At 33.7% G+C, this 52,461-nt stretch overlaps 6 protein-coding genes across 11 annotated transcripts; 4 read left to right on the forward strand and 2 right to left on the reverse strand.

Annotated features, from left to right (window-relative positions):
* Positions 1-6,598: 6,598 nt before the first annotated feature.
* Positions 6,599-7,797, forward strand: LOC106755375 (transcription factor bHLH162). The gene is made up of 3 exons (XM_014637523.2): positions 6,599-6,799; positions 7,017-7,376; positions 7,512-7,797. The coding sequence occupies exons 1-3, from the start codon at positions 6,665-6,667 to the stop codon at positions 7,653-7,655; spliced, it is 639 nt and encodes a 212-aa protein (XP_014493009.2). The 5' UTR covers positions 6,599-6,664; the 3' UTR covers positions 7,656-7,797.
* Positions 7,798-12,529: 4,732 nt separating this feature from the next.
* Positions 12,530-14,025, forward strand: LOC106755392 (probable pectate lyase 4). Its single transcript, XM_014637540.1, has 4 exons — positions 12,530-12,985; positions 13,101-13,456; positions 13,545-13,680; positions 13,801-14,025. Exons 1-4 carry the CDS (start codon positions 12,530-12,532, stop codon positions 14,023-14,025), a joined length of 1,173 nt encoding a protein of 390 aa, XP_014493026.1.
* Positions 14,026-20,694: 6,669 nt separating this feature from the next.
* On the reverse strand, positions 20,695-30,117 carry LOC106755370 (dihydroorotase, mitochondrial). Of its 3 annotated transcripts, none has more exons than XM_014637515.2 (8): positions 29,904-30,117; positions 24,772-24,869; positions 23,564-23,745; positions 23,033-23,169; positions 22,452-22,617; positions 22,243-22,359; positions 21,608-21,768; positions 20,695-21,261 (listed from the first exon to the last, which is right to left on the reverse strand). In XM_014637515.2, exons 2-8 carry the CDS (start codon positions 24,852-24,854, stop codon positions 21,067-21,069), a joined length of 1,041 nt encoding a protein of 346 aa, XP_014493001.1. In that variant the 5' UTR covers positions 24,855-24,869; positions 29,904-30,117; the 3' UTR covers positions 20,695-21,066. The 3 variants fall into 3 exon arrangements, with proteins under 3 accessions (XP_014493001.1, XP_014493000.1, XP_014493002.1); XM_014637514.2 differs by lacking the exon at positions 29,904-30,117 and adding an exon at positions 25,017-25,131; XM_014637516.2 differs by lacking the exon at positions 29,904-30,117 and adding an exon at positions 25,017-25,131 and having other exon boundaries at positions 24,772-24,894.
* Positions 28,800-29,905, forward strand: LOC111241245. 2 transcript variants are annotated; one of them, XM_022778278.1, is made up of 2 exons: positions 28,800-29,617; positions 29,728-29,905. In XM_022778278.1, the coding sequence occupies exons 1-2, from the start codon at positions 28,971-28,973 to the stop codon at positions 29,744-29,746; spliced, it is 666 nt and encodes a 221-aa protein (XP_022633999.1). In that variant the 5' UTR covers positions 28,800-28,970; the 3' UTR covers positions 29,747-29,905. The 2 variants fall into 2 exon arrangements, with proteins under 2 accessions (XP_022633999.1, XP_022634000.1); XM_022778279.1 differs by having other exon boundaries at positions 28,800-29,491.
* Positions 30,118-34,061: 3,944 nt separating the features above from the next.
* Positions 34,062-47,357, forward strand: LOC106755371. Of its 3 annotated transcripts, XR_002667095.1 has the most exons (5): positions 34,062-34,801; positions 35,325-35,404; positions 35,487-35,545; positions 40,239-40,680; positions 46,781-46,911. XR_002667095.1 is itself a non-coding variant. In XM_022778274.1 (4 exons), the coding sequence occupies exons 1-4, from the start codon at positions 34,493-34,495 to the stop codon at positions 37,090-37,092; spliced, it is 648 nt and encodes a 215-aa protein (XP_022633995.1). In that variant the 5' UTR covers positions 34,062-34,492; the 3' UTR covers positions 37,093-38,234. The 3 variants fall into 3 exon arrangements, 2 of the variants coding, with proteins under 2 accessions (XP_022633995.1, XP_014493003.1); XM_022778274.1 differs by lacking the exons at positions 40,239-40,680; positions 46,781-46,911 and adding an exon at positions 36,893-38,234; XM_014637517.2 differs by lacking the exon at positions 40,239-40,680 and having other exon boundaries at positions 34,063-34,801; positions 46,781-47,357.
* A 986-nt stretch (positions 47,358-48,343) lies between these two features.
* Positions 48,344-51,596, reverse strand: LOC106755381 (O-acyltransferase WSD1). The gene is made up of 5 exons (XM_014637528.2): positions 51,354-51,596; positions 50,018-50,581; positions 49,413-49,766; positions 49,038-49,175; positions 48,344-48,598 (listed from the first exon to the last, which is right to left on the reverse strand). The coding sequence occupies exons 1-5, from the start codon at positions 51,594-51,596 to the stop codon at positions 48,434-48,436; spliced, it is 1,464 nt and encodes a 487-aa protein (XP_014493014.2). The 3' UTR covers positions 48,344-48,433.
* Positions 51,597-52,461: the final 865 nt, after the last annotated feature.

The following is a 52,461-nucleotide window of genomic DNA, read 5'->3' on the forward strand; positions in this document are numbered from 1 at the left end:
TTTATTTTTTAGGGTTTCATAAATAAAATAATAAATTAAAAAAATAAAATTAGATAGGTGGGTTGGTGGGCCAACCCGGCTCACCACGGGTTCAACCCGCATGAGCCGGGTCTAAATGAGCCGGGTTNAAATCTGACCCGCATNTAAGTGGGTTGTATTTTTCAAACCCAACCCGGCCCGAACCCGTGACGGGCCGGGTTGGCTCGCGGGTTGTGACCCATTTTGACGGCTCTAAATTTAAGTACAAATTATTTCACATATAACTTAGCTCACTCTAATAAATTATACATGTCAAGGTCTTTTGCATGCTCTTCAAGATCTTCTACCTAATGTAGAACAAAGATATTGTGTTAGACATTTGTATTCTAACTTCAGAAAGCAATATCCTGGGAAGGACCTTAAAAGGCTCGTGTGGAGTGCTGCAACAGCCACATATCCTCAATTATGGGAGACTGAAATGAGAAAAATTAAGGAGATCAATTTAGAGGCATATAAATATTTGATTGCAATTCCTCCTAGGTATGTAACCACTACTCCTTCATACAATTTAATTTACTGATATAATTAATTTCAATTCATATATTTACTGATTTATTAATGTCATAGGTATTGGTCAAGATCTAGATTCACTCAATCATCACATTGTGACACTCTAGTCAACAACATGTGTGAGGGCTTCAACAGTGTGCTACTTCATACTAGGTGTAAGCCAATTATATCCATGTTAGAAGACATTAGGGTCTATATTATGAAGAGATGGGCTAGCAACAGGAATAAAATGGCCTTATATCAAGGTTTTGTTTGCCCTAAGGTACTCAACAGATTTCAAAAGCAATCATGGCTAACAAGATATTGGTTACCAAGGTAACTATACTCATACAATTAAATTTGTATTCACTTTATGCCTATATTGATCATAATTGTTTTCTCCTTTTGTACTAATTACAGGTGGTCATCAGACCAATTATTTGAAGTGATTCTCATTTCACAATTTGGGGAGCAATTTGTTGTCAACCTTGACAACAAAGACTGCAGTTGTAGAGGATGGTTAACCAGTGGCATTCCTTGCACTCATGCCATCACTGCTATAAAGTTCTTGAACATAAATGCAGAACAACATATTGCCCATTGGTTTATGAAGTCTGCTTATGAAGAGACTTATAACAGCATCATATATCCTATCAACGGACAACATGTGTGGGAGATTACAGCTTATCCTGATATACTACCTCCAAAGAAAAGGGCAATGCCAGGACGTCCCAAGAAAAAAAAAAGACTACAACCTTGGGAGTTGAAGAAGAATGACTCCGAATTAAGAAAAAGTGGTAGAAAAAAGACTTGTGTTGTCTGCAAAGAATTGGGACACAACAAAACAACTTGTCCACAACGACCTATGCCTTCATCACATGTCCCTGTTGAGAAACCAACTCATGAATCTACTGTCACACACGTTCCTGCTGACCAACCAACTCAGGAGTCTACTGTCCTACCATCTCATGAGTGAAGTTTTATTTCCTTACATTTTGAAGACAATGTGTTAATTATCATGTATTTTGAAGGACCAATGTCTTAAATATTTTGGTGTAATTTGATTAGTTTCTTATCTGCTTTGTTAGATTGATGGTCTAAGTTACCAGGTTTTGTAATCTGATTTGGTATAAGATTAAGTTTCATGGATTTGGTGTAAGACAATGTTTGTTATCAGGTTTATTATAAGATTAAGTTTCATGGATTTATCATTCTAGTCTTATGGTTATTGAGCATTAAGTTTAACTGTGTTGTTATCAGGTTAAACTTGTTTTATCTTAGCAAAAGATATTTGACAGCAGAATTAAACAAAAACAAGTCAACTTTATAAATAAAAGAGACAATAAGAAACATTGCATTAACAATAATACACCTTACATTAACCTTCCATTAACAATAATCAACCTTTCCTAACACATCAACCTATTGTCAACAACATTGAAATCACAATTACATTACACAGACATATAAAAACCACCATCCCAGTTAACAACTTCAACCAATTTTCCGGTCTAACAACACTTTTCAGTTTTTCCCCAAGTCTCTCTTCCATCTTCATCATCATTTCCACCCACTTTGTTCTTTCTTCCACTTCCTTCTACAGTGACCACATTTCCTTCATGAATCACATCCTCATTGCACCACTTAAAGAAGTTGCATCCAGAACCACAATCCTCACTCCCACCCTGTCCAAGAAGAAAACACATTTGGTGAACCACAATAAAACCTCTGCAACGAGAAATAAATCACAATAAAACTTACCTTGAACTTGGGGCATCCCCAAAATCTTCTGCCCTTGTTCTTAGAGGTTCTTGCAATGCGGAAGACTGCATTCTCACCACAAAAGCATGTGGGTTTTTAGACCCACCCTGCTCACACTACCACAACTCTGTCCAAACCCCGAACTCAAACATTTGCAAGAAGAAGATGAAGCAGACATTTGATCTGATCAACCAATAACACAGCTTCCACAACTCTGGTTCCCACCACTCTTCCTCACGAGCACGAACAGGTACAAACTATGGAGGGAGGAGTTAGGGTTCAATTAAATAAGGGCTTAGGGCAAACAACTTTGGAGGATTTTAGCTTTCCACGTGGTAATTTTATTGCACAAAAAAAAAACCATTAAACTTTACAGTTTGCCACGAATATAAAATTCTTCACAGCTCAGCACAGTGCCTACGGCGTTAGTGGCCAGTTAACGGAAAGGACTTAATTGCCTCAAATTTACAAAGATTAAGATGCAATTGGGACAAAAAAAAACATGAGGACTAAAACATATATTTAACCTATTTATTTTTATAATTATAGTTTTATTCTTTTTTATTATGAAAATTAGAAGGAACATAGAAGAAAGCAATTATGAAATACTAATAAAGTTTGACCTGTAACGATTATTCCTGGCAAGACGAGAGACTTTTTGGTTTAACCACTTCTGCATATAACTTTCAGAAATTCTGGGTTTTGCTGGGACCCACAATCTGAGACTACATATAATAACAACATTTATTTTAACAACATTTATTTTTTTTAAAAATATTTTACATATTAATTTTTAAGTAAAAAAAATTATGATAGAACAATTTTTTTAATAACATAATACGTGTCATCGTTTTATTGATTTGTTTTAAAAAAAATATTTAAAATTGAGTCTATTCCTTTTTTTTCTTCATCATATAAATATTTGGATATTTTCCACTACTTAATTATAACAATTTAATATATAATATCATCTTATTGATTTCAAATTAAAAACTCAGATAAAATTTATGTATAATTAAATAATAATAGAATGAAAGTTAAACTTTACATAAAATAGGAGTGGTAAAACCACTTAAAACTTTTCACGTTTAAAATAAGTTAGTTAATTAATATCAACTGTCAAACTAGTCTATTCTTAAAATAAATAAATAAATATATTTTACATTTTTAATTGCTCGAAGATTAATTAAATAAATGATGATTCAATGTTTCATTATATTTATTTTTTATAAAGGAACAGAAATATGGACGAAAAAACCTTGTTGTATACTTATCAAACAATAATCATAAATAAAAAATATTTTAACACAATTTTATAATAATATTTTAAAATATTATTTTTTCACTGATTTATTATTTATTTATTATTATCCTAACATACTTTCACTAGTGCACGAAAGAAAACGACCACGGTTGTTTTTTACTATACGTCGCGGTTTCTGAACCGCGGCGTATTCAGTCACAGTAAAAAGTCTAGAACTTTAGATCGCGGTTGCAATCGCGGTAAAAAGCTGGGGAATAGACCGCGGTTCCTAATACATTCAAAGCCTAAACTCCTGTTTTTTTAAAAAAAAAAAAAAAACTCGTAACATTATATGCCACGGTTGGAACCGCGGTAAAAAGGCAGGAATAAACCGCGGTTTGTGCCACAACCGCGACCAAAAGTCTATTTAAAAAAAAAACGTGGCACTTTCTACCGCGGTTGTGGTAACAACCGCAGCATATTCTCCTGCAGTTTTTTTAAATAGCAGGTTTGTTTTTGTGATATCCACTACCACAAAAACAGACCTGCATATCAAAACATGTACACAGATTCAATTTCAACAGATCAAACACAAATTCAAATGTATTTCAACATCACATAAGTACAAAGTTTAATAACTAATAACTAAGAACATTTCAACATGTTCAAATGTATTTTAAATCTAGTAACTAAGAACTATTATATAATCTAACTATATACTTTGCAGCAGCTTTCCTCATGAACGATAGTGGCTTCTCAAGAACTAGTGTAATAGTCTTGAATCTATGCACAAGACAATTGATATTAATTAGTGTATATGAATTCCAAATTTTGGAAAAAATAAAAATTTGTTAGATTTAAATATTACCGTTTCCCAGCTTCTTGTGATATGAGAACGAATAATATGGGTCATCCAATACATAAAAAGATAAGGTACATTGAAAATCAAACTTCCAATTTCATACATATCATTCAAACAATAATTTCCCATATAATGATTACTAAATTCAAACTTGTTATTCTAATAATAGTAATAATTCTAATAACTCTAAAATTTCTGTCTAAATTTTGTATGTCTATATATTTTCTAAGTCTAGATTACCAAAACAATAGTAATTGGTATCATGCAAAAACGAACGAAAATCATGTTGAAGAAAACAAAAACGACAAAGGGCACATCAAAGGCAAAATACCTGGAATGGGTGCGGCGACGACGAATGGGCGCGGCAGAGACGATTGGGACGGCGGAAAGGAATGGCAGGCCGAAACTTAACGATTTCCTAGTGCAAGTTTGACGATTCTGATCGGTCAAAACTCTTCACCAACGTTGAAAATGGCAAATGAACCGAAAAAATTTGAGTTTAAATGGTGCAAAACGGTGGAAAATGGAAGCAAAGGTGTGCGTCGACGGAGAAGAAGGCGCGGGTTCTGACATTCGCGATGTAGGAGACGATACTGTTCAGAATTTTTTATTTTTTAACCTATAGAGGGGAATATGTCGTGGTTCACAACTTAACTGCGGTAATGCAGGGGAATATGTCGCGGTTCTACATTAACCGCGACCTAATCTCCTTAAAAAAATAATGAAAATGGCATTTTTAAATTTTTTTTTAAACTATATGCCGCGATTTAGCGAGCAACCGCGGTCTATACCCTTAAATATTTAAAATTTATTCAGTTAAGGGAATAGGCCATGGTTGCTCTGAGAACCGCGGTCGATTCCCTAACGTTCTGAATACCTCAACTGTCTCCCCAACTGCCTTTTGGGGAATGTAAGAAGGTAACATGGGGAATAGGCCGCGATTCTCAGAGCAACGCGGCCTATTCCCCTTTCTACCTTCTGATATTCCCCACGTTGCTAGCACCTGCAAGAAATAGGCAAGGGAATAGGTCGCGGTTGCTCAGAGAACCGCGACCTATTCCTCTGCAAATTTATTCCAAGAGTTGACTGATGGGGAATGTCAGAAGGTAGCAGGGGGAATAGGTCGCGGTTCTCAGAGCAACCGTAGCCTATTCCCCCTGCTACCTTCTGATATTCCCCACGTTGCTAGCACCTGCAATAAATTGGCAAGGGAATAGGTCGTCGTTGTTTAGAGAATCGCGGCATATTCCTCTGCTAATTTATTGCAAGAGCTGATTGATGGAGAATGTCAGAAGGTAGCAGGAGGAATAGGCCGCGATTCTCAGAAGGCAGAAAGTTGACTTGGGTATAGGCCGCGGTTTCCCTCTGAACCGCGACCTAAAAGTTCGAATTATTTTCAAAAATGTCACCGCGCACTATTATGTTGCGATTTCTGATGAACTGTAACATAATGTGTTATGTGAAATGCCAGATTTTTACTAGTATTTAAACTTAAAACTTAATAAAAAAAATAATACGTATATTATATTTTAAAGTATTCTTTAATTACTTTTCCTTTACAAAATTTAAAGCATTCTTTAATTAGTTTTTTGAACATCTGGAAGATAAAATTAATAAAAATAAATAAAAATATATATAGCAGGAGATGTAAACAAAGGCATGACTGTAATAGAAAAGAATTAGGAATGTATTTTGTTAGTGTTACGCGGAAACGCAGACCATGGAAGTGAGAAAGAAACAAGGAAAGTGCACAATAAAGGCACGTGTATATTTGGACGGCAGAGCAAAACAAAATGACTCACATGGCGGCCTCAAAAACATTACATCACCAAGTGACGTTTTCGATCTTTAACCATTTCATTGCTCGTCAATACAATTTTACATATGATATAAAATAGAAAAGTAAAATGATTATAAAAATATAATTTTTTTAAAAAAAAATAAAAAATAATAAAATAATGTCAAATAAATGTAAAATATTATTTTTTTTCATTTCATACCATATTTTGTTTATTTGATATAGAATATAAAAATAAAATGGCTATAAAATTTTATACTTTTAAAAAAAGAAAAAAAGTAAATAAAGACATAGTGAAATTGAATTTAAAAAATTTATATGCTTAAAAAATTAGTTTTCAACATTTAAATGTCATAAACTTTCTTTCAGTATTCTATCTATAACTACTTCAGGTATATATACCCACATCAGCACACCACTTCATTCATCTTCCTATCTTCTAAACTCTCAGGTTGCTGCAGGATTCAACTGCATGATAATGGATCAGCTTGGAATTCAACCCCCTTCAACCAAGGTTGAAAGAAGGCTCGTTGAGAAGAACAGAAGAAACCAGATGAAGATCCTCTTCAACAAACTCAATTCTCTTCTCCCTAGCTACAACCCCAAGGTTATAAAGCTTCCTTCTTTTCTTTCCTTACCAACTTTTTTCTTGCATGGAGATTATAAACTTAGATGGGTGGCTATAGTTTACAAAAGTTACCATAAAATGTGTTTACACTGCTATCTGATCACCAGTTGTTCGTATAATTGCTTTGTTAGTACTGGTTGGTGTTTTTGGGATTTGAACGGTGTTATTGATTTGGTTTTTGATGGTGATGACGCAGGAAGTATTACCACTGCCTGATCAAGTGGATGAGGCAATCAACTACATCAAGAGTTTGGAGGCGAAGGTGAAGATGGCGCAAGAGAAGAAAGAGAGTTTGCAGGGTGCTAAGAAAAGATATCGTGGTTGCTTCTCCAATAATAACGGTGCTAATTTAGCTACAGCACCACTCCCAAAATCTCCACAACTTGAGATTCAAGAAGTGGGTTCCTCCCTACAAGTTGTTCTGACTACAGGGATGGATAACCAGTTCATATTCTATGAAATCATTCGAATGCTGCATGAAGAGAACATAGAGGTTAGAAGTCTCAATTCCTCACTCACTGCTGGAGACTCGGTGCTTCATGTTGTGCATGCTGAGGTATGTATATATGTATCGTCTTTTGTTGTTGTTTAATGTTGTTTTCATATTAATTCATCAGTTTGATGTGTTCTTCTTAACATACAATCATACCTCATTCCTCTAATTTTGAAAAAACTTGATGGGTTTATGCAGATTCCTCAATCTTTTCTTCAATTCGGAGCCGCCAAAGTAAGTGAGAGGTTGAAAAGGTTTGTAAATGGATCATACAGTGACGTGGAAACACAACACGAGTGGTGGGATTTTGATATTGGCACTGATGATATCTGGGGTTTCTAGATCTTACGTATTCACCAAAAGTTTTGTAAAATATGAGGAAGATAACATTAGCTAATATATAACAAGTTTTAAGAGAATTTTGGTCTGTGTTAGAATAGATTTTGACCGGAACAGTATAGTTTACCAGCTATTACTAGCAATAGCAACCTGCATTCTGAATTAAGATCCTGATCTTTTGTCCCTTCTCTTAATTTTAAAAGTACTAATTGTGATTTTTATCATCAATTAAGAAAAAAATTCCTACAAATTAAGTTGATACCTAACATAAATAAAGAGGCGGAAAGTTCATCAGCTTCAATAAGTATCTTATAGATATGCTGTGTATGCACTCTACTTTGGAGGATGTATAAATATATATATACACACATTTCAGGTTCTCAAACCATAAGAACATATATTCTATGTCTAGATCATTTGCATTCAAGCTAATCACAGATTCCAAAAGTTTCTTCAAAAACTCTCTCACTGAGGTTTTGTTTGATATCGATAAACAAATCAAAATTGTTGGGGAATTCAGGGAAAGATTGGCTAGGCAATAAGTAAATTGGTTCAAATAAGAGAAATTTAACCATAAAAATTTTAAGTTTCGGAACTATATAATTGCTGACAGTTCACAGAAGAAGATGCAGCTGAACCCTGATGAGTTCATCTGTGAAATATATCTGGTTTCTCTTGTTATTGATTTTTGAAATGCTAAAACTTCGCATATTATAATCATAACTAAAAGAGTATAATTATAGGAAGGAAAATGATATATTAACACCAATTTTTTGACACTATTTTGACACTGCACACGTGTCAAAATGTGGTTGGACAATTTCAAATTAAAAAAGAAATTTTAGTTTTTTTCTTCTAAATATACCTTTGTCTCAGTTTTTTTAATTTGAAATCGTCCAACCACGTTTTGACACGTGTGTGCAGTGTCAAAATAATGTCAAAAATTGGTGTTAAAATATTATTTTCCTTATAGGAAAGGAAATTAAATTAACTCAGCAGACACTGTACATTCTTTTTTTCTTTTGTTTCAACAAACCTTTGAACCTTTCTTTGCAAGAAACAACAGGAAAATAATAAGATAATTTGTGGTAATTCAAGGTAGTCTTCTCAACAAAATGGTTTAGGATGATATAACACCAATTACTATTATGTTTTATTGTATACTCTAAATATCTAAATTCTTTGTGCTTAGATGCTTGTAATATCTAGGGTTGTGCTATGGTAGATGGAAATTTCTCTAGGTTACTGATAAAAAACGGAGCTGACACTTCTATTTGCACTATGTCCTTTAATTATATATTTATAATGGAAATGTCATAATTTCTTTAAGCTTTTCCAATACCATTTTGTCAAAAGTTACAGAGAAAGAGAACCTGTTGATGTGTGTATTATTTCATTATTTATTTAATTATAATTTTCTATTTATAGTCTAGGGAGAAATAGAGGAGAAACTGTCTGTATGTGTAGATTATATTTTCAAGTTATTATATATTCTTATATTTAACATTTTTTATATTCCCTTCTTTTCGTCTCTATTTCTTATCGTATGATTGGTCACGTTTATTAGTTAATTTTTTTTTTCTGTCAATTTCTATCTTTCACCAATCCATCCAATGAGATGTATATGTTTTAAAAATTTTCAATTCACTACATTATTTTCTGCTGGTTGAGTTATATGTTTGCCAAATTATTAGGAGATTTAATGACTATTTCTACTAAATAAAAATTAGTTTTATTTTTGTTTATTTTATTTTGGTACATCAACAACATTTTATGCGTCCTAAAACAGAATACATTCATGTAAAGTATAGGTGACTGTCATACCATGCAAAACCCTATATATGCATTGGAGAGATATCATTTGTGAGTCATTACTAACATTATTGGTTAATTAAGATTTTAATTGTATATTAAAAAATTTAGTTAATGTCATATCATATGCATGTTTAATTTTTTTTTATCTTTTAGGATTTTAGTTTGTATGTGATTTTTTTTTTTAATGTTTTGGGTTTAACTTTCTTTTGTAATCTTTTCTTTTCATTATTCATTAATAACACTCACAGTAATTTATTAAAGAATTTTTATGCTAAACAATTATGGTTAAAATTAATATATATATATATATATATATATATATATATATATATATATATATATATGATGAAAGACTTGACTTTTTCCAACTGCATAATTGTGTGCCATTTTTTCTACTTTTAGCTTTGGAAGTCTTTCATAAAGACCTGAAATTATTTTATAACTATGCTTTTTCTACTTTGATTATCCCACACTAATCAGAAACGTAGAAAGTATTTTATCCAAGCATGTGTACATGGAAAATGACACCCAAATAGCATGACCTTGTATAGATTTTAGAATGTATTATGTGTTATTGTCATTTTTTTTATCGATAAATATTAATTGTTATTTTGTTAGTGGGAGAATTAAACTCAAAATCTCTTTCACTCTTTCTATCAAACTCTTTAAACTAATAACTTATAACTTCCAAATGTTAGTGAAGAGAGTTGAATGCACACTCTCTCTTACCTTTTTCCTTTCAATTTTTATCACTAAGTCAACCTTCATTAGTACAAAAAACATATTCCAAATCTTCTTATAGGCTTCGGTTAAAAAGAATGAAATATTTCAAAATATGATAGCATTTTTGAAATTATTTGTACATCTATAGGTTTGGATTCTAAAATAATAGAAATCTATAACCCTAACCGAAGTCTATACTATTATAGATTTCAATAGAATTAAATTTTTAGAAAGTTATTTTCTTATCATTACATTGCATCGTTGTTATGAACCTTCTTTTTAGGTTTTTTCTTTTCTCCCATTTTTCTTCTTGGTTTTTCTCTCTCGTTTGCTTTCTTCATTCATAGGTTCCTTCGTTTACAAGTTCTCATCGCCCTATTTTAAAAAAAAAATATGTTGGTTGTTTAGTTCGTTATCTTTGTTTGTTTCTTCATTAGTTATATATATATATATATATATATATATATATATATATATATATATATATATATATATATATATGCATGAAAATCGATATTTCAATATTAGTTCTTATCTAGTAATATTAAATTTTAGTTTAATTTTTTAGGTTGTTTAATAAAGTGTGGGAGTTATTGAGTGAATCTTATTTTTTTTTAAAAAAAAATATCACAATAAGCTTTGATTTCCCAAGGAACTGAAGCATATAGTTGAATAGGTTTTAGTTGTTTTTCATAAACGAAGCCTATTCCTTTATCTTTTATGATATTTTATTATGGTGGACTTTGATTTTAGAGACAATTGATGTCTAATATGGAACATTATACTTCAGTTTATAATCGAAACCAAAACACCCATATTTTTTATCTCATCTTGATATGTTTCGGTTTATCTCATCTTGATATGTTTCGGTTTACCTCATCTTGATATGTTTCGGTTTAGAAACTGAAGTACAATGTCAAGAATAATTGATATCAAAACTTTTCGTTGCACTAATGCTTATAACTCCTTTGTTTTTATCATATAATGTTAGTCTTCATTTGAGCTTACAATGTATTTGGTTCCTTTAAATTTGTAATGCATTTAAAACTTTTGTAACGTCTTCTAGTGCTTTATGTAACATACATTAGTGCAGGAAAAACTTTTTATGTCCATTAGAAAAGACTTTTTATGCCTTTTTATGTCGATTATGGAACCAACATAGAAAATTCACATTCTATATAGGTTCTTGACTCACCATAATTAGCCATAAAATTCAATATTTATACTAGTGATAGCCTATATGTTTATGTTTAACTCTGTGTAATATTGTCTAAGCTTTATATAGTATATACTAGTTCACACTTTTTATAAACTAATTAGATATTTTTTGTGTTCATCTTGCTTAGTAGTTTTAATCATAACCATCTACTAGTTCACACAATTTTAATTATTATTTGTTGTCATCAAAATCATGAATAATCTTAGACTAAATATTGATTGATTAATAGTTAGAGCATATATGATTGAGCTTTACATGTTTTAAAGTTGTTTAACTCACTAACATTATTTTATGTTGGTTGATTTCTTATTTTTGACAAATTATTTGTGAATGAGATTTAGTACTATTTCTACTAAATAAAAATTTGTTTTATTTTTATTTTTTTTATTTTGGAACATAAACAACAATTTTATGTATCATAAAAGTGAATATATTCATATGAAGTATATTGAAAAAAAATGATAATGTTGATAAACAAAAATGGATAGTGGGATAATGTCTCAATAAGGGATGAAACAATATAATCAACACATAACAAACTTTACTAGGATAAACTCAAACCTGTGACTTTGGTACCATATTAATAAGTGAATTTTAAGCCTAACTCATCCTTACAAAATTGCCTTGTAAGGTGAGGTTTGTAGCCACTTATATATGTAAGTTGGTGTTATCTCTAATAAATGTAGAACCTCTAACATAACTCAATCCTACAAAGTCGACTTGTAAATTGAGATTTGCACCTACTTATATAGTTTATCTTATCTCTAGTTGATATAGGATTTCTTAATGTGGGATTTCTAACAATTAATGCTAGAGGATACCGGAATTTCTAAATTTACTTCTATGGTTGCCAAGATTTCGGTAATTGTTACAACTTAAGGTTAACATTTAAAATTAATTAAACAAACATAGTTACTTATTTTTATTAATAGTTTTTATGTAGTAACTAATACCCATTGACATAGCTTGCAAAAACAACTTAAACGAACTTTTAAGATAATTTTTTCTATATAATCACTTTTCATATTACTTTTTTTCAAATCATACTATCAAACATTCTCTCTTTTTTCTATATATTTTTTTTATAATTTACATCTATTAAGAATAAGTATCATTTACGATGATATCTTACAATATCAATATTAATTATTGGCGTTTTGCTTTAGCTATTGTTGTTGTTACTTTCATTCCAAACCTCAGTGTTGCAAAACAATCTAAAATAGATGGATTGAAAATGAATGTGATTGATCAATGTTGGAGATTGAATCCTGAATGGAGGATGAATCGACCTCAATTAGCAACGTGTTCTATTGGCTACACTGGTAAGATGACAAACAACACTGGGAAAGACCTCGTCCATTATGAAGTTATTGACCCTAGTGATGATCCTATAAGTCCTAAACCTGGGACCTTGAGATATGGAGCTTCTGTAATTCAAAGTAAAGTGTGGATAACATTCCAAAAAGACATGCATATTAAACTCGAAAGACCCCTTCTTATTAGTAGTTTTACAACCATTGATGGTCGAGGTGTTAATGTTGACATTGCTGAAAATGCATGTTTAATGATCTTTAAGGTAATCTCATTCATTAGCTTCTTGTGATAAAATTTGTATGCACTCACATCTTTTCAATTTTTTTTATAGAAGCTAACACTTTTTGAACAACTTCATTTATTTATTTTAATTTTAGGCCACAAATGTAATCATCCATAACATTCGACTTCATCATTGCAAACCTCAAGCTCCAGGGGTTGTGATGGGACCAGAAGGAAAGGTGATTCCTTTGGGCCATGTAGATGGAGATGCAATAAGATTGGTTACTGCTTCAAAGATTTGGATTGATCATAATACACTTTATAATTGTCAAGATGGCTTACTAGATGTAACACGGGGTTCAACTGATGTGACTATATCTAATAATTGGTTTAGAAACCAAGACAAAGTCATGCTTCTTGGACATGATGATGGTTATATAAGAGATCAAAACATGAAGGTTACTCTTGTATACAACCACTTTGGACCTAATTGTAATCAACGCATGCCCAGGTAATTAATTATTAATTTAGTACATAATATACACAAATTTAAATAAATTTCACAATTTTATACTTTCTCGTGAATAAAAACATGTTAGGATTCGTCATGGGTATGCACATGTAGTGAATAATCTTTACTTAGGATGGGTGCAATATGCCATTGGTGGAAGTATGAGACCTAGTCTCAAAAGTGAAGCTAATCTCTTTATAGCACCAACAAAAGGGAGTAAAGAGGTAAGATATTTTAACTTTTCCATTTCAACTACTTAATATTCAATTAATAATACATCACAAAAGTTGGATATGTATGAATAAGTCACTTTAGTAATCTTTTTATTGATTTAATGTGTGAAGGTAACATGGAGAAAAAATAGCCACGGAAATGGAGATGCATGGAAGTTTTATTCACTGAAAGATGCATTTGAGAATGGAGCTTCTTTCACAATGACAAAAGGAGGACATGTGCCAAAACCAAACTATAATGAAGAACAACGTTTTAGTGTTGTTAATGTCAAATATGTAAGATTATTAACTCGTTCATCAGGTGTATTACGATGCACTGCAACATCTTTATGTTGATAGGTAAAAGAATCTTAAAAAAGAAAGAGGTAAGCAATTTTAGCTTTTCCATTTCAACTACTTCATATTCAATTAATAACACATCACAAAAGTTGGATATGCATGAAAAAGTCACTTTAGTAATTTTTTTATTGATTTAATGTGTGAAGGTAACATGGAGAAAAAATAATCACGAATATGAAGATGTATGGAAGTTTTATTCACTGAAAGACGCATTTGAAAGTGGAGTTTCTTTCACAATGACAAAAAGAGGATATGTATCAAAACTAAACTATAATGAAGAACAATGTTTTAATGTTATTAATGTCAAATATGTAAAATTATCAACTCGTTCATCAAGTATATTACGATGCATTACAACCTCTTAATGTTGATAAGTAAAAGAATCTTAAAAGAAAATTCATATTAAATAAAATTTTAGTACAATAAATAAATAATGAGAAATTCATTCCTCCCAAATGTGTTCTATTATATACTAAATGTAATTTTTCATTTATGAATATATGATACATTTTTTTTTATCTATTTTAGTAGTAATAATTTTAGGAAGACATCTAACTCTTCTTTTCTTTTTCCTTATTTATTAATAACATTGGCAGTAATTTAGTCAAGAATTCTGATGCTACACAATTATAGTTTAGGTGAATATTATATATATATATATATATATATATATATATATATATATATATATATTGTAATTTACAATTTCTAAGAATTTAAGAAGACCCTTAAAGAATAAAATCATAAATTAAATTTTATAAATAAACTATGATGAAACACTTCACTTTTTCCAACTGCCATTTTTTCTACTTTACCTTTAGACGTTCAAAGTCTTCCATAAAGACCAGAAAATTATTTTATAAGTATAATTTTTCAACTTCGATTCTGTACAGTAATCAGAAACGTATAAAGTATTTGATCCAAGCATGCGTACACGGAAGATGACACATATAGCATGACCTTCTGTTCATAGTTCCTCTTTAAAATAACTTTGTTTGTTGACAAGGTTTGACTTTAGAAAAGTAATTTAATTTTTCTAAGTCCTTCTCATATATTGTAAGATTAATACAACTCGTATTGCAAGATAAACACAACTCATGTAACAAGTTCAGTAAGTATTTTATCGCAACAATCATTGTTTCTCCTTAATTAATAATTTAACATAACGATATTTTTTTTCCTAATAATTACAAGAAAGTTCTCACTAGAAAAAAAAAACATAATTTATAAATGTTCGTTATATCATATAAGAGATTATAAGAATGTTTTATAAGGAAAGTTGTGTAATTGATCTGATGAATGATTTGGTATGTAAAATCATCTTGAAAATTGTTTTCTTCACAGTGATAAGTTAATGTAATTACTTAGAGTTTTTAGTAGTTTTTGTGTGAGAAAGATTTTATACATAATAGTGTTGAATATATATATATATATATATATATATATATATATATATATTATATAAACAAGTGTTTTGTAGTAATCTCTTATGGTAAAAATAAGAAAGAAATAATTTATGAAATAATCTCTCTTAAAAAAATAGTTTTAATATTTATTTGGTATATCACTAGTTTATGGATAACTGGTAAGACTAATAACACTTGAATAAAGGAAACCTTAGTCATAGGGACAAATATATCAAAATAATCTATTTGAGTTTTTTAGTAAAAGTTTTTGCTACTAATCTTACATTATACTTTTCTATGGATCTATCATGGTGATACTTATTCTTAAATATTCACTTACAACCAATATGTTTTGCTCCTTTAGGAAAACTTACTAAGCTCCAATTAGTATTTTTTTTGGATCAATTCAATTTCAGTCCTAATGGTCTTATCTCACTTATTTGCATCAAAAGCACCAGTTGCCTCTACAAAGTTAGTTAGATCAATTGTCAACGAGATAAGTATAGAAATCATTACTAAAGGAAGTTTACTTCCATTGTCTTTTACTTATTCTCAAACCCTTACACAAGACGTCACTATTATTATAAACAGATTCAAACGTTTCACTAACCTTTAAAGAAAAAACATATTAAAAAAACTCAACATTTTTTGTCTCTACTATAGTATTACGCTTAAGCACATCATTCTTAAGAACAAGAAACTTATAGGTAGTAACATAGCCTAAGAACATGCAATCAAAGGTTTTAGAGTCTATTTTTCTTTTCTTAGGATTAGGTAGCATCACCTTAGCAAGGCACCCCTACACTCTTATATATTTAAGGTTAGGTTGATATCCTCTCCATATCTCATAGGAAGTTTTACTAGTTTTCTTATAAGGTATCTTATTTTGTAAAAAATATGCAGTAAGTAGTGCTTCTCCCCAAAGGTTATCACGTGCACTAAACTAAGCATGACATTCATCATTTTCTTAAGAGTTAAATTTTTTTTTCTTAACTACTTCGTACACTAAATGAATATAGTGAGGTTATTTCATGGATAATACCTTTCTAACAGAAAATTCATTAAAAAGTAGATATTCATCACTTCTATCTGATATAATCCTCTTAATTTTTTTATTTAATTGATTTTCTATTTTTTCTTTATAAGTTAAAAATACATCTAAGGTTTCATCTTTATGTTTGATTAAGTACATTTTGGTGTATCTAGAATAATTATCGATAAAGCGTACAAAATAATTTTTATCTTCTTTAGACATAATTTGTTTTAAATAAGCTAGATCAGTATGAATTAACTTTAACAATCTAGTTTGACAATCTACCGGATAACATGTTTTCTTTGTTATTTAGATATACACATATATCACATTTACTACTTTCTTTATCATGCACATTAATTAATCCTAGTCACTATAATATCATAACATATGAGGAATTCACATATCCTAACCTAGCATGCTACATATCATATGAATCAATAATATAAACAGAAAAACAAGATTCATTAACATTTTCAAAAATATTGAGTACTAAGATACCTTGATCACAATATCTTTTCCTCCACAGAAACATTATTTTTTGTCATTACAATCTTGTCAGACTCAAATGACATTTTAACTCCATCTTTTCCCAATAGTGGTACAAAAATTAAATTAACTCTAATTGATGACATATGTAACACATTACATAAGGCCAAAGTCTTCTCATATGTGAGCTTTAGAAGAAATTTCTTTTTTTCTAGAAGAGGAGTTGTCCTAGAATCATCAAGATAAATGTGTTCTTCATCATCCCCAATACTAGCCTAGGAGGTAGAGGCATTTATACTTGCATATATAGCACGAGAGTCTGTCACTCACTTGCTTACATTGGTCATCAAATCTACTTTTGAAACAACCTTAACTATAATATCATCTCTTTCTCCTATATTTTCCCTAAAAGGATTTTCGTTTATTTACTCTACATCTGCATTGTGGTGCATGATTGCCCAACTTTCCACAAGAAGTAATTTCCCTACTTAAAGGTGGGGTCACATCCATTAGGATGAGATTTTCAAAAATTATTTTTCCTTTTGTAATTAGGTTTGTGTTCATACATTTTGGGAGTAGGTTTGACTTCTACCATATTTTCTTTTGTAGACAAAGTTTTGGCCTTTGCAGTAGCAAACTGCTTCTTGTTGGTATCTTTAATAATTATGTGTATAATGAGATATATAAACAACATTTGCTTATGTTTGTATTTCATTTGTTGTTTGTGATTAGTCCAAGATGACGATAGTTTCTCGATCAGAAATTTTGGAACAAAATTCATCAGGTAGAAGTATGTTCTTCGCTTTTTTATATCTTCAAGCAACGTGTGGTACTCATTGATTTGAGACTTTATGTCCTTATCTTCGATTATTTTCGAATGATAATAGTTTCCTATGACAAACTAACAACATCTTCAGTAGTGTATTAGAGAATCAATGAATCCCAAATGTCTTTTACTTCCTTATTGGAACAGTACACATCGAATAAATAATTAAAAAGTGCACTAAGTAAAGTATATTGACCTACCTTGTTTGCATGAATTCAATCTTCAACTTGTTTTGAATTTGAAGAGAGATTAGAGTCGGGTTTTAGAGATGAAAAAGCAGCAGCAACTCCATGCATGTCTAAAAGTATAGAAACACATTATTGCCAATGTCGAAAGTCCTGTCCTGAGAAGACTTTGATTTTTAACACATTTGATAATGGTTTCGCAAAGACCATTTGAATTTTTAAAAACAATGTTTAGATTCTTCAGGATTAGGTTGTTAATGTCAACCATATGTTATCAAGATTGTTGTAAATTACTGACAAAGTCACGAACAAAATTTCCTAAGACGTGTAGATCCATTATTCTTAAGGACTTATTCATAGTGTGTTGTACAAGTCTCCCAGGTTACAACACGAACTTCACAAATATTTTGAGGATAACAAAATGAATAAGTAATCTCTTAAGGAATAAAAAAAAAAAAAACCCAAGAAGAAGGAGAACAAAGAGATGAGAGGGGAAGAGCTTAAGAAGTTAACTGTGAGAAGGAGTGCTCGAGATTGCATATCTATAAGAGAGTGCTTAAGAAGCATATTCTATGAGAAAGAGCTCATCTAAGAGGTTCTATGAAAGGGAGCTCTTTGAGTGTTTATTTGAGAGAGTCCATCCAAATGTATTTTGTGCATTTGGAATGTGTCTTGATCCTTTATTTATAGAGTAGGATGAGAAAAGAGTCTGAAAGGTCCACGATATATGGAAGAATCCCACACCTTGTGGTTTAATGTGACCATTCGACAAGCATGAAATGCTGAAGAAATCTCGAGTCTTGTTGAAGAAAGGTTTGACTAGAAGTTTGTTAGAACAACCAACAGAACCGAGTACACAAAAGCTCAATCACACAAACTTGATCTTAGGAACTCAGTCATGGGAGTTCAACGACGAAAACTTATCTTCTTTTCCTACCACATCATCAAGGACAATTCCTTAATAGTTTGGTCCATATTGTTAGGTACAAACAAAGTCTCACATAAAAAAAAAAAATAAGAGATGAACATGGATTTATATACACATAAAATACCTCCATTGGAAAGAAGCCTTTTGAAGTGGTACCAAAAACAAATCCGTAAAAGTTTGACTCAAAACGGACAATATCTCATCAGTGTGAAAATCTATGTAGTGACATTTATGTGTGTATATTAAACCTCCCTACACATATAGGATCATTTGAGTTCTATGTTTCTAATAATATCTTATCTGTTCGGTTCCAGAATGTAAACATATATAGGAATTATGAGCGATAGGCAAAAATTAAGAATCACGAGACATATAGGATCATTTGAGTTCTATGTTTCTAATAATATCTTATCTGTTCGGTTCCAGAATGTAAACATAGGAATTAAATTAAGAATCACGATAACAACTCTAAAGGGATTCATAAGAAAAACTCATTCTCAGGTGAAGAGAAACTCATGTTTTGCACTGAGGAGATATCATACATACCCAACACAAAAGTAATTGAGCTTACATTACGTACGTAATCAAGGCGAGAAATATTATATAAAAAAAATTGCATATATATTGTCTGAATAATCAAATCATCTTTTTTTTCAATTACTTTTTGTTCGCCTAAATGCGTCATTTTTTCTCTGCTGAAATTGTCACTTCATTTATCATATTCAGAACAAAATATATCACAAAAAGTGTTTACTTAAAGCATTCCTATGCAAAAAATTTAATGATAAAATCAACAATAATATTTTCTAACATGGCTTCTTGTGACATTAAAGATCTTAAATCAGTTCTTATAAATTTTAACTTTTGAAAATCTGCTTTCATATTGGTATTGCATTATCAAGTACAGTTAGTACGATCCTATAAGCAATTAAAACATGTGAATAACAAACCCAACTAAAGAATGTCAATAGATATAATTAACTCAAGCAAAGTCATTTTTAATACTTTCAATTCAAGAAAATATCATCCAGATTAACAATGGATAAATTATACGAGAAAAGATAGAGTGAACATTATCACAACATTTTCTTAACTAATTATCTTCTAATAAATATTTTCTTATAATATTATTTTAGTTGTTTGTATTTATTTTTCATTATTAACATTGACATTTAAAAAAAAAAAAGCATAGAATTAGAACAGGAGACACAACATAGCAAAATTAGAAGATAGGAATAACTCCACGTTTTTCTTCACACACACAGCCCACTTAATTTTGTTCAATCTTTCCAATATTTCTTCTCTGCTTAGCTACCTTCTTCCTCTCATTTCCCTTCCCTTCCTTTCACTCACATTCCTTTCTATCATACCAAAATAACCGTAAGTCTATCTGCAGAATTTTCCTGTTTTATTTCTTTCATCATATTCCAAAAAATTGGAATAGTTGCTCAGATATCACATCTGAAAAATAATAAATTTGATGAATAACGGGGTTTTGCTTTAAGCTTGGGAGGGAATATCAATACAAAGGAAGAGTTCTTTGGGGAAACATTGTCTAGCACCCTTTTATACTTGTTTGGAAAACTTCTAAAGGTTTAATCATGACACTATTTGGTAGTGGGTTGCAGAAAGTACCTCTCTGGTCATAGGGGTAAAGCTTATGTAGATTTGTCCATCCTCCAACTATATATATACAAAAATATTGTACCTGGAGTTGCAGTCTACATTATTCATGTAAATTATCGTTAATATGAAATAACACTGCTCAAATATTAAAATAGAAAAGAGAAACAAAAGCCTTTTGAAACAAGTTATGAAATTTGGTATCCCAGTAGAGACTATTGGCCTGTGGGCGCTTTGGTTCATACAGACATTCAAAGATCCATAAATTGAAAATGGAAACAAGACAGATCGGGAAAATTTAAGCAGCGTTTATTTATAAAATCTGAACAACCAAATTGCCTAATCAAAGTTCTGAATATTACCAAAATTCCCAGTTAAACAACCAATAATTTATGAATCACAGTCAGTGCTTTGGTTTATAATGAAACTTACCTGAGCCTGACCTAGAAAATGGAAATGATAACAGTCTGCAAAATAAACGCAGAACTGACTGATAAGACTAGAACAAGATTACTGAAGGATACCGCACTTTGAAATAGACATGCAAGTCAACAAGGCAATGCCTCCCATTCAAGGTTTTCACCAGCAAACATGGGAACAATGTCTCCAATTGGAAATGAAAAACAATCAGGTACTTTCCAAGGAGCTTTCCTCAGTTTAATCTTTGACTTATTTCTGGGGAGGCCATAGAAGTCAGGCCCATTAAAGCTTGTAAAAGCCTCCAGCTTATCAAGTGCCCCGGCCTAAAATTGCACCAATTTCACAAAGAATTTTAAGACGTAAATCCAAAAACTTTCAGAAAGCATGCAAAATATGATAACCATACCACATACTCATATAAGCATATTACCATACAAACACGCGAGAAATATGTCAAAATTACGGACATGTGATGCATTATCAGATATCACCATCACCTCTAACATACTGTATTACTTGTTTTGCAAACCATGGACAATAATATTTTCGCTTCCAATCACAAATTTTCATTTCTAACTATTCTCACAAACTGTGAATATTGCAATTGAGTGATACAAAACCACCCTTCTGAAATCTACCCAGATGCACATTAGTGAAATGAAGTGTTACCTCTTCAAAAACCTTGGCATATAGTGATAGAGCTACCGGGGAGTTGTATATCCCAGCACATCCACATGAACATTCCTTTCTTCGCCTATCATGTGGTGCACTATCAGTTCCAAGGAAAAATCGTTTACTTCCACTAGTAACAGCCGAAACAATAGCCTGTCCTAAATAAGAAAAAGAAAACAAAAATGAGCTAAGATGACAAGGATATGTACAGTTTCTTAAAATTATCAACGTGATGATCCTTGTCCCTAGTGACATTTCCTCAAACCTAACTTAGGAATTATTACAGCATAAGGACTGAGACTCTTCAGTATACTGTGTAGCACGTACTGTGTGCTACACAGTGCAATTAAAATTTATGAAGTACAATTTGTTTCTTGAAAAGACCATTCAATGCACTTCAGAACATATTTATGTTTGCCCAATCAAATCAAACAGGAATCTAATTAATTTAATTAACAGAGTGTAAGACCAAGAAAATTACAAAAAAAAATATATATGATTTAAATTATTTCACCAATCTTCCAAATTCGACTGAATCATTGGTTCAGATTGTAAACTAAGAAGTGTGGTATAACACCTGGAAGATGTTGAAATTTAATAGATTGTACAGGAACGAAAAGAAAGTTACATACTATGGATCTCTCTTTTGAGCACTGGAAGACAGTAATTGTGAGGCTGTAAGCCACCTTGGAACAAAGCATTACGATTCAGAAGAAGATGTTGTGGTGTTACGGTTGCTGCTACNAAACCTTACAAATATAGCAAATCATGAGAATAATTTTAAAATTAAANAGTACAACACAATGATAAATTAGTTTTTACTAGAAATTTAGTTAGTTACCTTCTTTGCAAGACTCTACAAATTTAACAGCATCTGCAGTAGTAATATGCTCCATTACAACCTTCAGCTTTGGAAGCCTTTGAACTAAAGGCTGCAAAATTGTTTCAATAAAGACCTTTTCTCGGTCAAAAATATCTACATCTGAATTTGTAACCTCTCCGTGAACCTGTAGTGTATAGTGATAAGAAAGTATAATGTAAACTTATAAGTTTTACATATTAAATAAAGGGCAAACGTAAAGAATGAAGGATGCCACTAGCCACCACTGACTGCCACAAGCACCCCCCAGCTCATGGTTAAGTGCCGAAGAGTTAGTAGATGTTTTCAAAGGGAACTTCCTCCAAAATCGGTATCCAACATACCATCTAGTACATGCATTCTATTAAATGGTTAAAATAATTCATGAAAACGTGACATATTAGCAGTGATTTGAATTAAGAAGGAAAACATGAAACGTAAGTATGAAATACATTCTTAACCGTCAATATAAGAACCTTAAACATAGATACAAACACACACAATTGGGTGGGGAAAGAAAATGTAAAGAAATAAACAAAAGAAAAACCACAAATTTAAATTACCAATAATGGTAAATTTTGCTCAACCATTTCCTCGAGAACAGAAAAACAATTTCCAAAAAGATCTGTAACACCATCTTGGGAATTCGTAGTGGCACCAGCAGGATACAACTTCACACCATACACAAGTCCACTTTTTTCTGTCAAAGTAAGTAGCATAATCAAGTACTGTACTATGATGAATAAGGATTTGGAGGAACAAAACCAGATAGATGAGCATAGAGGGTGCCTTGCAGTCTAATCAAATGATTAATGAACATTTATTATCATGACCACATGGCCCATCTTAAAGACATTTGTTACAGGATCAAACATTACGTGTTAGACAATTGCATTGCAAGAAATATTAGACTGATCAATAATAGGTAAAAGAAGATGACAGAAGCCTGTTTTAACGACATTAAGAACAAAACTTACATATATATAAATAGACACACAAATTAAAGTTATGGATACGAGTAAAACTTTTTTCTCTTCATATTACATAGATAATAAACATTTTTTAAACTACTGCATTCCGCTAATTAGACTCACTTGCAAGTTTAATCTCATCGGGCGTAGTCAAGTCTGTGAGGTAAAGTGTCATGAGAGGAGTGAAGTTGCTATCTGTAGGTATTGCTTTCAAAATGGACTCTCGATAAGTGACAGCGGCAGATGTGGTAGTGATGGGTGGTTTCAAATTTGGCATCACAATAGCCCTTCCAAAATTCTTAGCACTGTAAGCAATAATCTGAATTAGAACTTTTGTGAACTCAATGTGAATACAATAAACAAGAAGGATGACATACTATACAGAGATGCACAATACAAGCCTTTCTCACATTGACCTCAAAAGATTAGGAAAGAGTAAAGCATCAACAATATCAATAATCTTGTCCCACTATGTAAAGTCAGCTCACAGATCACACAATGCAATTATTAGGTTCGAGTACAAGCTAAATTTAAAGATATTCAACATGAAATCTCTTAATAATTTCCTCCAATGTCTTTATTGATCTCCCTCTTCCCCTTTTAACAGGGCTTAAAACTATGTGATCTACTCTCCTTATTAGTGCCTCAAGTGGCATTTAAATGTCCAGACCACCTTTTCGATTTTCTATATTTTTTCCTCAATAGGAGTCAAACCAATTCTTCCTACAATCATTTACATAGTATCTTCTTGCCTGACCACACACATTAACGTACTTATTTATGCTACTGCTACTTTTGTTTTGCCCTTTTAAAGCACAACATTCACTGTCATAGAGCATAGTTTATCTTGCAGTTTAATAAAACTTTCCTTTGAGCTAGAGAAATATTTAACAGCCTCGAATAACCCTCGATGTCTTTCTCCATTTAACCAGCCGTCTTATATCTTGTGTGCGAAATCCCCATTAACTTTTCTGTGACATGCTATCATTTTGTACTATATATATATATATATATATATATATATATATATATATATATATATATATATATATATATATATATATATATATATATNATATATATATATATATATATATATATATATATATATATATATATATATATATATATATATATATATATATATATATATATATATATACACACACACACACACACTACATACTGAAACTTAGAAATTTGTAACATGAAAGTTTCTAATATTTACCTCTACATCATTTCTTTTTTACCTCTTACTAAAAAGCAAGGCATAACTCCTAAAATAGCACAGTACAACTGAGGATTGTTTTATAGAATGCAAGTAAATTAACCTGTGAGGGAGGACAGCTTCAAGAAGAGAACCATCACGAAGGTGAAGATGCCAATCATCAGGTTGCGTAATAGTGAGCTCCATCTTAAAGCCGATGAACTGTTTTTTATTACAATCTTAATAACTGTTAGGGAAGGGTAAAAAAAAAAGCACTAGAGTAATTAGTGTCAAAGAGAGCAATAAATGACGGCGGCGCCTCTCTCGGCGACGACTCTCATGGCGGCGACTCTAATGGCATCGACGTACCTGACGGTGGCGCGGTCTCGACGTGCCTGACCTCTCGTGCGAGCCTTGTTCGTGGGTCGTAACAGATCTGGGCTTTTTATTGGGTTGGAATTGGGACCAGTTTTCTAACCCAAAACTTTAGCCCATTTTTATTTTAAAAACATATTAAAGCCTAATTACTAAATGGTAACTTTCGTTAATGAAAAAAAAAAAACACGTGATTCTAGAAATTGCCACTGCTCTGAAAAATTAAAAAGAAATAAAGTGACTCTGTAGATGAAGAAAACTGACATTGCATAGAAAATTAAAGAAACATGACTATTTATTCATATAATAAAGATTTTAGATAATTTAAATATTTACTTTTCTTTTTATCTTTTGAAATATTTTATAAAGATAAAATCTTGATAGAACATAATTTTCAAAGCAGACAGAATGAAATCCAAGGAAATTAAAAAAGAAAAAGTAATAACTTGGGGGTACTGTTATTCTATCCCTTTTTCAGAAGTTGAGAGTAGACGACGAAGTATCCTGATATCTTGATACAATTTATCAATAGTCAACTAGTATTTCTTTTTTCAGTAATCACTTCCAAATATATTTTTATCTATTGTTTTTTAATTCAAATTTTTTATTTATTTAGCTAATAAACTGGGTATAAACAATTAATTAATATGTTGAATTAATGTATAATAATTTGTGTAACAATTTAGAAAATAGAATATTAGAGTTGATAAATGTATTAAAATAATAAGATCGAATATTTTATTTTAAAATATATTCATAATATAAATATAATTTTCTAAATTCGTGGCATTACTTAAAACACACTCTATCTCTCTAGAACTCTTTCTCTTTGTTTCCTCTTAATTTCTCTAAGTGTTCTTTCTCCTAAGTCATTTGTTTAATGATCAGGAGGTGCCTAGACGATTACGACGTCAAGGTCTACAAATGTAACCTATCAATTTTTGTTTTAGAACAAGTAAGTTTCTATTCATTTTTACCTTTTAGCTTTGGTCCAGGGTCATGCATGGAAACTGTTTTGCATGTATCATTTGGCCTTCCTTTCTTGTTTTTGGTTGATTTAGAGTTATAAGGACTCTATCCGTTTTCAATTTAGTGTCTTGTATTATCGTCTAGAGATTCATTGCGTTTCAAGCAATCAACGAAATGTTTCTTTGAGTTGGACAGTTTATTGTGAGGTAAGGGAAGGTAGAGATGTCTTAGATTATGTTTGTTTATATTAAAATAGAATTTATAGGAATAATATGATGTATTAGATGAAATTGTGATAGTAGTATAGTATTTGATAGGTGCAAATAACGATATTTCGGTGTGAATTTAATGTTCTATGATGTTATGAATATGTGTGATGAAGTTGTGTTGTTTTTTGAAATTGAATTAAAAATGATTGTGATGAGAAATGGTGAAATTCTTTGGTTTTAGGCCTAAAAAAGGGTTTGTATGTGAGTTTGAGAATCTAGGGCTGATGTGAGGAAACTATGGTCTAGATGTTGTCATGGGGTAAATTAGGACTTGTTAGGAGGGCTAGATGGTTGAAAACTATTATGTAGCAAATGGAGAGTTTATATTTGAAGTTTCCAAGTGTTTTTGGTGTAAAAAGTGGGTTTTGAGTAGTGAGATTTTGATGTAGTGAGTATAAACTATTTTGGAAGGTTAGAGGTTTGTCAGTATACCTATTAGGACTTGTCTAGGTACTAAAACCAGTAAAATCTGTCATGGAAGTGATATTGACTTCATAAGCTGAGTTTCTAGTCCATTTTAAAGGTTTTAGGTGTTGGGAATTGAAAGTATGATAGTTGGGATGAAACTGAGGTATTTAGGCATGTTATCTAGTGTATTAAGACTTGTCCATATTGTTAGATAGTTGATATTAACTGTTGTAAGAGATAAAACTGAGTTTAGGCACTTTTGAGTTGTTAAGTTGGTTTGGTACATCTAATTCTTGTCCAAATGAGCAATGTAAAATCTTTACTTTCATTTATAAACATGTTTTTGTATCAATATTAGTGTTACAAATCCTAAATGATCATTTGAATATGTCTAAGATGCACCAAAACCGGAAAAAATCAGGTTACTGTCAAAAACTGATAAGAATAATCAATTATCTCACTTGATAATCAATAATTCTAGTCAGATGGTCATATTTTCCTCAAAGCTCTCAACAATAATCAATTATCATATCACATATGATAATTAATTATTGTCGTCCAAAAATCATCTCAAGTGCTACTAAGTGTCACTGCACCAATTTTGGAACGTGTTGTCTACACCATGGCCATTTTCGATGTGGGGGATAGATGTCATTGGAGCTATAGAGCCAAAGGCGTCAAATGGACATCGTTTCATACTAGTTGCAATCGATTATTTCACCAAATGGGTTGAAGCTGCTTCTTATGCCAACGTGACCAGAAAGGTGGTGACCAGATTCATAAAAAAGGAGTTAATCTACAAATACCGGCTCCCTAACAAGATCATCACTGATAATGCCACCAACCTGAACAACCAGATGATGGTGGAGTTATGTGAGGAGTTCAAAATTCATCATCTTAATTCTTCTCCTTACCGTCCAAAGATGAATGGGGTAGTAGAGGCTGCTAATAAGAATATCAAGAAAATTGTGCAGAAGATGGTGGTCACCTATAAAGATTGGCACGAAATGCTTCCTTTCGCTTTACATGGATATTGCACATCAGTACAAACATCAACCGGGGCAACACCTTTCTCGCTTGTGTATGAGATGGAAGCAGTACTTCCACTTGAGGTGGAAATTCCATCCTTACAGGTGTTAATGGAAACCCAATTAGAGGAAGCTGAGTGGGTTCAAGCCTGATTCGACCAACTCAATCACATAAAAAAAAAAAAAAAAAGACATTCGAATCTGTCGCAACCGGAATCGCGACGGGACGATTATCCAAAAAAAGAAATGGGTTTGAAAGAGAGATTTGGAGTCGCCACCATAGTTTATTCTGGAAAACTACGGAAAAACCATAAAATGATAAGGTTTGGTCTACAAAAACCAGATTTCTAGATTCGGGAGTCGGTTACTTGTAGGAAAACCAACTTTATTGGTCTATAACACCTGCTCGAAGGCAGTACCTTTAATTAAATACGCGAATATGATGTGGTTTTCAAAATGTTTAATTATCCCCCGAAAAGCACTATAAAGAAACAAAAGATATTTTTTAATTTATGAGAAATTATTGAGAAAATTTGTTTGGAAAAAATTTGGATTTTTGGGAAGTGAATCTGACAAAGGCTGACCTTGCTCCTACGTATCTCCACTTTTGATGGAGAATCAAGGATCATATAGTTCTGGCTGAAAGATTGTTTGTTTGTTTGAAAATGTGAGTGTTTTATATTTTTGGTATTTTTATGTAAGCAAGAGAAAATGTTTTTTAGCACAAGGACGATGTGAGCGATCACACATGTGCTTAACCTTTAAAATATTTTTTTGATATTTTTTTATAAAAGAAAGGGAAAAGGTTTTTAGCACAAGGACGATGCGAATGATCACACATATGCTTAACCTTTAAACATTTTTTGATTATTTTCTAAAAGAAAGATAAAAGGTTTTTAGCACAAAAACGATGTGAGCTATCACACATGTGCTTAACCTTTAAAACATTTTTGTGTTGTTTTTAACATTTATATATTTAAAAAAATAGATGGATGTTTAGAAAATGAATAAATAAATAAATGAAAACGAAAAATAAAGATAAAACAAAATAAAAAGTAAAATGATAAAATAAAAAAAACAAAATAATAAATAAATAAAAGGTGTAGAGGTGTCTAGATAAATAAAAAAAAGGGTGTGGAAGTGCTTAAATAAGAAAACGGATGTCCAAACTATTTTTATAAAGGATTGGGCTTAAGCCCAGAAGAAAAGGGGGTGAAAAGGGAAAAAAAACGGGGTGTGCAAACTAATTTTGTTTCTATTAGAAGACTGGGCCTATGCCCAAGTCGAAATGGGGTGAAAATATGAACAAAGTGGGTGTAGCAAAGTTTTGTTTTGAAATGGACTTGAGCCCAAAGAGAAGGGGGTGCGAAATGGAAGCAGAGGGGGTGCGGAAGAAAATTGTTTCTTTTTTAAAAAAAAATTGCCAGCCCAGGCACCCAAGCCCAAAGCTATCTAGAAACCTCAAGGGGTTCGAACCTCCTCACCCCATTCTCCACTCCAACACCTCAGAGACTCCAAGTCTTTCTCCGCACCTACTTGCCTGGGGTTGGGGTCACCTCCCCCGAACGCGTCATGCCGCCGCTCCCCTCCGACAGCCACCGCGTCCACCCGGCCAGCCTTGGCGACGCCGGCGTTATCGCTTCCATCCGGCCAGCCACCGCGCCACCACCTTCTCTCTCCCTCTTCGTCTCGCACAGCCATCCACTGAGCCAACACCGCCGCGCGACCACGTTCCGCCAAGCTCTGGCCGTTATCGGTGGCTCCGGTCACCGCTAGGAATCCTACCGGCGTCAAGGCAACTATCCCCCTATTCGCCCTTTTCTATTCCGGGTTGGGATGGGGTTCGAATGGGTGAATGGAATGGTTCTGGTGAAGATGAAAATACTGTTTTGTTATTTTTCCTTTCTGTTGTATCTTTCTGGCAAGTATCAGTTTAATGATTCAAGTTCATTGTTGATGACTGGAGATGGACAGAGATGAGGGAGGATAGTTTTATTGTCTGTTATGGTCTTTTCTGTTTTGTTAATGCAGGGAGCCGATCATGGCGTAACAAGGAAAATGAAACTAGGGATGTGATATGCCTTGGACGGTGACGGAGAAAGAGGGACATCCACACCATAATCATATTCAAACAGAGCAATGCCGAGCATAAAAAATACATACAATACATACAATGCAGCGAGCTTTGAAGGAGTAAGGATGCTTACCTGTTGAAGCCCCGCTTGTTTTGGTCAGCTTCGAACTTCCGGTAGTCTCTTCCTCCTCCTTCTGGCTGGCACCCTTCTCTGCAGGTGTAAATGAAGATGTCCTCCCAAGAAATGGATGATCCTCTTCTCAGTAGTGCGGAGCGTTTTTTATGCTTCCTAGTGTACTAACTACAAACGCACTCTAAACCTTTTCTTTCTCTTTTTTTTAGCTACATTAATTATATAAAACAAAACAAAAAAATCAAAAATAATAAAAAAAATTTAAAATAAAAATAAAAATAAACTAAATCTAAAAAATAAAAAAAAGGGTAAAAATAAAAAAAAACAAAAATTAATAATTATAAAAGGAAAAGTAAATAAAATAAAATAATAAATATAAAAAAGATAAAATAAAATAAAATAAATAAAAAGAAAGGCAATAAAAATAAAAAATAAAAACGAAAATAAAAATAAATAAATAAATGCTAAAAACGCGTTATAACGAAATAAATCCAAAAATCAATTCGGACGAAATTTGATATTGAAGATTTTACTTGATAATATGACAAAGTGATGTTTTCATATTATATAATAAAAGATAAATAAAGATAGAAATACTAATTTCGTCTTGATTTCTAAGGAGGAAGAATGAAGGAAGGTGAACTCGAAACATAAGATTAGCCAAATCCAAAAAGGTGAGATTGCAATAAAAGGACTTGACCCTTGCCTAGCAGAGGGTCAATATCGCAGAAAAACTAAAGGTGCCAGATAAAATTGGGCTTAAGAAATGTTAGTCCAAAGTTGTACTTGAGAGAAATGAGGTGTACATACCTCGTGGAAGGTGTAATAACCCAATGGATGAATGAATGAGGTGTAACAACCTCGCGGAAGGTGTAATAACCCTAAGGATGAATGAATTAGGTGTAGCAACCTCGTGGAGGGTGTAACAACCCTATGGATGCACGAATGAGGTGTAACAACCTCGTGGAGGGCGTAACAACCCTATGAGTGACTGAATGATGTGAGGTGTACCAACCTCGTAGAAAGGGTGTATCAACTCTATGGATGAATGATAATGATGCGAGGTGTACCAACCTCGTGAAAAGGGTGTACCAACCCTATGGATGAATGATAATGATGTGAGTTGTACCAACCTCATGAAAAGGGTGTACCAACCCTATGGATGAATGTAATGATATGAAGTGTACCAATCTCGTGGAGGGTGTAACAACCCTATGGANTGTACCAACCTCATGAAAAGGGTGTACCAACCCTATGGATGAATGTAATGATATGAAGTGTACCAATCTCGTGGAGGGTGTAACAACCCTATGGATGAATGATGTGAGGTGTACCAACCTCATGAAAAGGGTGTACCAACCCTATGGATGAATGATGTGAGGTGTACCAACCTCATGAAAAGAGATATTATTATGTAACTTAAGTAGATATTATTATGCAACTTTTGCAGTCATTTACTAAAGGGGAAAATAGATTATATTATGAAGATTATAGATAGGAGCAAGATTTGGACAAATACGATTATTTTTGGAGGTTGAATATTTGCCAAAATTGAAGACAAAGATTTTATGAAGTAGTAATGACAATTGTTTTGGATTTGAAGACAAAGTAAACATGTTCAACTAATATTTACAAAAAATTTCATATGTTAAGGACATTTCTCAAATTGTTTTTCAATATTCTTAAGAATTGCAATTTAATATCGAGAAACTTCTTCAATAATAAATAAGTGCAACCTTCAAATTTCTACTCTAATGATCATGAGATGTATTTCATTGATTTTACAACTTCTGAGCATTGGAACTTTACGAGGATGAAAATTAATAGTGAAGCATTGATGAAAAATGAATAACACACTTAAACTAAGATAAAAAAGAAAAATAGGAGAATAAAAAGATATCTAGTGTTCCTTATAGGACTTCCTTCCAATGTGAAGAAAAAGTCCAAAAGTTAAGAAAATTATTAAATGTCTCACTTAACCTAGTAGGGAAGGAGTTGAGGTAGTGAAAAATGAGAATTAGAGGTTAAATGCTCAATTGGTCTGTTGAAGCAGCTTTGGTAAGTCAAATGTGACTTGCTTGAGCCCTTAAACTGGTAAAAAATGTGTCAAAAGTGGTAGATTGGATTTTGGGTCTATAAGTTGTGATTTTAGAGGTTTCGAAGTAGGAATTGGTCCATAAACACTTTATATTGATGGTAGGAAAGTTTAGAAACATTTGATCAAGTCCAATTTGGTATATAACACAATCTAAAAGAGTTTGAAGTTGGGAAAAATAGTTAGAATTGGTAAATGTGGGTTGAGTTGCATAATTTTGCAGAATTCGTGCTGCAAAATTATGCAGACTCGTTAAGCAAATAAATTCGCACAACGAGTGGTTATGGCGAGTTGCTCTCTATCTGAGCATTCGCACAACGAGAAGGTGCGTTGTGCGAATGGTTGTGGGGGTTAACTCTTTTTCTAATGATTCACATAGCGAATCAGTGCACTGAGCGCCTGATTGTGGTCTGGGGTCACTACCAGATTTATTCGAATAGCGAAGGGGTGCGCTCTGCGAGTTCTTGGGGGTTTGGACCACTGTTTAGGCTTTTGTATAGCGAATTGAGGCGCTATGCGAGGGGTTGAGGTCTGGTACCACTGAGAGTTTATTCGCACATCGAGATGGGTCGTTGTGCGGTAAACCTCTAGATTCGCTATATCAGAGTGTGCGCTGAGCGAATGGTCCAGTTTTTAGTTCACTCTTTACTTCTTTGCCTTAATTTGATCTAAATGAAGTGTTGAGTACATTATGAAGTATGTTTGAGTGTGTCTTACAGTATATAATTGATTGCTGTCATAAGTATGTTTCCAAGTAAAGGTACGTGGTTTCAAAGTGGTGAAAGTAAGTTGTAAAGTGAGATCTCTTGATGAGACTCAAGTAAGTTTAGAATGATTGCAGGGAGCTCAGTTTTGGGGGTTATCCTGAAACTCCAATAGTCTTTCATTCTCAAGTAGAGAGGATTGAACCATGTCGTGAGGAGTAGTAAGAGATCTTAGTCTCGGGGGCTTTCATTATGTCTCAAGGCCCGAAACATACTAACCTTATGAGTGTAGTAGGGTGAAACCCGTTGACAATGACTTTGCAAAGGCCATCACAAGTGCACAACTTGTCATAGCTTGACAATTTCATTCTAAGTCCGGACGGTCAGGTCTAGGTCATAATATCTTAGGATGTCTAAACTAGTTTATCTTGTTTGAATATTTATGTGCCTGTTGTATGTTATATTAATGTATGAATTCTTTTATATTTAGTTTACCCTTGCTTCTGTGTTTGTCTGTTTGTGTTGTTTTCTTATTTGCAATGATCACCTTAACTGGTGTGAGCTTAAGGAGGACATTTTTCAGGGGGTCCATTGGTTTGTAGAGAGAGAAGTAGCAGAATATAGAGTTTTGCCCTTCAAGGATGGAATGCTATGCTTTAGTAGTTTGTAATTTTTTGATAAGTTATCATACATGTAATGTTTTATTTTGATAGTTTTATTCTATTAAAATTGAATCTTACATTTAGACAAAATAGATCTAAGAGAATTTCTATGGGAGGAACCTAAGAATGAGAATAGAATAACGAAGAAATATGGGAAAGGATAACAAAAGTGAAAGTCAGAAAGGATAACAAAAGTGAAAGTCAGAAAGGCAGAGGTTACACATACCAGGGGCACATGTTCATGTTCATGGGATGCAACTAACTCTCAAACACTTGGTTTGTTACATGTTACAATACTTCCCATTGAAAGTAACCTCGTCCTCCTCGAGGTTGAAATTTGAAAATTGGAAAGTAATGTCTTCAACATCCTCCCAAGTAGTAGAGTCATCCTGTAAAGAATTCCATTGGATTTTAACACTTGGGGAATTAACTAATAGTCGAGTAAACGTGGAATACTGGGTGAACCTAACCTTATTGTCTCCGGAAGCTGGAGTTTACACGCAACACTCCCAGTACATTTGAATTACTTCAAAGGCTCCAAAATAAAAAATACTAAAATATTATTATTTAATTTTATAAAATAAAATATTTATATTAAATCTTAATTGTATTTTCATAAATTTTAAGTTTATATAATAAATTTATTTTATTTTTCCAAAAAGCTCCGTGCAACGTACGGTAAAAATACTGGTTTACACAAAATCATCGTGAGATAGAGTCATGTTTCTCTAATGTTCTATACAGTGCTCGTTTTACCTACATCTGTCACCACTCACGAACAAGACTTGTACGAGAGGCCAGCGTTAAGGTCGCCGCTGCGAGAGACACCACCACGAGAGGCGCAGCAGCGAGAGTCACCGCCGCTAGAAGAACCACCACAAGTAACATTGCCCTGAGAAGTGCCGTCACGAGGTCTGTCGGCTTTTCCCCGCTGGTGGGCGAGACTGCATCGCTAGACTCGCTGTTTCCACGCGAGTTGCAATTTTGAACGTCGATCCAAGCCCATCCAAAAAAAGTGACTTTTAGGCGACTCAAGATCGGAGAAGGAGAAGAAGATTGTAGACTCTTGAAACGCGATTTTGACTACCTTGGTTAGCTCGTTTCTTTCCCTCATTCTCCGATTCCACAATGCAAAGGGTAACCCCAAACTGCACAATTTGGAGGGGCATAGCCTCTAAGGTCAGAAAAAGCTTGTTTTTCATCAATGACCCTTTTGCTGTGCGGTCTTTCTCTGCGGTTCCCCTTGCAGCAGCCACGAAATTGTATAAACCGGAAATTCCGTGCGATTTCCAGAAATGGGCTTCGATTGGATTCTGTAGGACGTCGAAGTTCGCCTCTGGGTTCAACCCTCTGCAACCGAAACCTTTGGATTCTATTGTAGATATCCAGAGGTTGAAAGATCGATATCCTGAAGATATTGCTTCTATTTGGGATGATGTAATGTCTCGTTGATTACTTGTTCTTGTGTCATTTAAATTTGTTTGATTTGTAGACTCTGTTGCTATTCATAACTCAGTTTACTGAAGCTTCTCTTGGTTCGCATTAAGAGCAACAATTTGTTTGTTTGTCCTTGGCATTTCCTCTTCTTGTTAGACTTGTTTGAGTTTTGGGGAGTGAAAAATTAGTTGGACAAGATAGAAACTTGGACATAATCTCTAGGAAGAATGGAAAAGGAAACAACAAATTAAAATTTGGGCAGTTAATTGATCAATGGGAAACAAGAGGCCTTTCTTGTGTGTGATTAGTATGATTTAGGCAAAATGTCCATGATCACAAAGAAGAATGCTGATGATCTCTGTTGAAGCAATTGAGTTGTTCTTCTTTTGTGTGGGCCTCTAGGATTTTCCTTTGAATCTACTTTTAGTTTTGTTGCTCTTATGTATTATTTATTCACATACATTTTCGTTATTGTATTCTTAAATACATGTTTTGACTGTTTTTTTTTTTTTTTTTTTTTCAGTATCACATAGGAAGAGGTCATATTGGAGCATCTATGAAAGCAAAACTTTATCACTTGCTGGAACATAGAGCTTCAGAGTGGTATTTATATTTTATCAATATTGATACTATGAATTTGTTGTATTCTAGATTTCATGTTCTCAACTTTCTTTATCCTTGGCAGCCGATACTTTGTGATTCCTTTGTGGAGGGGAAGTGGATACACGACAATGTTTGTTCAAGGTTTGACAAAATAAATACTCTTATTTATTTGCTTGTAAAAAGTTAATAATTGTTTTCAATTAAAACTATATTACACTCGATTGATGATTTGTATTTGGGAAAGATGAAAATGTAAATATTATTTCCCCAGTTTATGTAGGTATTATAATGATATTATCTATTTCTTGGATGTGATTATATGAGAGAACTTGAAAGATTGAGAAAAAGAAAGAGATCATTCTAGGAAACTGTTGACATTGTAGGATTAGATGGAAAATTGGAAAGGCAGACAGATGGACCGGGAGCCCTAGTAAGTATGGTTTATGAAAGAGAGTCTGAATAGTTGCAGAACATAACACTGATCTCATATTTCTATTTCTACTAATAATTAATAAATAACGATCTAGAACACGTACTCGTGCCACAAGTACATAACCACCTTGATTGCACTCAAAATGCACTGCAATATACAACTTGAATAAAACTATTTTAGTAGTATTATTAGACTTATGCATGGACCGACAGTTGTTCTTGTCCACGAAAAGAGATATGTATACTGGTCAGGATAGGGAATTTTCCCCTTGCTCATATTAATATCTACAGAATATGGCTAAGATATTTTGATGTGTCCAATTATATATATGGACTATTTTGTAATCCGCTAAGCAAATAGGGATATATCCTAATTGGCAATTATAGCAAATTCAAATGGCTTGCCTGTACACTTCAAATATCATAACATAACCATTGACAAATCAACCAAAAGTGAAGCAGTAAGGAGTATACGCAATCATGTTTGGAGACTATTTTGATCCTTTATGAAAGAGAAGATATCTTGAAACGTAAAGATCACTTGTGTAGCTTTGGAATTAGATTTGAATAAAAAACCCGAAGCTGTAATGTTACAAGATTAAAGATTCAGTCAGATCAAGCTATTATTAGGAGTTCTAAAATCAACTTCATCAAACATAGAAGAAAGCATTACGTAAAGACAATCAAGAACAACAATGAAGCAAGTAAAAAGGAAAGTAAAAAGTGCAGAATGAAAATAGATTGAATCTGGAAATTAAAGATTGAAGAAAGAATTAGAACAAGGAAAGCAAACTTGCATGCCAAGAAAAATAGAACTGAGCTCTTGTCATTACTTTGCATGCCAAGAACTCTGAACCAAAATCTGACTTTGCAGAGAAAAGAAGATTGCGTAGCTCAAGTCTGAAAAGCTATTCAATATCTGTCTTCATCCATTCCTATATCTATCTCGTTCTGTCTCTGTCTCTGTCTCTCTCTGTTTTTGTTTTCCTATTCTAATGCACTTATTTATGCTAAAGCTAAATAAGCTAAAAACTTACTTAGCCCAAAACTGTCTAGGCCCAACCCAGCATTACCAGGCTGACTTTTACAGCACCAAGCTTCCAAATGCAGTGCAACAAGCTGCAAAAGATCACACAGCTCTGACTTGGATTCCTCAGCCCATCACACCTTCAAAGGCAGCTTTACTCGTGTCCATATGCGTTATTCAGGTTCATGAGAAGTTCAGCTTCTCCAAACACCTTCAAACTTGGTCTTGAACTGTCTTATGCACCATCTTTGCTGCATTAAGAGTAGCTCACCTCTAAGACAGTGGAATGATGTTATGAATCCAAGTTAGCAACATCAAAACTCAGAAATTGTTGCTAAAGCTAGCTCCTAGAACATTATTCTACTTCTACAAAAGCTGTCATAAGACCAAAAACACTATCTAGACCAAAAACACCTTTAAAAACACTTTATTAACAAGTTTTTACAAAATCACAAATTTCCCCTACCAAAAACTAAATCTGAACTAAAAGAAGGTAATTAACACAAAACAATGCCCAAAGGAGTGCTAATAACTACCTAAAACTAGACAAAATAGGGACTTAACACATCCCCACACTTAAACTTTGCATTAGTGGGAAAACTACAAAGAAGATAACAACACACAAGCAAAACATCAATATATAACTCTGGACAGAATAAAAAACTTTTAATGCATAGCTGGAATCCGTGAGCATCCAGAGAATCCAAAACAACACTTTGAACTTCTAACCAAGTCAGAATTAGCTAAAATAAGGCAAATACATTAAGAATTGATCAAACCAAACTCTAGAAACAGAACTGACACCACTGGATAGTGTTTACCCTCATGCTCTTAAGTGTGTTTGGGTTAAGTATTTGTCTCTCAGCACATCAGGAGCACCAACATTGTCATAGGCTTGGAAAATCTCTCAAATCAATCACCATGTTAGAACAATGCACTCATGATCAACAGGTCTTTACAAAGCTTGTAATGTGGCTCGGGTAGGGGTAGGATAGAGGAAAGGTTGCAGAGCTAAAACCAAGGAAATATAAGGCAGCTATCGGGAAAATCTAGAAGACACGTGTGAGTTCAGTAGCTTCATCACAAGTCAGACCTTCACATCCTTTTGTTTTGTTATTTACTTTCCAATTTCCTTTATTTTTTTTTTTTTAACTATTTCTTCCTTCTTTCCAATCATAGACCACAACTTTTTTCAGATTTTCTATTTTTCTCAGTTTCAAACTTCTTTTCACTTCTGTTCAGCATTTTGCCTTTGATCAAACTGTTTTGGCACACTTCCCCCACACTTGAGTTTCACAGAATTTTCCGAAGTACTTTCACAGCCCCTCACAAATCCATGGTTAGGTGATCATTTGTTTTTCTGGTCTAAGGGCTTGTAGTGAGCTAGAAATCAAAAGGTAGGCTCAAAACTGGGTGCAGTGGAAAATCTGATCAAGATATGCTATTTTGCTAGTGAGTTAAAAACAAGGAATGGCTATATAATGTCAAGAATGCATCATACAACTAGCAGAATCAACAAGAGATGATACAAGTTCTGGAATGTTAGTATCCTACGTGCAATCACACCAACAAAAAGCAAAGGTGCAAAACTCACTTTGGTTCAAATATGTCAGAACTGGTTATCACAATAAATTATGCATTTTACCTCAAACAAACTATTCTAAACAGGTCAAAGAACTCACTGGAAAATCAGCAAAAACGGTAAAAAGATTAATTCTAAACAGCTTTGTAAAAGGTTTTCAAATAAACTAGCTAAAAAAAATTCAGCAAACTGAAAACATCATATGAAACTACCTTGACACTAAAAAAAAAACAGTCTTAAAAATCTAAAAAGAGCAAATGTATCATGCAGAAACTAAGAGAAAAAAAAAAAAAATTCTCAGAAAATTTCAGCTCTCCCCCCACACTTGAAACACATGTTATCCTCAATTTGTAAGGGAGTGAAACTGATTCAGCAAAGTTAAGCAGAAAACGAAAGGCAAAATGTTCTGAGATAAAAGAAAGTAAAGTGTAAAGGAGGAGTAAACTCAGTTTAGAGGGACTTCAATCACTGGTTCTGCGCCCCCTTTGGATTGATCAAAGGCTGTGCAGGTATTGCACCAGACTTTTGCTGCACTAGCTCATTGATAGCAGCAACCAGTTGGACCAATTTGTGTTTTCAAGTCTTGAATAGTGGTTTCCATTGTAGGGTCTGATCTCACATGCTGTCGAACTGTTTGTGGTTGCCTAGCCATCTGAATCTGCCCATCAGTGGTGCTGCATTTTGTCTTGATGGTGATGGTGTACACCTCTGCTTCTGGTTAGCATTATATGGCTGATTTAGGCTGTTTTGTTGCTGGGACTGATTCTGTGGTGGTCCATATCTCAGATTTGGGTGGCCTTTCCATCTTGGATTATACGTATTTGAAAATGGGTTGTAGGCCTGCTGTTTCTGACTTTGATTAGTCCAAGCCTGTTGTGGTGGTCTAAAACTGTCCTGTTGGCCTGAGAAAATTCCAGCCTACTTAACTAATGCAAAATTGAGTAAATTGATCAAATGCAAATGCAAACAAATGTACAAGGATCCTACTTAACTAATGGAATGAAGAATTTAACAAGATAAAATGCAGAATTAAAAATCCCGATTCTAACCTAGCCTAGAAAATTGAATAAACTAACTAAACTGTAAAAACAGAAAACTTGCATTGGAACAAATTTCAATTGATTAAAGGACAATATTAAACATACAAACAAGTAAAACAAGTGCTAAAATGTAAATGGAAGTTCAGAACTGGGATTGTAAAGAAAACAGTAAATCAAAGCAAGGAAAACTATCTACACCAGAAAACACTCCCCAATGATGTTCATATGGTTCTGCTTTTGGTTGCCAAGGATCATTTCTGATTCCTTGGAGTATAAGTGGTCACTTTGTACTCACAAAGCCTCAGCATTAATCCATAACTGAGTTTAGTGGGTTACAAATGTACAATTCTTATGCACAACACTAGAAAAATAAATTCCGATGAAGAAGTGGAAGAACTTTGGTTCAAACATTGAATGTAAATGTGCACAAACGTAAGACAGAATCTAAAAGCAGAAAACAGTAGATTAATTGGTAAAAGATTTCAAGAAAGGTATATTTGCATTGAAAGCTAATTGCAATTTGAAGAAATAGCAGCGGTAGAACAAAGAATGTCAAGAACTTGATTGTCCAACTCACTTTGTAGTCAAGACAACCTTGCACTTCAAAGAAACTCTACTCTACTTGCTCGAAATGTAAAGTGTTTACACTGATAACTCAGAAATTGAAAAGCTCTTTCTAATTTTCTGACTTTAGTCTACTATACTCTAGCCTAAGAAATGGAACCTACAAACTGTTAAAACTGTCTACAACAGGTCATGTTAACTTCCAATTACAAGTTAGATTTATTTGCAAACTGTTCCAGCCAGTGCAAATGCGTATGCAGCTTCTTCAAGTATCCAGTCCTCCAAGTCACTGCATCTTCATCCAACAGGCTAGTGCAGGTCACGCTGTCTTCTCCAATCTATCATGTTAAGTTCCTTACTGCTGGCAGCTGGTTGCTTCAACAGCTTAGACCAGTTCCAGGTCTCTTTGGCAGCAGGTCAGCTTCCTTTGCAAACTTCTCTACTCATCACAGCCCGAGCTTAGTCACGTTGAGGTGCAGCTGTATTTACGTTGGCAGCTTCTTCAGCATGTTTCAAGTCACGCAGCTTTTATAACTGGATTGGTTCTTCAATGTACAGAAATTCACAAGCTGGACTTCCTCTCAAGTGAACTGCAGAAGCACATAACAGTACCTAGAAACACTATTTAGAGGTCTGAATTACTCATTAAAAATCAAATTAGAAACTGGCTTAGACTAATCAAAGTGACTAAAACAGAAATTAACTACAGCACAACTAAAATCTACTCTAGAAATAGGAATCAAATCTAAAATCTATTATTTACTAGACTAGAAATTAACTAAAATCAGAACTAAACTAAAATTATAGTTAAAAACATTTTACCAACACTTATCTTTGTAAAAACAAGGAAATTTATTTTAAAAACCAAATCTGTTCTAAAAATAGAAAATTAAGACTAAACTGTACCCAAAAGAAGTGCTATTAACTACTTCAAAACACAACAAATTAGAGACTCTTTACATGCTTCCTATGCTATCTTTGATATTTGATAAGATAGTTGTCCTCTTCCTTCCTTTCTTTTCTTTTCTGGTTGGTTTGTTTACCCATTTTGTTTGAGAAACTATTTTCACTGGCTTCTCTGGTGTGAACGAGTAGTTTCCAAGACCTATAATCTCCATTGCATTTATAAATGTCTGAATCTGGTTGAAACCTTGTCCACGGATAAGTATAACTAGTTGGGGCTGACTGTTTTCACTTGTTTTCTTCCCATCAATCCTCATATCTCTACTTGCAACATTATTATACTGTCTACTGTGAAATACATTTTTCATATTCCTTTTTTTATTGTTTTGATTACCTGTAGTCTTTAGCCTTTTTACGGAACTTTCAGTATGACAATGACACGTTTTAGAGATTTATGTTAATGTCTGATAGGTTTCTGGATTGGAAACCTATTTAATTTGCACTCAACACACACTCACAGCTAAGAAAAGAAGAATATACTATATAATTCTGTTATTCAGTATAATGAAATGCTCAGCCAACAACCTCCAAGAGAGCCAAATTCTCTCTCCACAGGGTCCACGTGATCCTGTCTATGCAGTATAACTAATCCCAAAAAGTGAAATATAATTTCCATACATAAGCTCTCTTATAGGAGCTTTATTTCCCCCACTATTAATACTGTTATAACCGCCTAACACCTCTCTCCCTCTTTATTCCCTTTTTTCTTCCTTTCATAAACTCTCCATACCCTATCATTACCCACCGCCTGATGTTCAACCTTGTCCCCAAGGTTGAAGTCTGGAAACTGTTCCTGGATAGTGAGCACGTCCTCCCATGTTGCTCCCTCCTTTCCTCCTTCCTGCCATTCCACCAGGATCTGCGGTATTAGCTCCTTATTCCTTTGTTTCTGCCTTCTGTCCAGAATCTTGAGTGGCCAAAACATTGGACCGGCTGCTTGCAATTCATCGGGCAGATCTTTCTCAACTTGTTTGGTACCCACTGCGATCTTCAATTGAGACATATGGAATACAGGATGTATCCTTGATGTGTCGGGTAACTGCAGTTTAAAAGCAACCTTTCCAATCTGTTGTAGGACTTTAAAAGGCCCAAAGTAGCGTGCTGATAATTTGGGATGCAGCCTGGTGGGCATGGAAGTCTGCCTATGAGGCCTAATTTTTAGGTAGACCCAGTCATCGACCTTAACTTCAGATGGTTTCCTCTTCCTGTTAGCATATTTGGTCATCATATCCTGTGCTCTTGTTAAATGAAATCTGAGTTGCTTGAGTGCCTCATCTCTTGTTTGGAGCTCTTGAGCCACAACTTCTACTGCAGTTTCTCCAGGTATGAACCGAGTGAGTGCAGGAGGTGGCCTTCCGTAAATAATCTCAAATGGGCTACATTTAGCTGCCCCCTGATAGGTAGTATTGTACCAATACTCAGCCCAGGGAAGAATTGAATTCCAGCTCTTAGGTTGTTCTGAACAAAAACACCTCAAATAGCCCTCCAGTATTTTGTTTAGTACCTCAGTTTGTCCATCAGATTCTGGGTGGTATGCAGTACTCATGTGCAGCTGGGTGCCCTGCAATCTAAATAACTCCTTCCAGAATATGCTAAAAAATAAGGGGTCTCTATCACTGACCACTGACACTGGCACTCCATGCAATTTGACCACTTCTTTAACAAAAATCTCTGCTATGGTCTTGGCAGTATAGGGATGCTTTAAAGGAACAAAATGACCATACTTACTCAAGCGGTCGACCACTACCAAAATTGCATCATGTCCTTGTGATTTTGGCAGCCTAACTATGAAGTCCATGCTGACTTCTTCCCAGATGGCTTGCGGTATTGGCAAAGGCTGTAACAAGCCTTGGGGAGAAGATGCCAAATACTTGTGTTGTTGACACACTAAGCAACTGGCTACAAAATCAGTGACAGGCTTCTTCATTCCTACCCAATACAGTGATTGGGCCACCTTACGATAGGTCCTATAAACCCCTGAATGTCCTCTAGTGGTGGTGGTATGGAACTCTGCTATAAGCTTAGGAATCCATACAGAAGTGGCAGATAGCACCAACCGTCCTTTGTAGTGAAGTCTGTCGTTTTCCAAAGTAAAGGCAGGATGAGAATTAGAATATGCTCGTACTTCTTGTATTATCTTCTTAAGAGTATCATCTTCCTCAACCTCCTTCAATACCTCTTGAAAATCCTGCCAATATGGTCTTGCAATGATCCTCAATTCTACCTCTTCCTCCCCCTTATCTTCCCCTTTTCTTGACAAGGCATCAACCACTCTATTGGTCACCCCTGATTTGTAAACTATGTCAAAATCATACCCCAACAACTTTGCCAACCAATTCTGTTGATTTTGAGTTGTTATCCTCTGTTCAAGCAAATATCTGAGACTCCGCTGATCCGTATGCACCACAAACTTTTGACCCAACAAATAAGGCCTCCAGTGATGGATGTCCATGACCAAAGCCATGAGCTCTTTTTCATAAATGGATTTATTTATGGATCCTTCTGACAGTGCTTTGCTAAAAAATGCAATAGGCTTTTTGTTTTGAGTGAGAACAGCTCCTACCCCACTCCCTGATGCATCACATTCAATGTGAAATTGCTGTTTGAAATCCGGTAATGCTAAAACCGGTGCAGTAGTGATGGCATCCTTCAATCTGGCCATAGCTTTTGCTGCTTGAGCAGACTAGGTAAACTGCCCCTTCTTCAACAGGTCGGTCAAGGGCTTTGCAATTTTTCCATACTCCCGCACAAACCTCCTGTAATAGCTTGTGAGACCCAAGAAACCCCTTAAGGCTTTAAGGGTTTTGGGTTCCGGCCATTCCTCCACCGCTGCCACTTTTTCTTTATCCATCTCCACCCCATTTTCAGAAATTACATGCCCTAGGTATCTGATATGCTTCCTCCCAAATTCACACTTCTTTGCATTAGCTACCCACTGGTGCTGTTTCAACATATCTAACACTTGCCCCAGGTGTCTCAAATGTTCATCCCACTCTGTACTGTATATTAGGATATCATAAAAAAATACCAGTACAAACCTCCTTAAATATGTTTTCAGCAAATCATTCATCATACTGTGGAATATAGCTGGCGCGTTGGTGAGGCCAAAGGGCATAACAAGGAACTCGTAATGTCCTTGATGTGTCCTAAAGGCTGTTTTCTAGATATCTTCCTCTCCCATACGAATCTGGTGATACCCAACCTTCAAATCCACTTTGGAGAAGTATTTCGCCCCTTTCAATTCATCCAAGAGCTCCTCTATGACCGGTATCGGAAATTTGTCTGGAATTGTGGCACGGTTCAAAGCTCTGTAATCAATGCAAAAGCGCCAACTGCCATCTTTCTTTTTGACTAGTATCACNGGACTTGAATAAGGGCTGGTACTAGGTTGTATGATTCCCACTTTCAGCATCTCAGCTACCTGGTTTTCAATCTCCTCTTTCATCATATGAGGATATCTATAAGGGCGGACATTAACTGGATCAGTCCCCTCCTTGAGCATAATACGGTGGGCTATATTTCGGACTGGAGGTAGACCGCTGGCCTCCTTAAATACNTCTCCAAAATCTGTCAACACCCGCTGCAAGCCTTCTATTTGGCTTCCTGATAAATCNTGACAGTTTTCCACTACCTCTGAGTTTATCTCTGCCTTTCCCAAGGTCCATACTAAAGTCACCGCTTCCACCGCTTTCATTTTCATCAAAGCTTTCGGTTCCACTATTTTCCGTGCCAAAGTGGGGTCCCCTTTTATCGTAATTATCTTTTCTCCCTGCTTATAGATCATTCTTAATTCTCCCCAATTGATTGTTACTTCTCCTAATTTAGCCAACCACTCCATCCCCAAAATCAAGTCCACTCCTCCTAATTCAAACAAATAAAACCGCTCCAGCACCTCTGTTTCCCCTATATTTATTGGGACTTCCCTGCAACAGCCCCTCGTTTCTTTTTTTCTACCATCTCCCAAACTTACCTTATACGGGGGTGTATCTTCCACTGGTAAACCCAACTTCTTTACCAGATCGGTGGCTATAAAATTGTGGCTAGCACCACTATCAATGAGGATCATGACCCGTTTTCCGAAGACCCACCCTTGGAGCTTCATGGTTTTGTGCGGAGTAAGTCCGCCAGCGGAAAATGACGACAGCTCTTCCCCACTTTCTTCCTCTTTGTCACCGTTGATCTCGTCTTCCCCCATAATCACCACCCACAAGTTTTTTTCTGGGAATGATGCCTTGGACTGTAGGGGCCTCCACAATGGAAGCACAACCCCTCTTCCCTCCTCCTGACGTATTCGAGGTAAGGCAGATTCCTTACGCCCTTTCCACGGCCGTCGCTCACGGTACCGCTTCCAACTCGGGACGCTGTCGTTCCCTGTGGACCTTCTCTTCGAATCGTTGCTGTATTCTCTGCTACCCCTGATCGTCCCGGACCCTGTTTGATCGGTTCCGATCTCGCTACGGTGCCGGTCCCACCTTGATATCGCCCCCATGACTGGCCGCTCCTGGCTCCGGTTCCTCCCGCCGTTCGCGCCCCTCGACTCGCCTCCTCTACATCCCACGCCACCTCTATCGCCGATAATAAATCTCGGGGATTATGCGGACGAACCTGACTTCTGACTTCCCCTTGCAAACCTGCGAAAAAATATCCCAGGAGCTGATCCTCCGATACGCCCTTCGTCTGCGCCACTAACATTTCAAAGTCCTGTATATANTCGTCGACGGTGCTNTTCTGTTTGACCGCNGCTAGTCTCTCAAACACTGTTCCTCTGTCACNACCTCCAAACCTCCTTANTAGAGCTTCNCGCAACCCCTCCCATGTNGGCGCCTGCATTTTTTCTTTCCAGAANCGATACCAGTAACTNGCGCTNCCTTCCATGCATATGTATGCCAGTCGGAGCTTTTCCCTCTCCGTCACCTTCTGGATTTCGAAGAATTTTTCTGCGCGAGAAATCCACCCTAGCGGATCGATTCCTTCAAAGGTTGGTAACTCGACCCGCTTCACCCAATTTGGTTGCGCGCCACTACTCNTATCTTCTTCGTCATCTTCTCTTCGNTCTCCTCNGATTCCATTCACTGAATCNTGACTTCCCTCCCGNTGGCTCTCAACNTTTCGTCCTCGTTCTCCAAACATTCNCATNAATTCTCTAAGTTCTTGCCGTAAACCCATCGTCTCCGCTTTCAACCCATCCACCGTNGTCTCTAAGGTCTCCATTCGTCCCTCGATCANGTTCATCCTCCCCTCCAATCTTCCTTCTAATGCATTTAATTTTCCCTCCATCTCTCTCCGATCTCTCGCTNATCCNGCAGGTNNNACCAAATTGATAGGTTTCTGGATTGGAAACCTATTTAATTTGCACTCAACACACACTCACAGCTAAGAAAAGAAGAATATACTGTATAATTCTGTTATTCAGTATAATGAAATGCTCAGCCAACAACCTCCAAGAGGGCCAAATTCTCTCTCCACAGGGTCCACGTGATCTTGTCTATGCAGTATAACTAATCCCAAAAAGTGAAATATAATTTCCATACATAAGCTCTCTTATAGGAGCTTTATTTCCCCCCCACTATTAATACTGTTATAACCGCCTAACACCTCTCTCCCTCTTTATTCCCTTTTTTCTTCCTTTCATAAACTCTCCATAGCCTATCAATGTCAGATCTTCTGAATTGTTGAGAATGATTGTTGGTTAGACATACTAAACATCCTCAATAAGAAACCATTATTTTCATTGTTGTCTCACATACATATTCATCATTTTCTTGCAGTCCAGACGCCCCACATGCTTTTTACAGGTCTTGAAGATTACAAGGCCAGGGGAACACAAGCATCACCCTATTTTACTGTCTCCTTTTACACTGAATTTGCAGAGAGCAAGGATTTGGTACTAATCCGTGGGGATGTCGTATTTACCAGCAAGCTTACTGATTCAGAGGCAGAATGGCTTTTGGAAACTGCTCAGTCTTTTTATTTGAATGATGCAAGGTACAAGCTGGTTGAGAGGTTCAACAGAGAGACACGTGATTTTGAGTTCAAAGATGTCTTGCAAATACTGAACATGCCTATTTTGTAACCTTTTTTGAATTGAACAACTGCTAAACTAAAACAGCAGTGAGGACAAAGCAGATGAAGGATAGGAAGACAGTAACTTTTTCATCATTTAATCATATTCTTTTTTTTCATATGGAAGAGTGTCTTGGACTGAGCTTCCTCTTATATTGTAGTCTTAGATTCAGTCTTTTGTTTTTCTTTCATGCTGATTCAATAAATAGATCTTGTATTGAATCTCTGCTTCAAAACATTTACAAACAAACAGGTAAAATAGAAAAAGTTTTGTTTTTGTCAGTTTGTATTTGATTACATATATTTCAAGAGTTTTCAAAGGGGTCATGGACTTAACACCCTCCCTCGAAGCCAACATAAACTACAGAAGAGGAAGATTTACAGTACTGTTTGGAATTGCATGTTACCATTGCAATTAACACACCTAATTCTTTTAAAATGCTGAATTGGAAACTCATTATAGTTCCAACCATAAATTGCATCTGTCAATAATTGTAACTATAACATGTCGTTCATTGATAAGATTATAATGAGTTCACCTTCCGCTCATAAATGGTGGTAACTTCAATTTGATGTTCTATGCTTATGGCCATGACAATGCCACACAGAAGGTATCTGACCAGAGACACAAAATATTTGCTCACTATTTATATTGGTGAATGCATTAAATGAAATGTGTTCTTAGAGATTTGAATTATATATACGTCCCACTGATTTCATTGTGAAATTAATAAATTATTGGTTATGCAAATTATTATTGCATGTAAACTTTTCCTTCATAACTTCATTTTATTCAACAAGTGAATATATATATATATATATATATATATATATGCCATTAGGAAACTGTGGAGAGAACTAGAAGATATCAAAACGTAGATATCAGTAATTTAAGTTCTCTTTTGAGAAATTTCCTTATAAGCACTTTCTAAATGATTTTTTCAGGAATTAATTTGAAAAATGTACTTTTATTTATTTTTAAAAACTATGATTTTTAACCAATATAAAATAATTTTAGTTTATGAAAGAATTAATTTTATTTTTTACTTTTTTTAATCTTTTCCTCCATAACATAGACTTGACGAAAATAAAATTTAATTGTGAAAATAAACAGAAAATTTCCACACCAAAATAAATTATGAGCGTAACGTGACAAGATTTTGAAAAGCAAGAAATAGAACCACATTTGAATGGTTCCAATGGATTTCTATATCTTCATTGCCTTAATTACCATTCATATTTCACTTTCATAGAAAGAAAAAGGAAGATTCAATGTTTTAAAAACTAAGGTCCAATAAATAAGCAGTTACATGCTTTAACTTGAATGTTTGACTTATTGTGCAATGACAATGTCACAATTATTTGTTATTGGGTGTTTGAGAAATCTCCATGGCAGCTTTGAATATCACATCAAAGGCTTTCTCTATGCAAAACTTGAACTTCTGTTCATCAATGAATCCCTTTAGTGTTCTCAAGGTGATCCTCAACACTTTCACATAGCTCATAATAGTTATGTCTATATTCTGTCAACACACACAAAAACATGTTACAACGTACAAAAGTTAGGTTGCCGGATTTAGTAACTTTGTTTTTGAGAAAAATCATGTAATTTTGGTGTAACTTTATTAATTTCTATAATATTTTTTTTTTGAAAAAATTCTCTTTTAACAAATGAAAATATACTAAAGGTACGTGAAGGAAAAAAAAAATCACAAAATTAATGGTTTTATGCATTTTTTTATGTGAATGAATTGAATAATGTTAAGATGAAACACCTCTCATTTGACACATTACACAAATAAAAAAATCATAAAAAAAAGTAAAATTTTGTATTTTTTTAAAAAAAAGTAAAATTAGAAAAAAATAATATTAAATAAATATAAACAAATTTATAGGTGTCAAAATGTCATTTTTCTCAAATGAATTTAAGTCTAAAAAACATATGAGTAGTTGAATAAATACCTCAGGTCCACCAGTCATAGTGAAATATAAACCACTTATGGGATGATTTGCTACAGCCATTTGTTCCAATGGCCCAAAAATGTTTGATATAACAACACTGCAGTTTCCTAGAGTGTTGTAGATGATTTTAGCCACAGCCTAAGACACCAACATAAAAATATCAGAGCACTTGAATGGAATATAGCAGAGAAGTTGCATGCTAATAATTAAGGCTGATTCTTCATGCTATATGTATGGCTTGTTTTAGGGTTATAGTTTATACAAATTGAGAATTGATTTTATAAGATTTGAATACAAGTTATACGTAAGCAATGATAAAGATTGTAAAACAATAATCTTAAAAAAGCATTTTCCTTTTATAAGATGAATACATACCTCGGGGCCTTTTAATTTCATCTCCAAATCTAAGAGCAAACCTATGAGATAAACACTGAAAGAACGTCTCTTCTTCTTTATAAGTTTTCTGGCATTCCAAACAAACTCAAGAGGTTTATAGCTTTTGGATTGACTTAGCTTTGGAATAGGCACTTGTAGGAAAGATATTTTGTTTCCCCATAAACCTTTCACCTTTGAATTTTGCATCTCTTTCACTGATTGGTACCCTTTAACATTTCTTGTGTTCAGCATTACCACTGCAGTCGATTTTGCTTTTCTAGCCATGTATTCAATCTCTTCCATGTACAATCGAATCCCATAGAAAATCATCCCAGTAATCACATCATTTATCGTCTGCATGCATGCAAAAAACTAAATAAATCAACTTTTTCAGACAATCATCATATTCGCTAGTGATATTGTTGGAAATCCCACGTGGACTAGAGATAAAACTAGAAAATGAGATTTTAAACCTAATTTAATCCATAAAACCAACTTATAGGATGAGGTTTGCACCTTATTTATATATATTATAAATTAGTCTAGTCGATGTGGGACTTCCAACACATATCAGTAAGAGTTTTTTTTGAATGATCTAATCTTACCACTCCAAGCTTGGATTTGATTGCTTTGACATGATCAAGAGATAGTGATATGCTTGACAAGGCAAAAGGCATGGACTCAGTTCCTTCATATCCAGATCTTATTGGTGTTTTGTCATCTACAGCCATTCTTGTCTTCACTAAGCTTGATCCAAAATCTAACATGGAGCTAAAAAAGGAGGAGATAAAAGAAGGTAACTTCTGAATGACGTTTTTCTTTGAAGCTTGTGAAGTTGATGATGCTCTTGAAGGAAAAGTTAGTGGAAGAGAAGGGTCATCGATTCTTTCAAGACAAGAAAGAAGTGCACCCATCAGGGAGTAGCCATCTCCAAGAGCATGATGCAGCTTGAAAATTACTGTGCCTGCAGCCTTGCTGGTTGGATACTTAATGATATGAATTTCCCACAGTGGTTTGTTTTGAGGTGTTCTTTCAGTCAGAATCTTTGTCACATACTCATCAAAATACTCATCGTATAATTCAGATTCTGGAAATTTCGGAATCTTTACATGCTCTTCAGGCTTTACTTCTACCCTTTTCCATTTCCTTTTACCATTTTCGTCTCTTATCTGTTGTTAAGCAATCAACTTATCATTCACAACATAAGTATTTTACCATTTTAGTATTTTAATTTTGATACCAAATTCCATACAAAATTGGAATTTGATTATATAATGAGTTTTAATATATTTTAATTTTTAAATTTTAGAAATAAATAAATATAGTTTTTTCAATTTAACTTAATTAAGTTAAATTTTTTTATTATTTATATCCTTTAAACAAATTTAAATTTAAATAACCTGAAACACGATTTAAAAAATTGAAAAAAGTTAATATCATTAGTTTAAAAAATTATATATTTTATTTATTTTTAAAATTTAAGAATCACTAATATATGAAAAAATATATTGGATATAAATATATTGTAATTTCACTTTTAATTTATGAGGGTTTTTATTATTATTTTCTTTTTGTTTTAATTTTGAAAAATATAAAAGAATTACTTTTTATTGTTATCATTATTTGTCATTCTTTGTGTTTTAAAAGAAAGAAAATCATACTTGTACCCAGTATGCATGTGATACTCCTAAAAAACAAAATCTTAAAACTCAAATCGAGACATATTTTTACATTTATTTGACATATATAAGGATAAAATAGTCATAAAAATGTAAATTTTAGTATTATTTTAAGAAAGAAGAAACTAAAAAATACATAATGATAGTATCAAATGAATGTAAAATATTTAAATATGTTAAAAAAATATTTTTCTTTTCAAAATAAATCTAAAAGCTAATTATAAGAACAAAAAATATAGTAAAGGATGGAAGAGAAAAGAACCATGATAGAGGAGAAACGTGGGTTGATGGGGAGGAAGACATCCTTAATCAAAGGTAAGGTCTTTGAGTCATCAATTGGAATTTCCATTTCGAGAAAGCCAAAAACATAGGAACATATGAAAGAACTGTTGAAATATTGACCTGCCGGACTCACTGGTTCTTCAACCTCTTCATATAATTGATCCATTGAAATTGTAAGACTTGAGAAAATGTTGTTTTTGGATGCTAAGCCAAACCAAACCATGATGAATATATAGCAGCAGCATTGTTGTTTGTATAAGATAAGATGCAGAACTGCCAACTGCTGTTTCATACATTAATGATGGTGCCAAATCAATTGCTTTCACATTGTTGATCAAAAATATATTAATGTCATTGCCAATAATTATTGAGGCATTTAGATCAGAATGGAAAAGCGTATACAATTAGAAAAGGTCAAAAAATGACGAACCATAGTTTCAAAATAAATTTAAAATACAAAAATTGTTACGCTATAATTTTAATGAAACAAAAACAAAAAAAAAAGTGTTGTTTTCATCAAATTTTGTTTCCACCACCGTACTTGAAATATTATTGGTTAATTCGTCGAGATGTATTTTTAAAAGTTAATTTCAGTAAAGTTACGTGAATATTTTTTTTTTTTTAGTGTTGCTAAAGAAAATTAATCTAGAAAGACATCTTAAAAGCTATAGCATTTAAAAAAGTAGTTTTTAGGTTTATTTAAAGGTACTCTTAATATATAAAAAACAAAAAAATTTATTTAAGGGCAGGATGTCATAGTCCTTTTTAGGTAACGATTTTCTGTGTACATTTGTGTGTGCTTTTATGGCATATTATAACGTATAGTTAATTATTAATTACTCTTTAGATTTATAGCAAAAACAAGTAATATAGTAACTCCAAATGAAATGGAAAGTCAGAAGACACGTGGTGTGGTGAAGATAGGTACAACCATATACACCTATGACCTTTACGCCATCCATCTATGTCCAACGGCATGGGAGAAAGACTTCTAAAGGAATAAAATATTTTTTTTTTTAAATTTTATTCCTTTTAACAAGAATATATATATATATATATATATATATATATATATATATATATATATA

This window comes from Vigna radiata, unplaced genomic scaffold, assembly GCF_000741045.1.
Source record: "Vigna radiata var. radiata cultivar VC1973A unplaced genomic scaffold, Vradiata_ver6 scaffold_253, whole genome shotgun sequence".
NCBI classification, from domain to species: domain Eukaryota; kingdom Viridiplantae; phylum Streptophyta; class Magnoliopsida; order Fabales; family Fabaceae; genus Vigna; species Vigna radiata.

What these genes read in the sequence shown, in the direction of transcription:
- LOC106755375 (XM_014637523.2), top strand. Translation starts at nt 6,665, where the DNA reads ATGATAATGGATCAGCTTGGAATTCAACCCCCTTCAACCAAGGTTGAA. An exon ending in TCCCTAGCTACAACCCCAAG is followed by an intron (nt 6,800 to 7,016) that starts GTTATAAAGCTT and finishes GTGATGACGCAG; the next exon opens with GAAGTATTACCACTGCCTGA. An exon ending in TTCATGTTGTGCATGCTGAG is followed by an intron (nt 7,377 to 7,511) that starts GTATGTATATAT and finishes GGGTTTATGCAG; the next exon opens with ATTCCTCAATCTTTTCTTCA.
- LOC106755392 (XM_014637540.1), top strand. Translation starts at nt 12,530, where the DNA reads ATGATATCTTACAATATCAATATTAATTATTGGCGTTTTGCTTTAGCT. An exon ending in CATGTTTAATGATCTTTAAG is followed by an intron (nt 12,986 to 13,100) that starts GTAATCTCATTC and finishes TTTTAATTTTAG; the next exon opens with GCCACAAATGTAATCATCCA. An exon ending in CAACAAAAGGGAGTAAAGAG is followed by an intron (nt 13,681 to 13,800) that starts GTAAGATATTTT and finishes TAATGTGTGAAG; the next exon opens with GTAACATGGAGAAAAAATAG.
- LOC111241245 (XM_022778278.1), top strand. Translation starts at nt 28,971, where the DNA reads ATGCCCAAGTCGAAATGGGGTGAAAATATGAACAAAGTGGGTGTAGCA.
- LOC106755371 (XM_014637517.2), top strand. Translation starts at nt 34,493, where the DNA reads ATGCAAAGGGTAACCCCAAACTGCACAATTTGGAGGGGCATAGCCTCT. An exon ending in TTGCTTCTATTTGGGATGAT is followed by an intron (nt 34,802 to 35,324) that starts GTAATGTCTCGT and finishes TTTTTTTTTCAG; the next exon opens with TATCACATAGGAAGAGGTCA. An exon ending in CACGACAATGTTTGTTCAAG is followed by an intron (nt 35,546 to 46,780) that starts GTTTGACAAAAT and finishes ATTTTCTTGCAG; the next exon opens with TCCAGACGCCCCACATGCTT.
- LOC106755381 (XM_014637528.2), bottom strand. Translation starts at nt 51,596, where the DNA reads ATGGTTTGGTTTGGCTTAGCATCCAAAAACAACATTTTCTCAAGTCTT. An exon ending in TCAAATCCAAGCTTGGAGTG is followed by an intron (nt 49,767 to 50,017) that starts GTAAGATTAGAT and finishes GCATGCATGCAG; the next exon opens with ACGATAAATGATGTGATTAC. An exon ending in TGAAATTAAAAGGCCCCGAG is followed by an intron (nt 49,176 to 49,412) that starts GTATGTATTCAT and finishes TTGGTGTCTTAG; the next exon opens with GCTGTGGCTAAAATCATCTA.